This window comes from Miniopterus natalensis, chromosome 10, assembly GCF_054644295.1.
Source record: "Miniopterus natalensis isolate mMinNat1 chromosome 10, mMinNat1.hap1, whole genome shotgun sequence".
NCBI classification, from domain to species: domain Eukaryota; kingdom Metazoa; phylum Chordata; class Mammalia; order Chiroptera; family Miniopteridae; genus Miniopterus; species Miniopterus natalensis.
This window is the reverse complement of record NC_142090.1, coordinates 11599060-11671148: the sequence shown is the minus strand read 5'-3', so window position 1 is coordinate 11671148 and position 72089 is coordinate 11599060. Positions and strand designations below refer to the sequence as shown.

General features: G+C 39.8%; 1 protein-coding gene and 2 pseudogenes across 1 annotated transcript; 1 reads left to right on the top strand and 2 right to left on the bottom strand.

Annotated features, from left to right (window-relative positions):
* Window positions 1–17614: 17614 nt before the first annotated feature.
* Window positions 17615–64526, bottom strand: MTPN (myotrophin). Its single transcript, XM_087820999.1, has 4 exons — window positions 64395–64526; window positions 32677–32790; window positions 31752–31835; window positions 17615–20807 (listed from the first exon to the last, which is right to left on the bottom strand). Exons 1-4 carry the CDS (start codon window positions 64464–64466, stop codon window positions 20721–20723), a joined length of 357 nt encoding a protein of 118 aa, XP_087677125.1. The 5' UTR covers window positions 64467–64526; the 3' UTR covers window positions 17615–20720.
* On the bottom strand, window positions 42589–42726 carry LOC148092186 (U2 spliceosomal RNA; annotated as a pseudogene).
* LOC148092185 (large ribosomal subunit protein uL11 pseudogene) lies at window positions 52901–53762 on the top strand (annotated as a pseudogene).
* Window positions 64527–72089: the final 7563 nt, after the last annotated feature.

Genomic DNA, 72089 nt, shown 5'->3' with positions numbered 1-72089 from the left:
AGCTTGCCTCTCGGTTTTCCCCTCTGCCGCTTAGGATTTAATTTTGTGCATGTATATCTTTAAAACAAATCAGTTTGCTGTTTTAATGAGACTTACTTACTGTAACCCATAACTTATTTATGAGCATATTATTTTAAAACAAGTTTCAACTATCTTTTTTTTTTTTTAGCTGACTTCTGATTTAATTGCATTAGGGCCAAAGGTATAATCTCTCCACAGAGTCCATGAAATTTTAGGGAACTTTTTCTTTTGTGATCTACTCTATGCTCAGCGCTCATAAATGTTCTCTTGTGTCATTGACCCTTTGAAGTAGGCAAATGGGGTTGTTATCCCCACATTATAGGCAGGTAATCAGGAGCCCAGAGGATTTTATTATAGTTATGTATTTATTTATTTTTTTGAGCCTGGAGAATTTTAAAGACTTGCCCAAAGCCCCACAGTGAAGCAGGAGCAGAGCTGAGGGATGTGAGAGGAAGTGGAGCTTGACTGTTAAGAGCATGGCCTCCGGTCCAGTTACTGGGGTTGCATTGAGGCTCTGCCATTTACTAGCCATCCTCCCACTGGGGATTATAATAGTTCCTATTCCATAGGATTGCCTGGACGTTTACAAATATGGCACATGGTAAACACACAGTAAAAGCTGACTATTATTATGATTTCTGTTTTTATTTTTAATCCAATGTTTGTGGTCCATTTCGAGTAGAGAAGTCATCCCATTAAAGAAACGTTTAGAAACGTTTGCAGCTACCCTTCAGCCCAGCAGTTTGTAATATATTCTGACCACTGTGCACGAGAGAAATTAGGGATAATCAGAAATACCACCATCTATGTGTAGAAAAGCGTTCTGGGTGTAATCCATAGAGAGCACTCAAGTCAATTCAGCAAGCTCTTTATTGAGAACCTATTATGTGTCAGTGCTCCATTCCTACCCAGGAGTTATTTTCTATCTTCTGCAGCTCATTTGTGCCTTAAATAAGGTAAATATTGGAAAAAAACACACACAACCCTTTATAAAACAAACAGCAGTAAAAATGCTTAAAACCATAAAGTTGAAAGAAGGCTGGGAGGGGGTTGGCCATCCACTTTATGGTGGATCGTCTCAATAGGAGGAATTATCTGAGCTGCCAGACTGTCGGGTGCTAATCTCTGCAATAATCAGCCTCGAAGCTCTCAGAGCTCAGAACCATCTAGCAGGAGGGAGAAATGCCAGTGGTGGATGTCCATCGGGCTGTTCGAATGGGAGCAGTCCCCTCTCTCTTTTCTGGGCACAAACAGCTGACAGTCTTCAAAATAAAGGCACCTGGCCTACCTCTGAGCTGGACAGCAGGAAACAGGCCAGCCCCCATCTCCCTCTGAAGCCTCTGTGTTCCACAGAGTCTCTCTCCATGAAACCAGCTTTCAAAACCTGCCTTTCACTTTGAAACTCCCCACCTCCTGGCCCATTTCTTCCTGTCTGTGGAGAAATTGTGCAGTTATTTCCTTCTGTGCCATCTCCTCCCAACCCCTAAAGAAAACGTAATTGATGATGTATTTCCCTACACCACTATTGCGAGGAATGTGATACACAGGGACATTTAAAAAAAAAAAATTTCCTTCTCTCTAAAGAACTTCTTTTAACATTTCTTGCAAGGCAGGTTTGATGGCAACAAATTCTCTCAATTTTTGTCTGAGAAAAGTTTTGTTTCTCCTTCACTTTTGAAAGATAATTTTTCAGGGTATAGAACTCTAGGTTGGTGATTGTTTTCTATCAACACTTTAAGAATTTCACTTTATTCTCTTCAAGCATGTGTGGTTTCTGAGAAGTCAGATGTAATTCTTTGTTCCTCGATAGGTAAAGTTTCTGTTTCCTCTCTGGCTTCTTTCAGAATTTTTCTTTACCTTTGTTTTTTCTGTAATTTGTCAATGATATGCTTAGGTATGTACTTTTCTTTTTTTACACTTTTTTTTTTTTTAATCCTCACTGAGGATATTTTTTCCATTGCTTTTCAGAGAGAGCAGAAGGGAAAGGGAGAGAGAGAGATATGAACACCAGTGTGAAAGAGACACATCGATTTGTTGCCTCCCACTGGGGCTGAAGACCGAGCCTGCAAACGAGGTACATGTCCTTGGCCGAAATCGAACCCAGGACCCTTCAGTCCACAGGCCAATGTTCTAGCCTTTGAGCCAAACCGGCTAGGGCTAGGTATGTACTTTTATGGGGGCTTTTATCCTGCTTGATGTTCTCTGAGCTTCTTGGGTCTGTGGTTTGGTGTCTGATATTAATTTGGGAAAATTTTCAGGCATTATTGTTGCAAATATTTCTTTTGTTTCTTTCTCTCTTTCTGATTGTCCCATTATTCATATATTATACTTTTTTTTTTTGTAGCTGTTTCATAGTCCTTGGATATTCTATTCTATTATGGGGGGGGTTTTCTCTTTGTTCCCTGCTTTTTTTTTTTTTGAGGATCCTACTGATATATCCTCCAGCTCAGAGATTCTTTCCTCAGCTGTGTCCAACCTGTAGAGCCCATCAAGGACATTCTTCACTTTTGTTACAGTGGGGTCTTTTGGGGTTTTTTAAAATCCTCACCTAAGGATATTTTTTGCATTGCTTTTCAGAGAGAGTGGAAGGGGGAGAAAGAGAGAGAGAGAGAGAATCATCAACATGAGGGAGACACATCGGTTGGTTGCCTCCAGCATGGGCCCCGACCAGGGCTGGGGGTCAAGCTTGCAACCGAGGTATGTGCCTTTGGCTGGACTCAAACCACGGAGCCTTCAGTCCGTGGGCTGATGCTCTAACCACTGAGCCAAACCGGCTGGGTCCTGTTACAGTGTTTTTCATCTCTAGAATTTTTGGGGGCTGTTTCTTAGGATTTCCATCTCTCTACTGACACTGCCCATCTGTTCTTGCATGCTGCCTTCTTTATTTATTAGGGCCCTTAGCATATTAATCAGAGTTGTTTTAAATTCTCAGTCTGATCATTCCAACATCTCTGCCATGTCTGCCTCTGATGTTTGCTCTGTCTGTTCAAATTGTGTTTTTTGCCTTTGGTATGCCTGGCAATCTCCTCTGGATAGCTTGACGTGATGTACCAGGTAAAAGGAACAGCTGTAAATAGGCCTTGAGTGAGGTGCTGGTGAGGTGTGGGGGAGGGGAGGCACTCTACAGTCCTGTGATTAGGTCTCAGTCTTTTAGTGAATTTATGCCTCTGGACTGTGAGCTTCGCACCTTTTTTCTCTCCCCTAAGGTGGGGCAGGATGCCTGCAGCCAGCAGGAGTTTGGCGTTTCCCTTTGCCCAGGTCAATTAGGCTCTGATTATGCCCCAGCAGACTGGCCTCTGGTTCACTAGTCTCACCTGAGGCCAGGCCTGCTCTGGAGCCTTTCGGAATGGCTCTTTTCCAAAGTTTCCCGGGAACTTTTCTCAGATATTCACTGTGGGAGTCTGGCTGGGCTCCTGGAGGTAAACACTGTATCACGATGCAGGCACACCTCGGAGATATTGCGGGTTTGGGCGCAGGCCGCCGCAGGAACGAGGGTTCGAATCTCTTTGCTGGAGGAGGGTCTCGCCTTCAGTCTGTAAAACCCGCAACACCTGTGCGGCGCGGTAAAACGAGGGGCGCCTGCCTCCGGGGGCGCTCCTGGGACCGTGTCCTCCGGAGCCTGGAGCCGCCAGCCAGTGGTCAGTGGCTGAGCTGAGCTTTCCAGCCCGTCCTGGTTCCTCGGGACGTCTCTGCTCCCCAGGCTCGGCTCTGGTAAGTCGTGACTCTCTCTGCGCCCCTGTTCGCCTCTCCCATCTTGGCAGCGTGAGTTTGGCCTTGTGTCTTCCCCTCCGGTGCAGACCCAGGCGGGGTTGTTGAGTTTTCAGGCTGTTCAGCTTTTCCTCGTTGGGATGGAGTGGTGACATGTGTGGATCTGGAGACTGGAGGCCTCTCTTTAGCTTCTACCTTCCTTCCCAGCTTGGACTCCCCTGCACTGCACCTCGCCTCCCCCACCCTGTCCCTCCAAACATCCAGTGGATTTGTATTTGGAGCGTCAAAATTAAGGCCAAGAAACTGGCCTTCCGTCATGGGATATCATTTATTTATGCTTTCAAAGGACTCTGGAAACACAGGTAACAATGGGACGGAAGAACAATCCCTGTCATGTATTAATAACCAGAAAGCCTGATAACTGGGAGGGCAGGGGTGGAGAAAGACCGATAGGCTCCCTGGGCCCCAGGTGCCCGGCCTTCTAGTGACTCCCTGGTGAGGCTCCTGAGAAATAGAATGGATTTTTTTTTTCCCTCTTCAGCCATCTAAGTCTGAAAACTGCAAAGTATTTTATTAGCAAGTTCTTTATGAGAAGGCAGCTACTGCTTTACCAGGAGGGACGCAGAACAGATAGACCTGGAGGCTGGGTTTTTAAAGCAAATTAAGTAAAAGATTAATTGGAAGTCTATGATGTGCCAGATACTGTTGTAGGGACTGGGGACACAAAAATTAAAACAATGGTCCCTGGCCTGTAGCTCACAGCCTACCTGGGTGTTCAGGTCAAGGGCAAAGCAGTGCAAAGGTTGCTAGATCAATTCATCTATAAGTACTTTTGCTGTGTTGGTGCACTCAGGAAATTTTTTAAAAAATCATAGCTTTTGGGGCTCATGGATTGTCAGGGAAGGCAAAACCCAATCCCTTTGGTACAGTGAAAGGATATTTCAGTGGAAACGTGGGCAGCAGGGCTTTGAAAAGGGAGAGGTGAGTGTAGGTTGGAGTTTAGAGAAGGTCGTGAAGGAGCAGTGGGAGATTCGTTTCTAAAGAGAGGATGAGGTGGAAAAGTGCGGGGCTCAGGAGCAAGGCCAAAGAGCGAACTTGACATGATGAGGGGCTAGGAGGCCGCTGAAGGTCTTAGAAGGGAAGGGGATTGTATCGTGTCCTAGGGCTGCCATGACAAAAACCACCCACTGGGTCACCTAACAGCATCAATGTACTGGCTCGGCCTTCTGGGGGCTGGAAGTCAGAAATCCAGGTGTGAGCAGGGCCACGCTTTCTTTGAGATTCAGGGGGAACCCTTCCTAGCCTCAGGTGCTGGCCATCTATATTGTGCTTACAGATACATGCCTGTATCCCGGACCTGGCTTTTGGGTTGATGTTTCTTGTTTTGATATTAAGCTGCTTCCAGCTGTGCACGCTTCTCTCTCCAGTGATGTCGAGACTCCTGTCGTAACACATGAACGCTTGCTACACTGTGTTGATGGCGTGACAGGCTTACTGTGGGGACTGTCCCCTTGAGGATGGGATTAAAGTGCGTTAGGAGTTAGGAAGCAGAAGGGCTACATCAATTGGCCTAACATTCTTGTTTCCAGAGCATTCTTGTTTATATCTCCAAAACTTCCAGAACCCTCACTTGTTGGGAATGGGATGCTTTCAGATTTCCTAAAACCTCGCACAGCTGCTTTCTTAAAACCTTAGTGCCTGTCTGTAAACATTTCAGATCGTTTTATCATTCTGTGCTGCAGGTCGGTGTTCGATGAGGGCTCTCAGTGCTTCTCACTTGATTACCCACCAGTGTTTCTGCCTCCATTAGTCGATCTGGTTTAAATCTGGCTCACCTGTGCTGCTCATGAGCTATTTCTATTAGGCTGTGGTCTTAAAGGAGCCTTGGTAGGCCCATTAGCATCATCAGGGGAGAAAACAGGATTGAGCAATAATGACCTTCAGTTTTCATCGGATGGATTTACTGATGGATACAAGGAACTTGGTCATTGATTGGTGTCAGAATTGTTTCTGGGTTCCTGACAGCCAAGTGCGAGCACAGGAAGCCTGGACAAGTTCACGTAGGATGCAAGTTCAGCGTGTACAGAGAACACCACACAATGCGGGGCGAGGGAGCACTGCTGCTCCAAGTGGTGAGCCTCGGGCGGCCCACCCTCCTATGTTTGGAACCTGCTTCCCACCCTTTCCTTAGACATCTTAACCCAGGAGCTTGTGGAAGCACATCTTTCTTTCTTAACAAGGAGACACAGCTTCAAAGAGGAAGAATGAGCCAAAACTATAGATGTCATTTTTGGCCAAAAAGATTGTCAGGCTGACATGCAAAACTCTAAACGTAATTCTTTCCTAAAATCTGTCAGGAGGCACAAGGAACTCTTTAACCCAAATAAATGACTGTGGCAGGAGAGAAAGAATAGAGATTTTGCCTTTCTTCAACACTCCGCAATTTAGCAGGCACGTTAAATCATGCATTGGACTCTCATGATAAAAGAGTGACTATCTCATGGAAATTCAAATAAACTTAATCAAGTGAAAAGGTTCTGGGTCAGAGGTACTAGTGTGTGGTTTTTTTTACTCCCTGATTTAATCAGTAAGACCTCCTTTCAAAGTCATGTCTTTTTAAACTTCTGAAATGAGGGAGTTTAAGCCTTTAAAAGGTAGCCAGTATGTGTCACACAACCAAACATACACATTCGGTTTGGTTACCCTCAGAGAAGAATTCCTTTCTTTTCTTTCTTGCCATCAGAGATGGTAATACCTCCCGAGGGAGCTGTCCAGTTGCCTGTGGCAACTGGGTGGGGGACATCCAGGTTTTAATTGGGGTTTTTATTGATTATGATCGTTATGAAGAGAAGTGCTAATAATGGCATGAAACAAGATTTAAACCCACAGTTTTTGTCATGAGATGAACTACAGGATGCCTGTAACAGCACATTCCAACCCAAATGGAGTAGGAAAGGGTGCCTCTGTGCTTCGTGCAAGGAGATGTTAGGGAACACATCCCACTTGGGGAGATCGAGCCTGGGGCCCACGTTCCTGTTTTGTTCCTCGAGCTAAACGCTGGCATCCTCCCCCTGGATCTGGAAGCTCCCTACAGAGAGCTGGGCTTTGGCCTCCTGCGCGGCCCTGTTAGGACAATAGGGTTAGAAAGTTCTGGAGCTGAACCCATCAGGGTGGGGCCCTGCTGCTGGTCCTTGATTTGAGAGTGGACACAGTGCAGAGAGATGGCCCTGGGGCGTCACCGCCCTGCGGGTCGTTAGGGTGCCAGGCATCCCCCGGGGGACCTGCTCAGCATTTACTCTGGTCTCAGGGCTGCTGCCATCTGCCACCTCCCTCCTGTGTCGTAGCCTGCACCTGGGTTACATGGCACCACACCCTGCAAAGTGGAACAAGCCTCACCGGGTGGAGCTTTGCATACCCGGGGCTAACAGTTCATGCAAATGCACAAAAACCACAGAGGCGCCAGCCTGAGTAAGGTGTGGGCGCTCGCCCTCCATGAGCAAGGAGGTCCTCTGCACCCCCCCCGTGTGTGTGCTAGCTCAGCTCGCTCGCTTCCTTCCAGCCCACATCAGGAATAGTGATGACTTCGTTGAGGAGCACACTTTGGTTTTTGTTTGTTCTCCCTCCCAGCACATAAGCCCCGCTGGGCTGGAGTCACCTCAATGGTATTTACTGTGGGGTCTGCGGGGCCCACGACAGTGCCTGATACGCGTTTAGACAATAAATATTTGTCCAATGAATGAGCTCAGCATTTAGAGTGCTGGCTGTCCTTACACCTCCCTTCATTACAGTCATGATGAGCTGAAAGGGCCCCAGTTTCTTTTGCAGTTGGATTCTTTGGGCATCTAGTAGATATTTTAGCTCCTTTATCCAGCAATATTCTACATTATGCCTCTCCTTCCCCTGACCTTTAACTTATCCCTTTCTTCTTGCATGGGTCTCAAAGCCTTCCCCTGACCTGTAACTTGTCCCTGCCTTCTTGCATGGGTCTCAAAGCCTTCCCCTGACCTGTAACTTGTCCCTGCCTTCTTGCATGGGTCTCGAAGCCTTCCCCTGACCTTTAACTTGTCCCTTGCATGGGTCTCAAGCAGGCTGCCTTAAAATGATTTCACAGTCTTGGTGGAGAGAGAGAGAGTACCGAGGCCCCCCAGCCTTCATTTCTAGCAGGAAGGCCAACACTGGCCGGCTCCGTGGTTAGCAGGGGGACCCTGGTCTTAGCCCTGTGGCTCCCCATTGTCCCATGCCGTGCCGCCCCCTCTGTCCAACCTCCCCACCCCTCCCAGTACTGTTTAAACCACCACCACCTTTTCTCACTGTTGTTATATTGTGTCTTCCAACCACGAAGTGGCCCAGGTGCCTGGCGCCTCCCGGCCCATCCCCACCAGCCTTTGATTCCTGCAGGAGGCAGAGTGATACACCTTCAGGGATGCGAGAGGCTCTTTTTCCCTGTCTGGGCAGATAGGGATTAAAAAGGGTGCTAGTGAAGCGCAAGGGTTAATTATTTATGGCTCCTAAACTTTCCTAGAAGGAAGGCAAAGGTTTTCGGGTTTTAATCTATTTTTCTTCAAGAGTTTTAAAGAAAAGGAAACCCTGGGCCCTTAAAGGTATTTGGTGGTTATCCCACAGGGGGGGGTGTGTGTATGTGTGTGTGTGTAACATCATTTTCCTTTTACTATTCAGACATAGTTTCTTGCCCCTAGGAGATGCTACTGATCCCTCATAGTAGATGTCCTTCAGCTAGGGTGCTGCATCACTTATCAGTCACTGCATAAAAAAACCACCCCAAAGTCTAGTGGCTTAAACAGCCACTGTGTTCGTGATTCTGCAGCTTGGACTGGATTTAGCTGGTGGTTCTTCTGCTGGTCTCACCTGGGGTCACTCACGCGGCTGCAGTCACCTGGGGGCTCAAGCGGGGCTGGGTGGCCCATGATGGCCTTACTCCCACTTGGGTCCGGCAATTAGCTGGGCTGTTGTCTAGGACACTTCAGTTCTACGTGTGGCCTGAAGTATAACCGCAGACGCTTTCCCTGCTGAGGTGCAGGAGGCGAGCCCCAGTGAGGAAGCACCTGTTGCTGGGTTTATGTTTTATGTCCCATTGGGCTTCAGAAAGTAAGAAGGCCAAGCCCGGGAGTCGGTGTGGGACTTGGTTTCACAAGGGGATGGGTACCGGGGAGCAGGACTCACTGAGGTCAGTACCCTAACAACCCACCAAGGCTAGAAGGAGAGGTGTGTTATTTGTGGCTATGGCTTTTCATTTGCTTCAGCTAACACAATATATTCTCCCCTGACTTTGCTGACCACTCTATGACTAGGTCCTGGCCAGTCCTAGAGAGTTTTTCTCAACCAATCCTACCTAAATATCAGCATCAGGAGTTGGCAGCCTTTTTCTGTGAAGGGCCAGAGAGTAAATATTTTAGACTTTGTGAGCCATAGAGTCTGTGGCAACCACTTGTGTCTGTTGTTGAGGTGTAGAAGCAGCCACAGGCAATACGTGAATGGGGCCTGGCTGTGTTCCAATAAAACTTTATTTACAAAAACAGATGGTGGGCCAGGTTTGGCCTGTGAGCCATGGTTTACTGATTCTTCATCTATATCATAATTTTTTAGACTGCTAACAAAATGTACTTTATACTCAAGTATGGCTACTTCTCAAACTTGAAAATTAAATGTCTGTGGAATTTGATTTTGTTGTGATTGATAGATGCATGTTACATAAGATTTTTCACCTAATTGGTTAAAATCATAAACAAATCCATAAGAATTTTTCTACATATCTTTTTAATAACTCTGTAAGAGTGGTGTTCATAAAATAAAATGCCATGAGTCGGTTCAGTGAAAGTGGGAGGGGCAATATCATAGGTGTAGAGAGCACAAACTTTAGAGTCAGACTGCCTGAGTTCTACCCTGGATCTACCAGAAATTGGCTGTGTGACTACAGGCAACTTAACTTCTCTGAGCTTTAATTTCTTCATCTGATAATAGGGATGGCAATAGGGCTACCTCAGGGTCATTATATAAATTAAACTAGTTTACATAAAAAACCTTAGAGTGGTGCCCAGATTATAGTAAATGCTCAGTTAAAGTGGTGAAACAAATCTCAAAAATCATAAAACTCTAACTCCCTTAAATAGTAATTTTCAATAAGCAAAGGCATGGGATAGTTTCCAGGTTCATAGTGTTGTGGTATGGTTTCAAGAACTTTTCATTTTAACTTTAAACTGTAAGAACTAATAAATTTAGTAAAGTCACAGGATATAAAAATCTGTTGCATTTCTATACACTAACATCTATACAAAAAGAATACGAAAATTCCACTGTCAATAGCATCAAAAGGAATAAAATACTTAGAAATAAACTTAACCATGGAGATGAAATACTTATGCAATGAGAACTACAAAACATTAACAAAAGAAATAAAAAAGACACAAATAAATGGAAGGGCAATTCATGCTCATGAGTTGGAAGAATTAATATTGTTAAAATGTCCATACTTCCCAAAGTGATCTATAGATTCAGTGCAGTCCTTAATAAAATTTCAACAGCACTTTTAAAGACAAAGAAAAACAATCCTATAATTCATTTGGAACCACAAAAGACTCCAAATAGCCAAAGCAATTCTGAGCAAGAATTGTGATACTGGAGGCATCACACTTCCTGATTTCAAAACGTATTGCAAAGCTACAGTAATCAAAACAGATTGGTACCGTCATAAAAACAGACATATGGACCAATGTAACAGACTAGAGAGCCAGAAATAAACCCTCACATATACTGTCAACTAGTATTTGACAGTGGAGCAAAGAATACTCAATGGGGAAAAGAGTCTCTTTGATAAACGGTGTTGGGGAAACTGGATAAACACATGCAAAAGAATGAAATTGGACTTTCATGTCACACCACATACAAAAATCAACTCAAAATGGATAAAAGAGTGAAATTTAAACCCTGAAAAAATAAAACTCTTAGAAAGAAACATAAGGGAAAAGCTATTGACATTGGACTGGACAGTGATTTCTTTGATATGACACCAAAAGCAGAGGCCACAAAAGCAAAAATAGACAAGTGTGACTACATCAAACTAAAAAGCTTCACGGCAAAGGAAACCACCAAAAAAATAAAAAGGCAATGTATAGAATGGAAGAAAATATTTACAGACCATATATCTGATAAAGAATTAATATCTAAAAAGTACAGGGAACTCCTATAACTCACAAAAACCCCAATAACTCGATTGAAAAATGGGCAAAGGACTTGAACAGACAATTTTTCCAAAGAAGACGCTCAAATGACCAACAGGTATATGAAAAAGTGTTTCATGTCAGTAACCAACAGGGACATGAAAATCAAAACCTCAATGAGATATCATCTCACACCTGTTAGGTTGGCTCTTATCAAAAAAACAAAGGACAAGTGTTGACAAGGATGTGTGGAGAAAGGGAGCCCTTGTGCTCTGTTGGTGGGAAGGCAAATTGGTGCAGCCACTGTGGAAAACAATATAAGGTGGGGCAGAAGTAGGTTTACAACTGTGAGTTTGTGAAACACAGTTTATTCTTGCATTCTTATTTATTAATTATTGTATTTCCCATACAAACAACTGTAAACTTACTTTCGCCACACCCTGTATAAAGACTCCTCCAAATATTAAAGATAGTTAACATGCTCCAGCAATCCCATTTCTTTATTTTTCAATTACAGTTGACATACAATATTATACTAGCTTCAGGTGTACAACATAGTGATTAAACATTTACATAACTTACAAAGTGATCACCCAATGATTGACTATATTCTCTGTGCTGCACTTTCCTTCCCCATAGCTGTTTTTATAACTGGCAATTTATACTTCTTAATTCCTTCCCCTTTTCCACCCATCCCTCCCACACCCCCATCTGACAACCATCCATTTGTTCTCTGTATCTGTAAGTTTGTTTCTGTTTTGTTTGTTAGTTTTACATCCCACGTGTAAGTGAAATCATATGGTGTTTGTCTTTCTCTGTCTGACTCATCTCACTTGGCATAATACCTGCTAGGTCCATCATGTTGCTGCAAATGATAAGATTTTATTCTTTTTTATGGCCGAGTAATATTCCATTATATATATCACACCCATTGCATATACTGTATATATATCATATGTACCGCATCTTTATCGCCTATCGATGGACACTTAAGTTGCTTCCATACCTTGGCTGTTGTAATTAATGCTGCAATAAACATAGGGGTGCAAGTGTCTTTTGGATGAATACCCAGAAGTGGGGTTGCTGGGTCATATGGTAGTTCTATTTTGAACTTTTGAGTAACCTCCATACTCTTTTCCACAGTGGCTGCACCAATCTGCATTTCCACTGACAGTGCACGTGAGTCCCCTTTTCTCCACATCCTCACCAACACTTGTTGTTTGCTGATTTATCGATGATATCTATTTTGACAGGTGTGAAGTGATAGCTCATTGTGGTTTCGATGTGCATTTCCCTGATGATTAGTGATGTTGAACAACTTTTCATAGGTCTGTTGGCCATCTGTATGTCTTCTTTTGGGCAATGTCTATTCAGGCCTTCTGTCTATTTTTTAATAGGATTGTTTGAGATTTTTTCGGTGTTAAATTGTATGAGTTTCTTATATATTTTGGATAGTAACTCCTTATCAGATGTATTATTGGCGAATTTCATACTTTTGTACATCTGTCCAGTTTTCCCAACACCATTTATTGAATAGACTGTTTTTGCCCCACTGTGTGTTCTTTGCCTTCTTTGTCATAGATTAACTGACTGAATAAGCGTGGGTTTTTTTCTGGGCTCTCTATTCTGTTCCCTAGATCTGTGTGTCAGTTTTTATGTCTTACCATGCTATTTTGATTACTATAGCCTTGTAGGATGCTTTTATATCAAGTGGCATGATACCTCTAACTTTGTTTTTCTTTCTCAAAATTGGTTTTTCTATTTGGGGTCTTCTATGGTTCCATATAAGTTTTAGGATTATTTGTTTTTGTTCTGTGAAAAACACCATCGGTATTTTGATAGGCATTGCATTGAATCTATAGGTTGCTTTGGGTAGTATGGACATTTTAATGTTAATTCTGCCTATCCATGAGTATGATATATGCCTGCACTTATTTGTATGTTCAATTTCTTTCTTCAGTGTCTTATAGTTTTCTGAGTACAAGTATTTCACCCCTTTCATTAAATTTATTCTTAGGTATTTTATCTATTTTTGATGCAGTTGTAAATGTGATTATTTTAATTTCTTTTTGATAGTTTTTTTACTAGTCTATAAAAATACAATTGATTAGTGAATATTAACTTTGTATTCTGCTACTCTACTGAATTCATTTATTAGTTCTAATAGTGTTTTGGTGGATTCTTTAGGGGTCTCTATATATAGTATCCCAACAATTCCATTTCTGGGTATACATATATCCAAAGTAATTGAATTCTAAATTTCGAAGAGATCTGATCTACATTCCCATGTTTATTGTAGCATTATTCACAATAGCCCAGATGTGGAAACAACCTACATGTTCATCAGTGTACAATAAAGAAAGAAAATGTGGAGTATGGGGTGGGGCAAAAGTAGGTTTACAGTTGTGAGTACATGAAACAGTTTACTCTTGTATTATTATTTACTATTGTATTTTTTTATACAAACAACAAAAAAGTAGACTTACTTTTGCCCCACCTTGTATACATACAATGTAACATTATCCAGCCTTAAAAAAGAAGGAAATCCTGCCATGTGCAACAACACAGATAGACCTTGAAGGCATTATTGCAAAGTGAAATGAGCCAGCCACACAAAAAATAATACATGATCTCACTTATATGTGAAATCTAAATTACAGTACTCTCCACTTATCCATGGTTTTGCTTTCTGAGGTTTCAGTTACCCACAGTCAAATGTGGTCTGAAAATATTAAATGGAAAGTTCCCGAAAGAAACAATTTGTAAGTTTTAAGCTGTGCGCTGTTCCGAGGAGCGTCATGAAATCGCACGCTGTCCTGCTGGGGATGTAAATCATCTCCCCACCGTACACGGTCCCTTGCCCGCTACTCACTTAGCAATAATCCCAGTTATCAAATCGACTGTCATGGGATCACAATGCTTGCGTTCAAGTCAACCTAATTTTACTTAATAATGGCCCCAAAGCCATTCACATAACTTTTATTAAAGCATGTTGTTATAATTGCTCTATTATATGTTACTGTTATAATTGTTCTATTTTATTATTCTTACTGTGCCTAATTTATAAATTAAACTTTATCAGAGGTATGTATGTATGGGGAAAAAATAGTCTATACGGGGCTTGGTGCTATCCAGTTTCAGGCATCCACTGTGGGTCTTGGACTGTATCCCTCACGGGCAAAGGGAAACTATTGTAGTCAAACTCATTGAAGCAGACAGTACAATGGCAGGGCCAAGGGTTGTGGCAGAGGAAATGGGAGGTGCTGGTTAAAGTGTACAGTTTTAGTAAATAAATTCTGGAGATCAACTGTTTAAAAAAAAAAAAGCACTGGGTCACAGAGCCTCCCCATAGAAGGAAGCAGCGTTCAGCAAGGGAGTAGGTCTGAGCACTGGTTTGCGTATCTAGGTGAGAACAGTTTTTACACTGTTGTCTGAAACGAAATAAAATTAATTTTCGTGTTCATGCACTAGTTACGGGCTGTGAGCAAGTTATTTAACCTCTCTTGCTCTTTCTTTTCAACATCTGATTATTGGGAAAAGTAAATAAGGTAAAAAAGTTACCAGCACCATGTCTAGCCCATCACACAATAAATGTTCATTAAAAAGTCAGTTGTAAAATTACATAGATTAGTTGAGATCTGAGTTCTCCCAAGCCTGCTGAAATTGGACTAGGAAATCACCAGCAGGGGCGACACAGCTGGACTTGGTAGCTCTCAGGGGCACGTGCAGAAACACAGAACATCATTAGGTGTCAGGAAGGGACATACAGGTAGATACCGCATACATTTCCAGACTCGTTAGTAAACCTTAGAAAAAGGTAGCTTCTTTAACAAAGGGCTTTAGTTATCTAATAGTATCCTCAAAACCGGCACCCAGGGGCCAGGAATTGTCTGCTCGTTGCTTCCTTCGCGTGATAAGCCGGCATGGCTGTGCGGGTTGCCTGGCGTGAGCCATCCCTCTCCCCAAGCCCCGTAAGGACACGGTCCTTGCTGCTGCAGCTGCGGAAGGCACAGAAGCTGCTAGGGTGCCAGACAGTCCTTTGTTTTGCTACTCTGTTTACAGCTGCGCTTCAGGATCTGCGACAATGGCCCAGTGACCTGCCTTTGACCCCATGGTCAGCATTTCCTCAATGAATCATTGTGACTGTGATATTCGTCTTTACTTCATTGATTTCAGTTTGCAGGATCAGTAGAATTTAGGAGGCTCCTTGGCCAGGATTTGGGTACAATTACTCTTAGGCTCCATGTCCTAACGGCGGGCATCCTTTAGCCAGGATTTGTTGCAACAAAGCTTATTTCACATTTGACTGTATAATAGTTTGACATTAGTAGCTCAGAACAAATACAGTGAGTGTCTGCCATGTGTCAGGTGCAGTGAAAGCTGCTGATAAATGTTCTCAGTCAGTAATTATATTTGAGTGAAGTAAAAGCTGGAAAAAAAAAAATCCCAGTGCTGATGTGTGATGATCTGTCTGGCACTTGGGACAGAGTTGACCTGAAACAGAATATTCTTGGCACGAGGTGCGCCCACGGCAGTGGAGGATCCATCTTCACAGCACTGATGCCAGCACAGGGCAGTGGGGTTGAGAGAAGGGCTCTCTCCGGCTGCAGGACTGGCAGGCAGAAGCCAGCAGGGACACTGTTAAGTGACTGCAGCAATCCCACGGTGACCTGCTGTTGGGGAAGAGTCCCAAGCCTGAGGTCAGGATCGATTCTGAACCGACACGTGGCCTTATTCAAATTCTTAAGAGCTTTCATAGGAGAAACTTACACACACAGGCAAAGCAGCTGCTTCCAGCGACGGAGGCCAGGAAGAGTCCACACCCCTCCCAGGACTGGGCCCCTTTTTAAAGGGGGTAAGTGGGGGTTAATTGCAGAACCAGATGGCAGGTAGCTGTGTGGACCTCCCGAGACAACAATGTATAACTAAGTTAAAAGTTAAAAGATAACATCAGGCAGTTAATATATTCTATACATTCATTAATCTCCTTCCTGGGGACGTGACGTTTGTCATTTTTGGGTGGCATTCTGGTTTCCAGGGCAGCCAGTCAAGAGTGAGGTTACAGAGTTAAACAGTCACAAAGAGTTCAACGTCTCCCAGAAGCCTTTGCTGCTGGAGCCACAGGGCATCTCTGATCTGAAGTGAGTTCCCCTGCACCTGCGGTGTGGCAAGAATGAGATGAGACTCATGACGCTCCACCCAAATTCCTTGATGTTTCCCTCAACCCCCTTTGGAATTCAAGGAGAGGACTTGGGCAGGGCCCGCCTCTGGAATTCAGCCATGGGGACTGTAACCCTGGGCTGCTGTGGGTTACGGAAATACCATCCACAGGGGACATCCCTAGTAACAGTGAGGGGTTATCCTCACCAGTGGTACATCTTTGGAGCCACCGTTACATCTTACCCTCACTTCTTTTGCCTTGAATATAACTTTGAAGATCATCTTGAATTCCCTTGTGTCCAGAGCTTCAGGACTTGGCCAGTTTTGCTACGCCTCCCGTGTTAAAGGCCTCCGTGTACTTTCTAGGAAGCCAGCCTTGATGACATCCTATTTGCAGGCTTTTGGACTAGTTCTTTCTCCCTTTATGGTGTGTACACTGGTCCAAACTTAGGTGTACATCAGAATCACCTGGAGAGCTTGTTACAACGGCTTGCTGGAGCCGCCCCAGCATTTGACTCTGTAGGCCCAGGCTGGGCATTTCTATCAAGTTCTCAGGTTATGGTGATCTTACTAGTCCAGGGACCACCTTTTGGGAATCACTGGTCTTGCAGAAAGAGGAAAGAAAAAACATCTTACAACAGTCTGATGCACTGTGCTGTGTGCAAGTCCTGTGATAGCTGCTCTCTAAACACAAAAGAATCTCACAGTACTCCCCCTAAGCTCTCTCCTATAGATGTGTGCTCGCCACTGGCAGACACTGGTCTGCTCTTCTATTGTATAAGGGGGCTCTGTCCCCTTTAACACATATTTAGCCAGACCTAAATACTTTTATAGACCATAATTCTTAAAACAAGAACTTCACTGCTATAACCTTTTCGGTGGACGCTCCCACCTAGTCACACACACTACCCATGTGTATCCTTCCACTGACCACATGCAAGTTCTGAAAGACAGCTTTTGCTGTATTTTAGCATCTGTAGGTTTGTTTTTCATCATTAATGGACCATTTCAAAAGTAAACTACACCATACTCTTAGGGTGTCAACAAGATTACAATAGAATCACAAATTTTACATATAATCATTCAGTTCTGAGGTTCAGTTATTTAATATTAAATCAGAACATTTATACTGAACAGTACACCCTAAAAAAGTGACATGGTCAAGCGGGTTTGGAAAAAATGGTGACTCTCTAAGGAACCTGCAGGAACTTAGGTGAGCATATGAAAGGATCAACTTTAACACCTACTTAAATCCTGGTGACCCAGGATGTGCTGGTGGCCTTGTCCCTTGTAATGTGACCCAACATTTACAGCAAAGCCATTTTTATCAGGAGACTGACGCAAAAGCAAACTTCCCAATGAGTATAACTTATTCAATTAAGTCGTTCCTATGTCTTATTTTTCTTTCTACTGTTTTCTTTCTAGAAGTGGGATTCAGGGAGACACCTTAGATTAATTAAATGTTTGAGCTGCTCAAAGTACTGGTCCAGTTGTGAAGACTGGAACGGAGGCAATAGGAACAGGGAGAAAAATGCTGCTGACATGTTAGCTGTAGCACAATTCAAGTTTATTCCATTTGTTCTTGCAACACAAAACTTAAACACAGTATTATTAGCATTCTGATGTACATGAACTAGGATAATATGCGAAACCCAACTGTGTCAAAAGTATTACATCATGGAAAAAATGAACTCAATTATATCAAAATGCACAAAGCACTAGTCTTCCTCCATTACTGCTTAGAAAGATATGATTGTTTCTCCATTTACAAAATAGAATCAGGACAATTTAAAGTTTTAAAACTCTGCATGCAAAACACTGCAATTGCTTATGTAGGAGGGCACTCTCACCAGCTTCTATACACAACCGAGTATACAATATTGCGTGGAAGAAAACAGCAGCTTAACTGAAGTTTAGGGAAAAAAATCCAATGGGTGCGGACAGATTTGAACCCATTTGGGAGAAAGAATCAATGAATAAAGGGGCTACCTGCTTGCAGCTTCCACACACGGACTCGCCCACCTCTCCATGCGCCCTGGGTTTAGAAGATGAGCTATGCACAGAACTATTCGGGTCCACTCAGGTGCTGGATTTGAACTGTTTCCAGATACCAGTCTGAAGCTGCAAGGGGGAACTGGTTAGTATACTAACAGTAAACACTTGGGTGTTTTACACACCTGTTCTTAATTGTTATAGTGCATACGAAATGACTGACTTCATACAAAACTACAGAACATGCAAGGTTTCTGCTGAGATGTTAAATATTACTTCAGTGGAGGAAAAAAAAAACCCCACCTTTTCCCTAATGCTTGTAGTACCAAAAAGCAGATATGGTTTTAACTTTCTGTACTCAAAATATGAACATTAAGTGTTGTGAATTTTTCTGCCAAGTGGTTCAGAAATATAGTATAAATAACCTAGTTTAAAAAAAAAAAATTGTAAACCATCTTGGTCAGTCTATTCTATGTTTATATGTTATTTTCTCAGGCAACCGCTTCATAATTATGGGGTTTACAAAATGGCTGGGAAAGAGGAAGGCGAAGCAGCCTCTACTGCATCACAGGGAACATCAGGGTAAACTGTACAGAAGTCACGTGGCTTCTACACCAGGTGACTGGAAAGCAGACCAGGTTCAGGAATGATAGGACAGTGCACTCTCTGCAACAGCCAGCTGGAACAGCACACTGAGGCTGTAAAGGGAAGAACTGTGGAGGGCAGAATCCAAGCCTTTTGATCACATTATGCCAAGAGGTGAAAACAAAGATATCCGAACACCTTGCTGACAGTTCAAGACTGATCGAGTGCCCTCCCTCTTCAATGAGGATAGCTCATAGCCAGCTTTCAGTTCAGTGGTGGGATAAAGTACTGATGACTGACTTTCAATCCAACTCTAATAGGCTGCATTAAGGCAGCAGAATTGGCCAAAGGTATCAAAGTATTTAAACTATTTTGTGAATGTTTTCTTGGATGCAGAAAAATTACAGGGTTTAGGCTAGCTGTAAGTGAAAAAAGCCACAGGATTAAAAAAAGTGTTCATGGGGAAAAGTACACATGTGTACACACACACACACACACACACACACACACAACCAACCAACCAACCAACCAACCAGCAATTCATCATTAAGGTTTGTTATTAGCCAGGCTGACAGTTCTTGACTGTTTAACTCTGCTGTTGAATGCTACGTTGCCTTAAGAAAAAAAAATCCTAATTCTTTATTATCCACAATCTGAATACAAGCCCCTAACCCACCCTCCCCCCTTTTTAAAAATTTGAGGTACATTCAGTTATTGCATGATGTGGTTAAGGAAAAATCCTAATATTTTAGTAAGCTTAGATGAGTTGGCAGGTCAAAGGAATCTTAGTATTTTAAATGCAAAATAGCAAAATTTAAGTATGTGTTTTAATTAGTAGTACTGCTCATGAAATAAACATTTGAAAATGTGTAAGTATTTTCTGCACGTCATAAGAACCATTTTAGGGCACATATTTAAGGACACAGAATACATTTTGAAGGTTTCGCACTTTATGTGATGCATGATTTAAAAAAGGAAAAAAATACTATGCAGCTGGGCTGGTGCATGTGCATTCAGCAGAAGTTTATCAACAGCTCAGGGAAACCTGGTAACAAGCGTATTTTTGGAGAGATTTGTCCAAATAGTAAATCTCACCCCAGTGATAGCTTTGGTGCAGTAAGTAATCAGCATCCAAGACAGGTCAGAGACATGCCAACAGTGTGCCCTGTTCTCCACATAACCAAGGCCGATTCGTTTAAACAGCAAATGAAGAAACCCACAGGTACGAAGACAATTGCTCTCTCTATGACACTAACAGGCTTATGGCTATGATTCTAGTTTTACATCCCCCTTTGCTACCAGCAGGAGTTTAAAAGTGTTTCAATGTTACATAAATGTGTGAATCTAGAGGAGAAAAAATTATGCACACTGGAATGGTTTCTCCTATAGACTTCCAAAATTTAAGATTTTATAAATAAAACTAGTCAGTTTTACCTAAAGACACATGAAATCAGTGTGAAAGGGGAGAGGAAATCCAAAGTTCAGTCACCTAGCAATTTAGGAGTGTGCCCCTCCTCACCGTAACTAGGCTTTCATGTAAAGCTGAAAGTCACCGAGGGAAGATTTGGTCACCAACCACAGGCAGCGCTCTCTACACCAGGAGATTCCCCAGAGTGCACCTTAAGGCAGAAGGCTAATTGCTTATCTCAGCACCCTAAGTTTACATCACAGCAGCCACTACTGCTCGCAGTTAGGGCTACCAAACATGTAGAGTTGGCCTTTGTATAATCAGACCCTCGACACAATCTAATTAATGAATTAGCTAGGGAGCTGAGACAGTCAAATGTTATGTTTTCTTTTTGTTCTGGCTCTCCCTTGGGTAGAAGCTGTGTATTTTTTGGAAATGGAAAAGAGGCCGACTTGATCAGGAGGCCTAATAAAAGCCTGACCGTGGTTTTTGCCTCTCCTCCAAAACATGGTTTTTTCTGGTAGTCTGACTGGTTGTGAATTTCTCTCCCCCCTCACCCCTCTTAAAGTATTTAGCTGAAGAAGCTGGCAGATAGAGAGTGACAGACAGACAGGCAGCAGTGTGAGGCCACAGGAGAGTCATTCTTCCAGAGCTGTCAGCCCCTCCATCCATCACTGAAGTAGGGCTTTGATTGCCTGGTTGTCAGTGGCTTCAAAGGCAGTTAGTCCATCTGGACCTTTCACAGTCTTATCAGCACCCTGGAAAAGAGCGGGAAGAGCCTTGGTCATTAAATGAGCCACAACTGGGAGAAGAGAGTGAAAGATGAGATTACTTGGCATATGCTCGTATTTACACCTAGAATTAAAAACTTTTACTTAAATGGAAACCATCCTATCGAAGAAAACAACTCTAACACTTGGCAAGGTTATGGATTAAGTTATAAAAATGTCAGATTATTTTTCAGGCCCTATAAATTGTACACTACACACACAGCTTGCCAATAACATTGACAGCGGCTGGCTTTTATTCATACTAGCATATATTTACCCAATTAATTAAGCTTTAAAAATGAATGTTCCTAGGTGTAGTATAAAATGGGAAAATCACTTTTGCTAATGAAAGTATCATGGTAATATTTTTTCCCTCTTTGCAAAATTGTTTGGAGAGTGCCTAAGTGTGACATTATTTCTAAAATCTGGGGCTTATAGAACTTTTGCTTTAGACAAATTCCTACAGAACACGTGTAATACTGATCATTATACTTAGACACTTAGTGGTGAGAGGCTGGGACGTGGCCGGGGAAGGAGGCTCTGCGCTGTACTCTGGGGATGAAACCCTCCCCCGCCGGTCTCAACGCTTCTCCTGGAGGCTGCTGCTCTGGAACATTTACTTGCGACATTGTTTTGGGTTTGAGAATGTGACGTACTCCTCTGTGTCCACACTGTTTCAATGTCTTCCTTTACCAGAAGTCCCATGGCAGTAGGAGCCCTGTCTGTATTCTCACCGTGGCTCGGGGACCTGGGAAAGTGCCCAGTGTGTGGGTAGTGCATTTGCTCCCCGGCCCTCTCTTTGCTGGCTCTGCCCAGCCGGGGTTCGGTCACCGAACAGTCTCTAGCGTCCTATCCTCCTGCCCTTGCCAAAATCTCATTTGCTCCTGAGGCCTACAGAGCCATCAAAACTTGGCACAGGAGGTCCTTCAAAGACCAACTCCAGTCAAACTCACCAGTCTCTTCTCGCATTAATCTTTCTAGCTCTAATCCTATGGAAGTTTTCACCGTTCCTGACCACACCATGTGCTGTGCCTTTACAAAGGCTCGTTCCAAATGGAATGCCTTACCCCCCTTCTCTGGCAAATCCACGCAGTCACTGGAAAAACATTTACTGAGTGTGTGATGTGCATACACTAAGGGCCTGGAGAATCAAAAAAAACCAAGAGTCTGCCAGCCTGGCTGGCGTGGGAGACAGACCAACCAGCGCGAGCCAGTGGGTTGAGAACCATAATGGCGCAGAATGGGACGTGACGCGATGTCATGTGAGAAAGTCTTTCTAGATGAGGTAATGCCGGAGCCGAGTCTTGGTGATGAGGTAAACCAGGAAGGAGATGAGAGATTCTAGGAAGTGTGAAAGTATCACAAAGTCCTCTTCAAGGTGACTATAAAAGTCTCTACTTCTTCATTTTCTAATTTAATTTAACTGCTTTATGGAACACATGGAACTCACAGTGGGAGAGAAATCTGTGAGGATCTCAATGTGGTAAACCCTACAACATAGGTTAAGTGGCAATAATTGGGATCCCTGTATTCAAAACAAATTATTCACTTTGATAGGTTTTATGACTAGCACTGTAAACTATAATTCTGCATTAACAACCTTAAATATTATAGTGAACATCTGTTGCTTTTTTAGCTTCCAGAGTTCATTTCCCTTCTTTTGATAACTTCATCCTAATTTCATTTTGGGGAATCATTTGTCCCCATGGTGTGGAGCCCTGGGACTATAACTCAAGGTGCTATGTGCTTTCCTTGCCAAGTTTCAAAGACTAGTTTGACTCAAGCAGGATGCTCACTTCTGGATTCTGAATACTGATTGGAGAGATCAAAGAGAATAAGGAGTTGGGGCTCATTTAGTTACTTCTGGGGCATCACCTAGGAGACAGCCGAGAGGTTTCTGCTCTCTCGAGTCCTACAGCTGCCATGCTTCTGGCCTCTTCTGAGCTTGGTCCTCCAGCTTTCCTGCTGGTTCTATGACTGGTCCAATATCTTCGAAATTCTTTCTACTTGTTAGTCAAATTCTGCTATCTGTAACCCAAAATCTGGCTTACAAAGTATTTTTAAAATTTATATAAATCATTTTTTCCTAATTACAATACAAACTCATCACAGAACTCAGAATACACAGAAAAACATGAAACTCATAATTCAATACATTGGAAACAACTGTGATTAATTTCTTTAGCTTTTTGTCTGGGAAACTCTTTTTAACTGTTGATTCTACATGACAGATAGCCTTGCTGGGTAATCTTGGTTGTAGGTCTTTGCTTTTCATTACTTTGAGTATTTCATGCCAATCTCTCCTGGCTTAAAATGTTTTTCTAGAGAAATAAGCTGACAGTCTTACGTTGTATATAACTAAATGCTTTTCTTTTGCTCTAAACTTTTAGTCATTTCTTCACTTAAGTTTTTAATTCCCTGCTCTCTCTCCTCTTCCTCGTACCACTATGATGTGAATGTTGGAATGCTTGCTGTTACCCTAGAGGTCCCTTAAACTATCCTCATTTTTAACCCCTCCCATCCCCCGTTCCAACTGGGTGTTTTCTGCTATCTTGTCTTCCAGAACACTAATTGAATTCTCTGCTTCATCTAATCTGCTGCTGATTCACTCTAATGTAGTCTTGATTTCAGTTCTTGTATTCTTCATTTCTGACTGGTTATTTCTTATCAGTTTTAGCTCTCTGTTGAAGTTGTCACTGAGTTCATGTATTCTTCCCCTAAGTTCACTGAGCATCCTTATAATCAGTGTTTGGAACTCTGTATCTGGTAGGTTGCTTGTCTCCGTAAGTTTTGTTCTGCACTTTCTTCGTTTGGAACATGTTTGTCTCATCTTGCCTGACTTCCTGTGCTTGTTTCTATGTATTAGGTAGATCAGCTTTTTCTGCCAGTCTTGGCAGAGTGGCTTTATGTAGGTGTCCTCTGAGGCCCAGTGGTACAGTCTCCCTGTCCACCTGAGGTGGGTGCTCCAGGGCAACCCTTGTGTGGGTGTGTGCCCTTCTGTTGTAGTTGAGCCTTGATTTCTGTTGGCATGTTAAGGGAGGGACTGACCTCAGGCTGACTGGCTGTGAGGGCTGGCCATGACTACATTGGACAAGATGTTGTCTGGGGGCTGATCACATGGAGCGAGGGTCTGTTTAGTGAGGCTCTGGTGCCAGCCGAATCTGCACTTCATCTGTGTTGATGTGGAGGTGGTTGGGTGGTGTGGTCTGAAGCCACACACTGGGTGTGTTATTTCTAGAGTCTTTAGGAAGGGCTTTGGTGTAGGCCAAGATCAGCTGCTGTTTGTGCTAAGCTTAGGGCCACTGGTGGGAGCTACAAAATAATCTACAGATGGTTGCTGCTTGTGCTGGGCTTGGAGTTCCTTGGGAGGGGCTATGCTGTCTACCAAGGCTGGCTGCCACTTCTGCCAGGCTTGAGACCCTTTGGTGGGCATGATGATGTGAGCTGAGGCTAGCCACCATTTGTACTGGCTTGGGGCCACCTGATGGGAGGTACACATTGAAAGTTGAGACCTGTTGCCACTTGTGCCAGACCTGGGGCTGCTTAGCAAGCAGCCGATGGTAGCTGCTGTTTTCTTGGGATTTGTGGATCTTGGAGATTTTAGGAAAATCCAGTGTGAGCCGCAGCAAGCTGTATGTGTGCAAAAGCCACTGGAAATGACTTGGGGGCAGGATCTCAGGGAATCACCAGGACAGAGCAAATGGTGTTAGCTATGATAATGGAGAGCTCAGATTTGACAACTGCCCGCAATTCCATCCCTGGAGAGAGATACCTTGCTCCTCTAGCCCTTACCCCAAAGCGAGTCAATTCAGTTTTTCTCATAAGTTTCTGGTGCTTTTCAAACTGCTACCCTGCAAGCTTAGGGTGAGTTAAGTTTGTGAGCCACCAAGTCCATGCATGGGCCCCTCAAAAGGAACACACAACTGGGACTCTGGCAGCTCTCTATCTCACTCTGATATGCAAACCCTGCTGGTCTTCACACCAAGATGTCCTGGAGCTCCTCTTCCTGGCACTGGTGCCAGGCTGGGATCCTGGCTCCTCAGCAGGGGATCACTGCAGCCCAGATACCTCTCTCAATTCTTAATCCCCACACCAAGGATGTGTCTATTCTGTTTCCACCTCTCCTACCAGTCTCGACATGGCTTCTTCTTAATTATACGGCTTCTGTTCAGCTAGTCTTCAGATGGTTCTCAATGATGGTTCTATAATTTAGCTTTAATTTTGATGTAATCATGGGAGAAGGCGAGCACAGTGTTTACCTACTCTGCCATCTTGACTGGAACAGTATTACATTTGATTCTCAACTCAAACAACAAAATATACACCATAGCCACTTTGAGGATTTGATAATATTGGTATTTGAGAGGAGTATTCATGTTTCATCATTAAATGGTTGCTTGACTTTTTAAAAAAAATGTAGCACAGGTAATATATTTCATAAAACATGAACATTTTCTACATTTTCTCAGAAGACTAATTTTTAGTATGTTTTTTCCCTATAGCAATTGTATATATGATATTAAACATTCTGAAAGGCACTGAGTAAACCTTTGTTCTGTATTTCACTCATTTATCCCCAAACCAGGAGCAGTTAACTTAGAGTGGTCTGAAACAGTTAGGAATCAAAAAATTAGTGTTGCTCAATAATCATTGATCATATATGTATTTTTTGTTTTAAGGTTACAGTAGAATTCCTAGGAAGGTAAATTCTTTGACATAGTGTGAAACAGGAAAGAATGGAAAACAAAAAATCAAAGTTTCTCTGGGACTTTTCCTCTCAAATATAACAAATGATAGTTTATAATAATTTAAATATGCTGTCATTTTAATTTTTTTAAATTTAAGAGTAAAAAATGATAATGTTTTAAAACTTTAAATTTTCAGTTCATGAGATTTTGATTCTCTCATTCTGGGGTACAACTTTTTCTACTTAAAAGAATTCTTGTTCTTATATAGAAAGTTGAGAGGCCTTTTTAAATAGCAGTATATACCTTAAAAAGGATGGAATATAGACACACTTGACATAGCTTATCTATTTAAATTCTAAATTATAGCAAACTTAACATCTTTAAAAGAGAACAGAAGTAAACATTTAAGTATTTCTCCTTTCCCCCACAATATGCTAAGTGGATTATTTAGAAGTGGTTTTTCCTTTAGGATTAGGGAACAAGGACACTTAACTTCTTAAATCCTTTATTACCAATTATATAAATTATAAGGCATTACATAATTTATGATGATTTCAGTAAGTACTAATATACAAATTTTGATACATGTTAATAACTATATTTAATAATGTTAATATTGGAAATGGCTAACATGATAGTGTATTAATGCTACAAGGAAACTATTATTTCTCTTAGAGAACTACTTACTTAACCATGGGAACTAGATTATATCAAATCATATATGCAGCTGTACACAGTAAATGAATTTTGGACTTATGAAAGTCCACTGGCTGATACCATAGTTCAAGAGTATCATTTCATGATTAACTCTCTTTGTAATAATGCGTTCATGCTACACTGCTGTTACTCAGGTATTTGAGATATTAATCAGGAAGACCAGTTCAGTAATGAGCAATGAAAATTCCATATCACTGTCCTATAAACTTGTTTGGCTACATTAACTGACAATAAAACTTTTCAATAAATATGTACTAGCATAGTCTAGTAAAAGCATTCAGAATGATACACATTTTTATCACTGATGGTTGGTACTGTGAAATGCTATGCACTAGAAATTCCAAACTAATCATGAGCTATAGGAGGAGTCAGCAAACTATGACCCAGATGCTTGTTTGTAAGTAAAGTTTTACTGGGATGCAGCCACACCCATTCTGTATTGTCTATGGCAGCTTTAGAGCTATAGAAGCAAAATTATGACAGCAATCATATGGTTGCAAGATTGTGCCTGACCCTTTAAGAAAAAGTCTGTAACCTCTAAACTACAGAATATTTTATAATGCCATTTATTTATTTATTTTTTAAATATATCTTTATTGATTTCAGAGAGAGGAAAGGAAAGGGAGAGAGAGAGATAGAAACATCAATGATGAGTCATTGATCGAGCCTGCAACCCAGGCATGTGCCCCGACTGGGAATCGAACCCCCATCGCCTGGATCCTACGTCAACACTCAACCGCTGAGCCACGCCCGGACGGGCTATAATGCCTTTTAAATATTCCTTTTACTCCAAAAACTTCCTGGTTAAAATTTTCTTAGGGGGAAAAAAAAGGAACCTCATTGAACTGAGATAATTACAATTCAAAGTGACGCGTGCTTACACTCTATTTTTGCTTTGATAAAAACAGGCTGCTAGGCCTTTTTACTGACTGCTGTGCTGTTCAGCTATCACTTCTCTATCATGGATGTCTGCTTCATACTCTCACCTGGGCTGCTTACTCCTCTGCTACTGCTAGATTCCCAGGATGCTTCTCGAGCCTGTACTTTTACCTGTTTCACCTGTCTCCTTTCCCTTTTCCGCAGTTTTACTAACGTTCTTCATGTACTCTGCATTTGGATAAAAATACCAGGAGCTTTGATCATTCCACTTCTATCTTACACATTATTATTTAACAATTCTGTAGTTTCAGCTTATTTAAAAGAACTTCAGTGTTTTATATTTTAATACTTGTTTAGATTTATTCACATGCTAATTTCCTGCCTACGATCCTTCTTGCATCTGAGTCTTTCCTTTGGGGTTTAATCTGTTCCTTCCTGACGTGCATCCAGTTCTTCACTTGTTTGTTGCTCAGGGGCACTGACCACTGCTCAGCTTGGAGCAGCCTTGGATCAGCTTCTACCATTTGCAACAAATACTCTCGTGCTCATTACCGTTTGCAACAAACTGATCCCCTTTCTGTGTCTCAAGGACTCATCATAATTTCTTGTCTAATAAACCCCTTCTTATGGCCCAGACCAAATGCGGATGCATTCATTTTAACAGTATCTTTTCTGTGGCGGGGAAGAGGGTACCTGGCATGCGCTCAGACCTCCAATCCTGAAGTGCAAGTCCCACTGTGCTCCCTACACTGCAGCCCGCCAATTAAAAATCAGCCCAAACAGCTTTTACAGACAGAAATGTACATGCTCAGCTTCCTGCGACTGTCCGCAACAGGGATTCTGAAAGGCGATCTTAAGTTGCAGAAAGAACATGGACTTCTGGGTCATAATCTCGATTCCATTATATGCTGACTGAATTCAGGCAGTTACTTAACCTCCTCGAGAAAAATGGTTTCCTTATCCATAAAATGGAGAGGGACATACCTATGCATTTGGGTTGGTAAAAATTAAAGGAGACTATATACACAAAGTGCTTAATACATATTAGATTTTCCACAGATGTTAGTTTCTTCTTTTGCTATATGGATAATCAAGAATTAAATGTTTTAAATTCCCATTTTGCATTAAACTTAAAAAATAGTCCAGCCCGGCCGGGTGTGGCTCAGCGGTTGAGCATCGACCTGGGATCCAGGCGTTCGGGTTTGATTCCTGGTCAGGGCACATGCCCGGTTGTGGGCTTGATCAATGACTCTCTCATCATTGATGTTTCTATCTCTCTCTCTTCCTCTCCGTTTCTCTCTCTGAAATCAATAAAGATATATTTAAAAAAAAAATAGTCCACTAAGTATTACATAGTTTAATTTCAAATATTCTAGCAACCTTTCTTTTTGTTTTTGTGAATTTACCCCATTAGTTGTGATCAAACTGAGTTCTTAAATTTCTGTTTATTGTTTTGGCTTTTTTCCTATGCTACTGACATACTAGGTATATATACTAAGAATGACAATGAGTCTGGTAAACTTCTTAAGCCAAATACTTTAAAAATGAATTTATAATAATCCCTAAGGATTCTACTTTTGATAAAAAGAATAAACCAGATTTCCTAATACAAACATTGATTTTAATGTAAAAAAAAAAAAAAGCACTGGAACAGCCTCATTTTAGCAACTATGGATTTTTAAAAGAGTACAATCAATTTCTTTAAAAAAAAAAAATTGGCTAACAAAACTATAGGGTATCCATTAAAGCAGCTTGTGCAATAAAAAAATGAAAAGTAATTAATCTGGAAAAAGCAGAACTAAATTTTACTAGGTTGCTTTCATAAGGTTAAAAAATATCACCTAAAACAAAAAACAGCTCTGCCATCAAGAGAGCCATCTCTGAATGCCTCTGACTTAGCTACAAAAACCCAGGCTCAACACAAAAGAACAATATTACAGGCATAAGTAAAAGAAAAAATAAACTAGTTAAAAGACACCTCAACTTACAACCAATAATTTAGCAACAGAGTACATATTTATAGAGACCCTTCTGGGATAACATATTAGGGCCTAATGTACATGCAAATCAAGCCAGAAGAATCTTCCTTTAGCTATGGAATCATCTCAATGACCTGGAGCATATTTTGGGAATCAGGGATAGAGAACAATGAATGGTTCCGGTCCTCTCTAACATAAGGTTAACCAGTTCTTCTTTTGTTTGTCCCACAGGAAAGAGAGGTGTATCAGAAAGAAATAGAGTTTGGATCCATAGTTTGAGATATGGCTAAAAAGAGCGTGTTTAGGGCATCTCCTTCAGTAAACGACTGGAGCCTAAGGATCTAAGCTCAAAAGGATCCTGTGGAGGTTTTTATTTTCTGAGTATAACAACCTTGGCAGGGTAGAAAAGCTCATGGAAAGGGGGAGGGGGGGGAGAAGGAATCTTTTCTTTTGGTTTGTTTTTATTCTGACTTAGGAATTTATGTTTTTAATTGAGATAACTGACATGTAACACTGTGTTAGTTTAATATTTGTACATATTGTGAAATGATTATCACAGTAAGTTTAGTTAATATCCAACACCTCTCATCCTTACAATTTTTTTTTTGGTGATGGGAACTTTTAAGATTTACTTACCTCTTAGCAACTTTCAAATATACAGATTAAAAAAAAAATTTTTTTAAATCAAATATACAATACAGTAGTACTGTTAGCTTTCTCTTTTACTGTATACACTTAGTAGATAGGCTGAGGTCAGGAGAATTAAGTCTATGCTGAGGAAGAGAGCTGACAGGCAAAAAGAAATCAGACCCTGTTCTCCTGTGGCTTAAGCCCAGGGTTAGGCTGTGCCTCAACTGTAGAGTTTTATGTGTCATCAAGATCTCTTTAAGCCTATCTGAGCTGGGGTTAGTAACCTGCAATACCAAGAGTCCAAACTAATAAAACATGAGAATTACAAAAATCATTCACGAACTGTAAATCAGTATTTGTAGCCTGTGACAATTTTTAATACAGTAAGCAAAAATAACCCCCCAAGAATGAAATTATCTAATAGTTCACAAAGGTACTTTTTAATCTTTTCATGAGTGTGGAGGGAGGAGTAGCCAGTAAGGAGTAAGACAGTGACTGAAAGTCTTTGTGAGCACATCCTACCACAGATTCTCAACTGACTACAGTGACGAAAGATATTTCCGTTTATTTTGGCCTTTGGAGAATTTAGTATACTTCTTATTACAGAACTTAGTATAGTATCTAAAAATTACTGTTGACATATACCAAAACCCCCCCAAAACTCATAAAACAACCATGGCACATTTAAAGAAATCCTGTGACTGTGTTTAACGTGAAGCTAAGGGTAAAACCCCTGAGTTTTAGAGGACCTGAATTAACTGCTTTCAGAATAGTATCTTTAAAAAGTCCTCAAAGTATTATAAGACAAATGTGCTACCTTCTTTCCCAATTTTCTCTAAATTTTACTGAAGCTGACTTGATGAAGCATAAAATCCTCTGCAGTCTCAGTTATAATAAAAGCTATTAATTAAGCACTTGTGTACCAGGCATGATGGCAACATGCTTCATATACACTTACTCATTTAATTTCCATTTCTTTCTTGCTGCTTTTAGCAGAGCTTTATCTTAAAACACCAAATAAAATGTTATAAATTTATAGCACTTTCCATCCAGAGTATGGCCGTAAAATGATAAGTTTGGGATTAATACTGGTGCCTTATTAAGATTTCTTGTCTTGTCTGGCTGGCGTGGCTCAGTGGCTGAGCATCAACCTATGATCCAGGAGATTGAGGTTCGATTCATGATCAGGTCACATGCCTGAGTTTCGGGCTTGATCCCCAGTCAGGAGTGCGTAGGAGGCAGCGGATCAATGAATCTCTCTCATCGCTGATGTTTCTCTCCCCTCCCTCCCTTCCTCTCTCTGAAATCAATAAAGACATATTTATATATAAAAAAAAAAGATTTCTTATCTCCCAACATTTGCAGGTCCTATCTAAAATAGCTAAATGGTTGCAGCTGATGCGTTAATTTCTGAGGCTGGATTTTGAACTCCATCTAAGTTTATAATAGCAAAGCCAAAACACTGGAAAACTCCAGATTTACCATGATCTCAGTAACATTAAGATACCGGATGAGCCCTTACTTACAGAAAAAGAAGTTTATAAATTTCAAACCAGGGCTACTCTGGTCTGTGAACTTGGTACCAGTCTACAAACTGTTACTAGTCCACAACATTTTCTAGATCATTTCAGCTAACTTTTTTTTTTCCACAGCAAACTATTCTTTTTTTAAAATTTGATTTGAGAGAGAGAGAGAGACATTGATTTGTTGTTCCACTTATTTATGCATTAATCAGTTGATTCTTGTATGTGCCCTGACTGCGGATTGAACCCGCAACCTTGGCATATCAGGACAATAACTGAGCAACCAAAGCAAACTACTTTTAATGAAGATTGTATTGTTTTATATTCCAGCCCAAGCTCCTTACCCATTATGAACTAGTAACAGCTTGTGGACCAGCTATTTTGGGTTATAATGTTCTGGACCTCAATTCTGCATACAACTAGTTTTCTGTCCTCGAGGCCAAACAAATTTTAAATAAATTAAACACTTAACTAAAACAGTCACACAGTAATGTAAAAATTAGCAATTCACCTTACCTTCGACAGAAGCAATTTCACACAGGAAACGTGACCTTCGTAGACAGCAGACAGAAGGGGAGTAATGTGATGTTTATCTGGAGCCTGTGAAGTAATAAATAAAGAGATAAACCACCTTATCCATTTTTCATTTCTTTCTAATTAGGGAACACTTGTATTTTAAAGTCAATATTTCCCCATTTGCCTTTCTATACAAAATCACTTCACAGCTACAAGTTTCTAGCCTCTGGAGAGCTGCCCTCTAGAGGCCTGAGCCCACATGCAAGGTTTCTCCCTGGGAGTCAGCACAGTGAAGTCGAGGGTGCAGGGCTTTGACCTCAGCTCTGCCATTTACTGTGTGACTAGTTAATCTCTCTGAGCCTCTAGTCCCCACTAGTACAGAAATACCAGTGAAAAGGTAAAAGACTGCCACAGCTGGGCCAAGCGACATAGTGTCCCCTGAAATGTGAAAAGTTCATCTCACTGCTGTCATGGTTACTTACACATTTTTCTAAAACTCTGAAATGCAGAAGCCACAGAAGACAAGAGCCAGGGGATGACTGCTCCTGTCTGACCACTTGCCTACTGACCTCTGTGCCAAAATGCCTTTTACATTTTTCGTATGATTTGCAGGGTCCTATGGTCCACTGACTGGGTGGTAATAGCATCTGCTCTCTACAGGCAGTGCTAACTCTCAAGTTGCAACAGAGCTTCACAAGCAACAGTCGAGGGGAATCAGCCTGACCCTCAGCTTGAAAGTCAGTTTATTCTGCTTATTCTTTACAATCCCAACTGTACATTTCTAAGTTACAGAAATCCGGTGTAATTTCAGACTATTATTTAAAATGAGGTTTCCACAATAACTATCTTTACACATCTATATAAAATAACTTACCAAAGCATACAACAGAATTTTTTTTCTAGAATGACAATGTTCTTTACATACATTAATATCTGCTCCTTTCAGCAGCAGGAATTCCAGGATTTCAAGCTGCCCACAATCTGCTGCATAATGAAGAGGTTTCCTTCCACCTTCTAGTGTCCGGTTGACATCTTCTCCCTTATAAAAGAAGCCAGATGAAGACATTTATGTGGATGTAGAATAAGGAGGGAAGGTACTTGATATTTTCACTTTCTTAAAGCTCTAAGAGTTTCATGAAATAACTGCATTTCTTGCAAAGTGAAGTAAACAAAAACTTGAAATGAAATTCTGCACTACCTCAGCACACAGTATGACAGTAATTCAAACCACGATTAGTCAAGTGGAAAACAATAAGCAATAACGCTGACTGTAATGAAATATATTGCTGTGCTCTATTTCTAAGAAGTTCAATCAGCATAATGTCAAGAGTTGGCCACATGAAACTGAGGAGTTCAAACACTGACTTTTTACACAGGTCACATGACATGTATTTTAACTCTTCAAAGAAAGCATGCTACTTTGATGCAAGTCAGACATCATCACAAGGTAATCAGTATTAGCTATTAAGAATTCATTTCCTTCACTCAACATCTACTCAAGTCCTACTGTACGGTAGGCACTGGACGCGGAACAATAGTGAGCAAAATCAGACGGCTTCGGATTGTGTGGAGCGTGCCATCTAGTGTAATCACATTCAAGCATATTCAAAATATAACTATTACGAAGGCAAGAAACTCAGTGCTACACAAATACTTTTCAGAAGAATATGACAATCTTGGTGATGGATGGAGGGTGGGTAGTATCAGAAAATGAACTTAAGGCCTCAAAAAAGTTTTCATCATTGAGGATTAACAGAGAATCTAACACTAATAAATATAATTACTGTCTCTGCTGACCAGCTACTTACCACAGGTTCGGCACTGTGCTACTCGCATTATTTCTAATCTTTAAATAATCCTAAAAGGAGAAAACCTCCATTTAACATATGAAAAGTCTAAAGCTGAAGGAGGTTAAATAACTTTTTAATGTGGCTCAGTAAGTAACAGTAGGGATCTAAACCCCAAAATGACCACATTGCCTCCAATTCAGTATTCAATCCTTTTATCTTAAGGAAAATGCAGACTTTACAGAGTAGCAAAGTGTCTGAAAAAATTTACTTTCTTAACTACTGTATTATTCACCTAGCGTGGTTTAGTCAACTCATCAAGCCATATCTTGAATCGAGATAATTCAGAGCTCTATCATTTTACAGCCATTGTGAGCTGTTCTTTCAAACATACTCTCTATGGACACAGAAGGTGTGTTACTTGCTTAAGATCACTGGACACTGGGTTACTACCAGTAACACTCCAACTCTGCCACTTAGCTGTGGGACCTCAGACTATTTTCTAAATCTTAATTTCCTTATCTGTAAAATGAAAATACTTATATCTCACAGGATTTAGTGCATCATTAAAGGAGATAATTCGTGCAAAGTAACACAGTGCCTGACACAGGGTAAAACGTAAAATATTAACTGATTTCTGTGGATCACTGATGTTGATTGATACTGGTTTTAAAAGACTATCCCAATTTGGGTTAAGGCAGGTTTCGGCATTAACAGTTGAAATATAAACAAAGAAATGATTTAATGTAATATACTTTATATTTAGAAACCAATTTAAATAGTAAGAGCAATTTGGTGTACCACCTGAGCCTTTATTCACAACTGTAGAAATGTGAGGCTCTTAGATATTAAGTGATTCACAGATATAAGTAGTTTAACTTTTAAGACTTCCTTTCCAAAATATCTGACAGCTCCCTCCCCTACTAAGTACAAGCATGCAAAAAGCATATAAAACAGAGCTGTTGTGTTTAAACTTTCTCCTTTAACCCTGCAGACGCTGAATTTATAATTCTTATTTGAGCAGACAAAAAATTACAGGCACTAGAAAGGCTTTAAGTTACGGCAGGAAGGAAAGGACCCTCTCCAGCAGGGCCTTAGCAAAAGCAGTACTTATGGAAAAATCTATAGTACTAAATGCCTGTATTGGAAAAGAAGAAAGGTCTCAAATAAATGATTTTTATTCTTTCACTTTCAGAAAGTAGGGGGAGAAAAGGTATATGGAAATCTGCACCTTCTGCTTCATATTGCTGTGAACTAAAAACGCTCCAAAAAATCCATTTAAAAACAAATTAAATATGAAGTAAGCAGGAGGAAAGAATAAAAATCAGAGCAGGAACCAATGAAATGGAAAACAGAAAAACAACAGAGAAATCAAAAGCTAATTCTTCAAGATCAATACAACTGATAAATCCCTAGCCAGAGTGGGTGGTAGGCACACAATGCAATACACAGATCATGTATCATAGAAATGTACACTTGAAACCTATAGGAACCTATTAACCAATGTCGCCCAGTAAATTTAATTTGAAAAATTAATTTAAAAAGAGTGAAGACAGAAAGAGACTCCCAAGCCCTACATGGCTACACTGCTAAATTTTAGCAATTCTACACATTATTACAGAAAATGGGAAACATCCAACTCATTCTATGAGGTCAGCGTAACTCTGATTCTGAAATAGGACAAAGATGTTAAAAGAAAAGACCGCCAAAGGCCAATATCCTTCATGAACACAAATTCTGAATAAAATATTAGTAAAATGAATCAAACTATATATAAAAAAGATAGTATACCATGACCAAGTTGGATTTATCCCAGGAGTACAGGTTGGTTAAATATCCGAAAAGTCAGTCAATATTAAACCACCATTTTAACAAACAAAAAAAACAAAACAATGACCCATATGATTGATCATTTCAGTAGACGAAAAAGCATCTGACAAAATCCAACACTGATTCCTGCTAGAAACTCAGCAAGGCAGTAAAAGAAAGAAACTTCCTTGGCCTAATAAGGGCTTTCTACAAAAAACTACAACTATCATACTTAACTGGTGAAAGATTGAATCAGGCACAAAAAGACAAGATATCTGTTCTTACCACTTTAGTCAATGTTGTACTAGAAAGCCTAGCTAGTACAATTAGGCAAGAAAATAAAAAAGGGCATCCATTTTGAAAAGGAAGTAAAACTGTCTTTGCAAATGACATGACTGTGCAAAAAATCCAAAGGAATCTACCAAAAAGCTACTAGAATAAGCAATTTTAGCAATGTTGCAGGACAAAAGATTAATATTCAAATTCAACTGCATTTTATACTAGTAGTGAATTGCAAACCCAAGCTAAAAATAGTATTTACAATACCATTCAAAAATATAAGACAATTTAATGATAAATCTAACAAAAATGTGAAATACCTGTACACTGAAAACTACTAAATATTGTTAAGAGAAATTAGAGAGGACCTAAATGAGCAGAGAAACATACCATGTTCGTGGGTTGGAAGACTCAATATTTTAAAGATGTCAATTCTCCCCAAATTGAGGCCTAGATTCAGTGCAATACCAGTCAAAGCCCCAGCAGGTTTTTGGGGTTTTTTTGTTGTTGTTTTTTAAAGACATTAACAAATTGATCCTAAATTTCATATAATAGCCAAAACAACTTGGGAGAAAAAGAACAAGTTGGAGGGCCAAGACAACCTGATTTCAAGAATTATTAAAAACTGAAGTTATCAAGAAAGTGTGGCATTGGCATAAAATTATAAACTATTCATCCTAATATATAGTGATAGAAAGCAGATCCTGGGAGGGAGTGGGAAGAGCAATAGGAGGGAGGAACTAAAAAGAGGCACTTGAGGGTAATGGATATGTTCACTGTCTTGAAAATTAAATGACATTATTGGCATTTGAGAAAGCTAGTTATGTTTCATTTCTCAAGTACTATTGTTCTAAGTAACAGAAAGCCTCAGTTATAGCACTAAATTCTCTTACTTGGCAACTTACTGGTCTAACAGTCTAGTTCTATTTTTACTATCAATAAATCAACTTGTATGTACTGAGAAACCAGGTTCCTAGCCTTGTGCTAGGCATGCTATGTATTCAAAAAAAGTAGGATTGCAGATCTCTGCCCACAAAAACTTTATTCTTCACTGATTAACTGGTTTGAAAAAAGTATTAATTGCTATGTATCTCACCCACTCACAAAATATAAAATAGTCTGCCCCACTAACTCTCTACGCAGTACTTCTCAAATGTTTTTATTGAAGAACTCCAGGTAACAATAGAGAAAAAAATACATGCTTCCCTGAATCTGAAAGTAGAATCTTAAGTTAAAAATTCATACAAATATATCTATGAATATGCATGTATCGTATGTACATATATGTGTTGCTTGTTTTAATATAAAAGTCGCAACCCTAAATCCATAGCTATTGCTCCCCTTCCTCCCTGCTCATGGATGATTCAGGAATTTGGGCCATGTTTACTCTATGGGTTAGAGTATCTTCTTGGAATACAGCTGACTAATAAAGAGCACAATACTCTAAAATTTAATTCATTCTCATCTATTTCTGGTACCATGATATATAATACCTTTCCTTTTGATCTACAGACCACTAGACAATCTATGAATAGACTTTCAAAGAGTATAAATTTTTTGTATGTGTATAATTTTCTAGGTAGAGTCCATGACACTTTTCATTAGAGTCTCAAAGGGGGCCACGACCCCCAAGACGTTAGGCTCCCCTTCTATTAGAATGCATTTACCTAGGTATCTTAAGTCTTACCTACCTTTCACTGCCTACTTAAGTTCTACTTTTATGAAGAGAAGTAGTATTAAATAGAGGAAAGACCACCAGACAGAAGCCCTTGGCTCTAGTGACCTCTGCTACTACCTACAAACTTGGTAGACCTTATTTCCTCACTGAACAGAGAAGATAACCTCTAATGTTTATTATAGTTAATTTTCATGCTCTTTACTTTTAGAGGTTAAAGGTATCTGGTGATCATGTCAATCTACAATTGTCCCACCACCATTCCACTCTTACATTCTAGATCACGAAAATGGGTTTTTCTGTACTTCTGGCAATGAAAACGAAGTAGTCCAAGAGTTTTGATGCTGAAAATGGCTGCTACAGTACACTTACCTTTTCACATAAGCTAAATCAAGCAGGAAGATTAATACAACAATGTGAACTATGTAAGAATATTACATACCTTTCAAAGATAAATGTTTTTTTCTTTTAAATCTATTATTATTTTACCAACGTAAAAGTTTACAAAGATGAAGAGACACTGCATTAGAAAAAGACACTATTTACAATTAGATTTAATTCAACATTTACTGAGGCTTCCATAAGTTAGGCATAAGAGAATGCTCATTAACTGAAGTTGACAATTTATCTTCTTTTGCAATTAGCTTATCGTGTATTTATATTTTGTATTAATTAAATTTTAAAGGTACTTAGGGGTCAGAGACTACATATTCTACTTCTGAATAAAATCACATTTCACAATGCCAAATGTGGTACTAATGAATTATGAACCCATATCATAAAATGCTAAATTAAGAAATAACAGTATTCAACATGGTGTCTACTGATTTGGAGAGTGTGGGTGTATGCACATGTGTATGTGAGAGAATATACCCGAAGAAATCAATATATTATGGTGTACAGAATTCCCATAAGCCAACTGGAAATCCAGGAGGTGCTCACCCTCCCCACCCTGCCTCCAGCTGCACCTCATACATCACGGCCACTTAAAAATTTAAAGTAAGGCTGAAGGATGAGCGCCACCAGTACTTGGGAAACCTCCTTCAGTTTGCTGTATAAAGAGGCAGTGTATTTGGGTACTACCATTCAAAGTCTGAAATCTTGTTCATTACATTCCCATCAAATCATCTTTTCCAATCATTCCCCCAAGCACATCACTGAAACATCCAAATTTCAACGAAATGTTTGAGATTTCCCTTACCTAACAATCTAGGAACTGAAAAAAAGAATCAGTAAAGCAGGACATATTTCTAAGCACTTCCTTCACATGTGTTACAAACAATCCTACTACCACAGCACACACACTTAGAAAGTAACACGGATAAAATAAAATTTGGAATATAAGAGATGTTTCGTCTAGTAAGTTCTACAATCCAAAATACAACCACATTACTATCTTGCTGTGCTTTTCTATGAAAGGTAGTTGCTTTAAAACGTTGTTATGACACTATTAACACATGAGATATCTTGCTATCATTCTCGAAAGCTACATAATATTCTGTCAGGCAGACGTGTCATGGTTTACTTAAATTTTCTAATTCTGGACATGCAGATTAATAGCAAATACCTGTAACATTAAAGTTCTTATTTTATAGAACATAATATTATATGCCATTGATTCCAAAGCACACATATATTAACATCTCTGAAATTGAGTCACAAATTAGAAAAAAAATCTTAATACTTTGCCTTGGTGGGTGGGAAGGGTACTTAAGGGTTGACTGTGCTTTGAAAAATACTACAGAGACTAATATGAGGTGGGTCAAGATGCTAGAGTGTGAAGTACAGAATTAGATTACTCTGAATTTAGAGGACACAGAATAGTGAAATTCACTTAAAGACCTGACAATATTACTCTCATGAATATTGGGTGAGTGTGCCAGCAATAAATTTTAGGTTGGAAATTAAATATTAAATAGAATATTTTATATTTTTAACTATGCAACAAAGATATAAAACCAACAGGAACATATTACACCCTAATGTTAATAATACTAGATGTTTGGAAATTCTGACTTTATCTAAATTGTGTCCGCAAACTGACCTCTCGTATAAGTGACATTCTCAGAGAAGCATTCCCCAATATGCCTGTCCAAACTGCTGTGAAAACAAGCAGAAAAAGACAAGCTGAAGAAAAACAATATAGGGCTGTAAAAAAAAACTAATCATACAGCAAAACAAGAGAACTATTAAACTGAAAACTCAAGAAACTTAATTTAGAAAGCATTTACAGCACGATGAAAATGGAAGCCAAAAGACGTGGTTTCTATGAAAAAGTTCTCTCTGACCGGTCATGAGTATATACGTGTTTATGTGTCTGAACACTGCTGACCAGTCACGAAATAACTCGTGTCTGCACTGACATTAAAGTAATTTTAAACACCTTGCTGACCAAAGCAGCCAGCCCCACGGGTGAGTTCTGGCTTGACACAGCCGGTTAAGCAAGGTGTTAAAACAGGCAAACATACTGAGTGAACAAACTGAGGTGAAGGCCGATGGGAAAAGGGAGCTAGCAGGCTGAGAAAGTGAAATACAGCAAGGAAATTACAACTGCAATTGCAAAATTAAAATGTGCACCAACGTCAGAGTTGGGTAATACTACTCAAATCAGAAAACTCGGGTAAAGAATTGAGAAGAAACTAAGAAATTCTCCCAGAATAGTGAGGTGATAAAAAAATTAAAATGATTAAAAAAAAAGATCAATATAATGAGTCTGAAGTTCAAACCTATAAATAACACATAACCAGAACAAAGGGAACAGAATAGCTGTAAAAGGAAACTTTTTGAGCTCAACAAAGACCTGAGCCTGCGTATCATAAAAGCTCATTGTATTACAGATGAAAATCAGTAGACACCCACCCATTAATACAGCTTTGCCATTTGTTTTACAGGGATGAAGCGAGCAAAAATAAAAGAAAAAGAAACACATTAATGCTAAAGAAAATTAAATTACCCTGGTCTCCTACTTTTGACCAATCTGCAACACTGAGTGACAGAAGACGAGAGAGACACTATCTATACAAATAAAATTTGGAGCTTGGGGATCAGGTGTAATCCTCTAGGAAGAGTTATTGACACCAATACTAACAGTAGAACCTGTGAGGTGTCCTTTAAATATGCTGAAGGTAGGCAAAAGGTGGAGAATCTCTGTTCTACAATTTGGAGAGAATAAATTATGATTTGTGCATTTCACAACAAGCAAATCAATATTCATGTGTAAAGGCAGTTTTGGGCATCAGCAAATCAGAAAATAATACCACACACAATCCCTTGAGGGCGGAGGTGGCGGTGCAGCACCTCAAGACTTCCAGTGCAGAAACTCTCCAACATTATGGTCTCAGGATCCCAATGAGGTTTTTTGTTTATATGGATTATACCTATGGGTATTTATGAAATTAGGAATTAAAGTAGAAAACCCTTTAAATATTTAATTCATTTAGAAAAGAAAGAAACATATTACACGGTAGCATAACTGAGATTTAAAAAAAGAAAAAACTATTTTCCTCTAAAAGGGTGGGAAGGATGGCCTGTATTACATATTTTGCAAAATGTGTGTTTTAATAGAAGACATCTGGATTCTCATATCTGCTTCCACATTCGATTTGTATCTATATACTGTTTTGGCAAAATTATAGGAAGAAAACTGGGCCTCCCACAGATACATAGTTGATAAGTAAAATATTTTTAGCAGCCTTTTCAGTTAATGATGGATATTCTTCTTTAACACTACCCCAAACTCAGTAGGTGGTAGTTTGTTAAAGGTTATTTGCAATGCAGAATCTGAAACTATCAATGAACTTCATACTGTTACTTAAAAATTAACCCATCAGTCTACTTGCACTTTGAATGGATCTTTATCCATGCACAATTCTGTAATGTTATGTATTGGTCATTTAGAAAGTACTGGTTTACTGAGTTATGTAAATCTTCCAAATGTTGAAAAATTTCTTTAACACAGTATCAAAACAACCACATTCATTGATATGAATCCTAATATCACCACAAAGCCTTTAAGTACTGGGAAGCTGTCAGGCTCAAAATGGCAGATATAAGTGTTCCAAAATATAAATTTTCTCTTGAAAACTCCAGTTTTACCATTGGCAATAAAAAGTATCAGTTGTTTTCCATGAACAGACAGGCTCGTTAAATTCATTTTTTAAGAAAATGTCAACCAAATGTTGAAGTCTGAATAACCAAATTTATAGTCTGTCAGTTTTGTTTTTATTAACAAAAAATGTTCTATAAAAAAAGCAGATCGTTCAGGTTTCTACCCCAACACCTGCAGATGTGCTTTTATAAACACTTTCAATTTCTTCGAAGAGAACATTAGAGGAGTGTACTGCATAATCAGGATTTAATAAAAGTGAATTTTTAGTGGGTCCATCAAGGGTATTCTGAAGTGAACCTAGCATACTTTCTAACAGCGCAGAGTGAGGGTTATGTTCACGGTGACTAGCAGTTGGTCCAATTTGGTGCCACTGCTTTGTTTCACACAGCAGTTCTACTCACTTTTGCTTTTCCACCATCGGTGAAGGTGTCATCACAGTAAAAAAACCCAAAGTCTTAATATATTGTAGTAGTTTTATAGAAATAGTTTAGAAATCATGCAGGGATAATAGATCCATTCAATTCAACGCGTATTTAGACTGGTAGATTTAACACAACAGAGTATGAAGTTCACTGACCTCTTGAGAAGGTTGCTACTTTAAGAACTGTTGCTCTAGTGAAGCAAAAGATACAAAGTCAAAGTTAGGACACAAAGTGGGGAGTTTTGGTATAAAAGAACGATGAAAAATAAAGTGAGCCTATACTTAAGCAAATCTGGTTAAAAAACAGGTGTCCAAAAAAGTCTCGAGAGAGAAAACGTGCAATTTAACAAGCATATGCAATCGCACAGTATAAAACAAAGCATGGGGAGCATTTGAGATCTTGTTTCTCAACATACATTGTCAGTTTGGTTCAAATAAATTCTTTTAAAAAAGTAGGTAAGGTCCTGGCCAGTGTGGCCCAGCGGTCAAAGCATTGGCCTGTGAGCCAAAGGGTCTCCGGTTAGAATCCAGTCAAGGGCACATACCTCGGTTTCGGGTTTGCTCCCTGCCCCCCCACCAGGGCGAGTGCTGGAGGCAACCAGTCGGTGTCTCTCTCACATCATGTTTCTCTGTCTCTCTCCCCCTCCCTCCCCCGCTCTCTGAAAAGCAATGTAAAAAATGTCCTCATGTGAGGATTAACAACAACAACAACAACAAAGTAGATGAGGACATAAAAACCATACTGGATTCTGTCAGACATAGGGTTTGTTAAGTGACCAGAGTTCACAGGAAACACTATACTGAAGGCTTTTACATGAACGATGGCATAGCCTCTGTGAAATACTATGCAGAATCATTTACTACACTTGATCTTAGCCAAAAGGCCGAGAAGCGATATGCAGAATCATTTAAAAGGAAAATAGTTTATACTCCTTGAATGCTGATCATGTGCCAAGCAATGCTACAATAGTAATTCACTTTATTATTACAAATAGTAGCTAATGCTACTATTCCTGTACAAGGAAACTGAGACACAGAGAAGGTAATGTCCAAAACTTCGAAACTTAGAAGCATATTCTTATATGTAAAATAAAATTTCAAAGAATGTATACAACAAATGTGTTGGTAGTCATTTTTAGAGAACAGGATTATGAGGATACTCTCTGAATTTCAATATTATATTTTTTAAAATGAACATGCATTACTTTTATAATTAAAGCAACACAGATATTTGTTTTGAAAAACTAAAATCAAAAGCTACTGCTTATTTGTTAACTTAGCAAAATTTAAACTCAAATACTTTTTCCTGATGAAATTTAAGGTCTAGTACACCTTAAAAAGGATGAATATCTTTCAAGTCATGGGGGGAAAAGCCAAGAAAATAAATTCCTAAAGCTAAAAAAAAAAGGGGGGGGGAATGAAAGTAAGTTTAAACAAAGTAAATTCAAAGTATAAAAGCAGAACATTTAAATGGATCAGTTATGATAATAAATGTGAACTACTGAATTTCAAGATAAAGAATCTTGAATTTTGTTAACAATAACAGAAAACAAAAATCCAACCAGAAGATGTTATTGAGAGAAACACCCAAAAACAAAATGATATGAGAAAATGTGAAAAAGATAAAAGAATGGGCAAAAATATGTCAGGCACATTATCTAAAAAAACTAATAAAAGTAGTATCAATATATGATAACAAAGTAGAATTCAAAGTAAAAAAAAGGAAATGGGAAAAAGATTTCATTTTACATTTTTAAAATGTATGTTAGTCATAAATCTTTATCTGAAGAATAGCAAAAGCAAACAACCGACAAAAATAATATTGTAGCGAGGGACTATCAAAACAATCTCAGTCTCTGGCAGCTGAGGATACAGCAGGTGTGATTGATGAGGTTTTGGACTCTATAGAAACTCCACCTTCTACTTCCACTGAATATTATCAAAACTTGATTATAACAGACCAAAGAAAACTTCAATACATTCCAAAGTTTAAAACCTCCTGGAACCCATTCTCTAATCCCAATGTAATAAAACTGAATGTTAATACCGAAAGCTTTAGCATAAGCACAACATGAAACAAAAAACCCAAAGGAACAAACAACAAAAATAACACACAAGACAACACACACACAGGAGCACACATACAACCAAACCAACACCAAATGCCCCAAGCTACTGATGGAGCAAAGAGGAACTCAGAATTCCAGACTATTTTGAAAATAAAGGTAAAAAAATTATTATATTAAAGGTGAGAATATTACTTATGTATAGAGACAAGACTGAAAAACCAAGTGAGCTTTTGAGAGATAGGTAAATTAATACGAAATTACACGGCTTTTTAAGTCTGCCATGTTTTTTTTTACTTCACACTAGACTTTGAAAACATTTATAATCTGCCTAGGTCTTGCAACAATAAAAATAAATTTAAGTATACTAATTCTGATAACTTCATATTAGCTGAAAATAACGACCATTTACAAATTTAAAAATTCCTTAAAAATATCTGTATAGAAACATCATCCAATTCATCTTGCATCCAAAGAAAACTAACCTCAGGACTTCTGAATTTAAATTCAAAGATCTATTTTTCTAGTTTTGTTTGGCTGTGTAAAAATCAGTATTACGAGTGCATTTAACAGAGTTCTCAACGCTTGAAGAAAAAATTCAATATTCATAAAGCAATATAGGTATGTGTACGCACACACACACACACACACACATATATATGTGTATATATACTCCATTTCTATTTCCTATAGAATAATTATTCCCAAATCTGACACTGTTCAAATTATAACCCCATAAAAATGAATATTAGAATGGAAACGAGAACAACAATATACAGTACTTTCAGGATGAACTGCAGAAAATCTCCAAGCTTCCCTCTCCCTATTCAGGAAATTCGGACTGTCTAAAGAACAAGGATTTCTGAAGTCTCATTTTCCTTGTTTGATGCTAATCAATTCTCAAATTCCTAATCTCAAACAAACAAAAATATCTCCAAGCTTCTTTTTAAAAATCAATCTTAATATTCTGGGTCAAAGTCTAGGAGCCAAAGTAGTTGCTGAGTTAATCTTTCATCTTAAACAAAACTGGCAAGCTAATTTCTGGCTTTGGTGGCATTGCGTAAAATTTGACTGCTTCCTCTAGAATAAGAAATTATGAAAAAAATAATCAGCAACATTCTGTGCCAAGTGTAGAGAAGTCTTACAAAGATTTAAGTTCAATTATGAAGCCTGAAATAATGAACCATGCTTTTACTCAGAGGCCTGGAAACTTTTTTTTCATCTCCTCATTGTTTGTAGTACACAATTAGTGATAGTAACTAAGAACACAAACACCCTAATGACCTAGGTGACAAGTGTCACCTACGATGCTGTTAACCCCTACCCCCATTCAGACCCTTTTTCTGCCCATTTGCTAATACCAAGATGGAGATGAACTGGTTCCCCCAGACTCTGTCTCTAATATCCTTTTTCCCTGTTCAGACTTTGCCAAAGACTTTCACCTCGAACTGATGCAGCTTCATCTGCTCTTGAGTTTGCCTTCTGGATAGAGAATAACTGCGAGCTCCTTCTACATAAACCCCTGTTGTCATGGTATACACAGCTCTAGATCTCTTTTAAGACTTTAAATCTTTAAAGAATTTTTCACTCACTAGTCACTTATTTGGTCACTCATTCACTCAACAAACATTTAAGAGCTTCCACTATGAGTTAGATATTATTCTAAGAGGTAGAAATACAGAAGTGAACAAAAAGGACAAAATTCATCAGGTCAAGTAACTGCTCCAACAGGCTCAGCATGGGCTGGACTATGATCACTGTGGTTCCAAAAGTTTCTCTTCTGGCAATAGGTTTGTGTACAAACAAAAACTGAAACACCACTCCTCCTCTACCTGCTCAACCTTTTAAAAAGTACTCATGTTCGTGCAAAAAAAAAAAAAAAAAGTAAGTACCAAGACCGCCTTCTTACACATATACAAGAATAAACTAAAAATGGATTAAAGTCTTAAATGTAAGGCTCAAAACCATAAAACTCCTAGAGGAAAACATAGGTAGTAAAATCTGACATTTCTCTTAGCAATATTTTTTTCTGATATATCTCCTCAGGCTAGGAAAACAAAAGAAAAAATAAACCAACTAAAAGCTAAATACATCGAACCAAAAACTTTTTGCACAGCAAAGGAAACCAACAACAAGACAAAATGACAACCTACTGAATGGGAGATATTCACCAGTAATACATCTCGTAAGGGTTAATATCCTAAATCTATAAAGAACTCATACAACTCAACACCAAAAACCCAAACCATTCAATTAAAAAATGGGCAGAGGACCTGAACAAACACTTCTCCAAAGAGGACATTCTCATAGCCAAAAGTCATATATGAAAAGATGCACTCAATGTCGATAATTGTCAAAGAAATGCAATTAAAACCACAATGAAATATCGCTTCACACTTGTCAGAATGGCAATCGTCAATAAATCCACAAACAACAAGTGTTGGTGAGGATGTGGAGAAAAGGGAACCCTTGTGCATTGTTGGAAGAAATGTAAACTGGTGCTGCCACTATGACAAACAGTATGGTTCTCAAAAAATTAAAAATGGAACTACATTATGACCGAGCAATTTCACTTCTGGGTATGTATCTGAAGAAATGCAAAACACTAATTTGAAAGATAAGCACCCTATGTTCACTGCAGTGTTATTTACAATAATCAAGATATGGAAGCAACCTAAGTGCCCATCAATAGTGGATTAAAAGGCTGTGGTACACATACACAATGGAATACTACTCAGCCATAAAAAAGAACGAAATCATACCATTTGTGACAGCATGGATGGACCTAGAGGGAATTATGCTCAGTGAAATATGTCAGTCAGAGAAAGACAAATATCATATGATTTCACTGATGTGGAATCTAAAGAACAAAATAAACGAACAAACAAAATTGAAGAAGAATCACAGACACAGAGAACAGACTGATGGTTGCCACATGGGAGGGGAGTTTGGAGTCTGGGTGAAAGGGGGAAGGAAATTGGTCACAGGGATGTAAAGTGCAGCATAGAGAATATAGTTAATAATATTGTAATAACTATACATGGTGCCAGGTGGGTACTGAAAATATGGGGAAGGGGCACTTTGTAAAGTATATATTTACCTAACTACTATATTGCACACCTGAAACTAAAAGAAAATATTGAATGTAAACTGTAAGTGATAAATTTAAAAAAAGTGCTCATGTTCATATAATCGAATGAGACTGGTTTGGAATCTAACAGATCTAAAGATAAATCCTGGCTCTACCATTTACCAGCTTGGTTGTTCTGGGCAAGTTACTTGAATTCCTTCATGTCTTATTTACATCATCTGTAAAAACAACCTTTCAAGATGCCTTTTTTTAAAATCAATTTTTATGAGAAATTAAAATGAGAATTAAATGAGAAAATGTAAACAAAGTACTCAGCAAATAACCTAACATTAAATGGTGACCATTAGAACATCGTTATTATTGTTATGTTTATTTCATTACGCAGGGCAAGTATTAGGTCTTTGGTTTGCTTTATGTGTCTTACGATATTATTCTAATCATTTATGTGGTCCAGATAGTAAATTTTCTTTCAGTGGGTTGCTATTACTATCATTGCAAGTACAGCTTCATTCAGGAAGTTTAAGGCAAACAAGGAACAACAGGTTACGTACCTACTGGTGAAGAAAAGAAATCATTTCAAGGGGCTCTGTGCTAAGTGTTAGTAGCTCTAACATCTACAGTACAAATACAGAGTAAGTCAGGAAGAGTCTAGTGGTCTAGTGTACTTAGTATTTCTATTTTTCTACACATCTCACTCTTCCTTTTACTAGAATTCCCCAAGCTTTTTGCAGTCTTCAAGTAGTTTTTTCCAAAGCTATTCTCCTAAATAGTTTTAATATGGAATAAAAACATATTTACAAATATGAGGTATATTTTTAATAGTTTCAGATTTCCTGCCCTTAATGGCAAAATTTTCTATATGTATCTCAAAAATGAAGTTTGGTGGGGATATTTACTAGATTCAGTACTTCTCACAGGACTCTATTACACAAATCAGTTCCTCTGAATAATAAACATTCAGATGGGACAGCATTCTTTATACTATTTCTAAATGAAATGGTCATCTGATTCCTGCAGAGAACTTTAAGACATTCTTTTCAGGCAAAAAGAAACAATTCTCTTCCTTTGATCTCTAAGATATGTACACACGGCTGCAACTGAGTTCTAAGGCATAAGTACATACTGTACTGTCACAAGAAACCAGTGTCCTCAAAAGCCACTTAACAAAACAGTAGACTAAATTAGCATATGTGTGACTATTTTGTAGCATTACAGTAAATTAATACTGCACAAATGACTGATAGAATGCAGCAAAACTATTAAATTTTACAAATTCTATGTAGTTGATTTAGTGTCCCTAATAATTCAGTTACAGCTAAGTATTACCTGTTTCCAGTCAGAATTCAGAATTCCTTAAGATTACAGTATTTAATATTTTTTAAATGACAGGTCCTTTTGAGAATCAAGTGAATGCTATGGTCCTTCATTTCCTACGAACCTCCCTCTGTCGTGCTCTCTACCCTGGCCCTCAAGGGTAAAAGTCCTTACCTTAGGATATAACTTTGCCAAAAAATCACATTACTGCACTGGTGACACGAGGGGGTAAAACAGTACCAGAATTCAATTACACCATAGCAATGGATTCTAATGTGTAACTACTACTGAGGGGCAAAGTAAGCAAGAAAGGTGATAACACTTTAATACTTTACCTGGAACTTTGCAATACAGAATAAACAGATGGATGGCACCACAGAAGAAAGGTAGAAGGTCTGAGAAATATAAAATCAACTCACTGTTACTCTACATGTTTTCTACAAAGTTAACATGAAAGGTCTGTCATACCAAATGCATCAAATTCTCTACTTCAAAGTAATGAATAATACCTGTAACAAACATTTATTTAATGAGTACCTATTTAATAAATATATAATGCATGCTCATAAAATGTATTACGAAGAATAGTTTCTTATTGCTAGTTAAAATCCACACTACGCTAATACTGACCACAGTGATCACCTAAAACTAACAGATCAGTCACATGAGACATGCTCCCAATTGAGGGTTATTTTTTCACAGACAAAATTACTACAAGACACGCCTGAATGGTAGTGATGGCTGAGACTCTGGGGGAAAAAATGTTCACAATAAAAACTCCACGAAAACAGCAAAGCATATATATTAAGAATGAAAACTGCAAAATAAAACAAAGTCCTGTGTTTTTAACAGTTAAACAAATAACTATGTATTTCTGTTTCTGGGATTCTTCTTTTTTTTTTTTTTTAAATATATCTTTATTGATTTCAGAGAGAGGAAAGGAGAGGGGGAGAGAGAGATAGAAACATCAATGATGAGAAAGTCATTGATGGAGCCCGCAACCCGGGCATGTGCCCCGACTGGGAATCAAACCCCAATCGCCTGGATCCTAGGTCTACACTCAACTGCTGAGCCACGCCCAGCCAGGCTGTTTCTGGGATTCTTAACCTAGGGACTACTAAGATTCTGAAATACATATACAAATTATAGGCTCATTTTCATTTATTTACTTACCAGTGTCACACAGAACTAATGGAAAGCAAAGAAAAAAAAAGTAAGCTACAAAAAATTAAGGGCAAAAGTAATGCATACCTCTTTATAAGTATTTTGAACCAATAAAAAGTGTTAAGCATCTACCTTTCCTACTAACAAAAAAAGTTTTTAAATGGAAATCACAATAGTGAAGGTCCCAAATCTTATGGTATATTCCCCCATATATACATCTATATAGAACTTTTAACGTCCCCCCCCAAAATGACTTTAGTGATTTAAGTTAGTTTTATATAACTGTTTTACTTATTAAATGCATACTTTATCTTTCTTCGTTGGAAGGTTTAAAAGCAATTAGTCACAGACATTTTCTAATTGAAAATACTGAAGTATTTAAATAATTTTTTTACTGGTGGTATAAAGTTAAAATTCTAATTTAATAAAGTACATGTATTTATAGAAAGAAAAACTACCAAAATTAAGAAAATCCATTCAAAACACTGTAATAGAACTTCAATTTGGACAAAAGAGTAATATGAACAAAAAGTACTATAGCTTCATTGTCAAGAAAATAATTAATCGCTCCACAGTTGGAATTTATTACTAAAATCTTATGTAGCCTGGAAAGTATCTCATGTCTTGATCCAATGGTTTATATTCCAAAAGGCTGTGTCAGTAAATAAACCCATGAGAGAGTAGGGGAGGGAAAAAGGAAGGGAAAGGGGGTGGAGGCAAAAGAGAAGAGAGAGAGGGGGACAGAAAAATTCGATCCCTCACGTTTCCCCTGTGATCTCTGCAGCAATCTATTGAACGGGAAGGAGGGTAGATACAGGCTGGGGCAAACGCGTTTACATTTGTTCTTATGGAAAATAATAATCAATAAATAATAACACAAAAATAAACTGTTTCATGTACTCAAAACTGTAAGCCTACTTTTGCCCTGCCCTGTGTTTTATGGTTGTTTTTGTTGCCACCCTACATGAATGACAGCTTGAATATATATTTTCACATCTTTTATTCCTAACAGAACTGCTTGTTTCACTGTTTTCTAGTACTGTCCATCATAGAAAATAATCTAAAGGTAAGTTGATTTTACTCCTTGAAATTGTTATTTTGCCCCAAAGTTGACAGATTAAAAAAAAAATCTCTGTATTTAATCATTTTAGCTAGGATGTGTCTTGCACCTCATCTGCATTTATTATTATTTTTTTAATCCTCACCCGAAGATATTTTTTCCGTTGCTTTTCAGAGGGAGGGGGGGACAGAGAGAGAAAGATCAATGGGAGCGAGACACATTAATTGGATGCCCCCCACACGCGCCCCGACCGGCGCTGGGGAATCGAGTCTGCAACCGAGGTATGTGCTCCTAGTCACAATCGAACCTGGGATCCCTCAGTCCACAGACCGATGCTCTAACCAGTGAGCAACTAGCTAGGGCTGGGTTTATTAATTTTTAAGTAGAAGTGTGGAGACCCTCTATTTCCAATCTTAGGTCTTCTCAGCTCAGTTCAAACTACTTATCAGTTCAAACATATGTTCCTGCCCTGGCTCTGAGCACTGTCCCGTGCGCCGAAAGGCTGCAGGTTCGATAATGGGCAGGGCCACACCGAAGTTGTGGGCTCAATTCCTGGTGGGGGAAGCAGCTGATCAATGCTGCTCTCTCACGCTGATGTTTTACTTTCTCCCTCTCCCTTCCTCTCTCTAAAAAAGTCAATAAAAAGTTATTTTTTTTTAAAAACCCACAAACTTGTATGTTCTTCCCTTTTGCTAGTTCAGTCTTAATGTTTTATCTACTGTAATACTTAATCTTCAGTTTTTTAAATCTATATTTTTCACTTGTAGTTCTGAAAGATTTCCATGCAAATGATCGAAAATAATACTTTTTTGGAATGAATCAGATCAAATCCTGTCCTTCCACTTATTAGCTGTAGGATCTCAGGCAAGTTACTTAATGTCTATTTCTGGAAAAAGCCTACCTAGGTTGTTGTGAGGATTAAATTACAAGCATATCTGTATGTATATCAATTTATTATGCAGGACTGTATCTGGCACAGAGTAAGCACTCGGAGTACTCAATAAGCAAGCACTCAGTTCCCATTATCTTTCACTCTGAATTCGATGTTTGATCTGGCATTGACTTCTATTTAAAATTTCCATCTGAATTTCATTGGTATTGATTCTCCTCAACCAAATATGACTTCTTCGTGGCTCTTACAAGTAGTCTACTCTTTTTATATAGTGATGTGTTTTCTTGACACAGTTGTATACTTGCTTCTAAGTTTTATCCATGTCATCCATTAAACAGGGAAATGATTTACTCAGAACCTATACAACTATCTTATTTGTTGTTTGTTCTATATGCCCTTTAAAAATTGAACCTATCGAAGAAAATTTATTCTCACAAGAATTATTCACTATTGTACTCCCACAGCTACTGAATACTGTGGAAGGCACTGTAGGTGCTCAAATGATATTAGCTGAATGAATTATGAATGAACCAGTGAAAACTGTGCTGCTTTCTCTTTCACGTCTGGAACTGGAAATCAAGCCAGGTTACGAGACTGACAATAGGGCTGGGGAGAGAAAAATTCCGGAACATTTTTGGTGAAGGATGGCCTCTGATAGCTGAGAAGATTTTGTAAAAGTCCCTTTCAGTTTAAGGACCTAAATTAGTTCCTGTTTGCATATTTATAAGGAACAGTTCCTAACTTCAAAATAATCTAGGCCTCTTGCCTCAGGTTCACAATTACTGTAGAGAGTCTATGCTTTTTCTTTCAGGGATCGTCACTGTCTTTCCTCCTTACCCACACATGGCTTTCTATGCCTTGCTTTTCCTTAAAGCTCAGTGTTTTTTAACTATAAAGGTTTCTGAATTATACTTTTGAAAATGGTGATCCCCAAAATAAGTTTTTATATTTGCTCAATTTAAATTATTTTTTATCTCAAGAACTAGAGGGTAAAAGAAATTAGACAACCCAGTTTTTGAAACTGCAATGTTATGCAGAAGTGAGCAAACAAGGACCCACTGGCCAAATCCAGCCCGCTGCCCTTTTTTTGTAAATAAAGTGTTACTGGAACATAGACATGCTCATTTGTTTACATATCATCTATGGCTGTTTTGCACAACAGTAGACGTGGCTCAAAGCCATACAGTCTCTTATCACAACTACTCATCTCTTAGGAAAGGATCTACTTAAAAACAACACAAATGGCAAATATTTAGTCAGAATGTGTTAGGGCTGCTTTGTGAATTTTACATCTACTGTCCCTTTTAAAAATTAGATAAGACATATGAACTGGACACTATTACAATTCCCATTTGCAGATGAGAAAGCTGAGCTTTGATAACTTGGCCAAAGCTAATAAGCGGTAGGGCTGGGAGTCCAGGTCTACTGGAATCTGAAGTGGAAGTATAATTACTGTTCTACAGAAGGTTTTAAAAGAACAAACAATAAACGTTTTCTAAGGACTTAGTTTGCAGCTAGAACACTTTCAATGTTTTGGTTTGATGGTCTACATGCTTTTATATAAGCAATGTGGCATTAAATATAGTTTTTAATATTTATTCATTAATAACAAAAAAGTACTGATGATTCTTATTCTTCACAAGGGAACAAGCATGAAAACTATCTTTACTTTCACTGAGACTGTATGGTTTTAAAAATTCTTAATTGAAATTCTAAAATGAGCTTTCAGCTTTCATCTTGGAGGCGGTTTAGGTGCAACTTTCTTTGGTTGTCCCGACTCCAGGCTCATCTGATAATCGCCGCCTCCACTGCCTTCGCCATGCCACAGAGGCTCGACCACAGTGAGATCAAAGTTGTATACCTTAGGTGCACCCGTGGGGAAGTTGGTGCCACACCTGCCCTGGCCCCTCAGGTCAGACCCCTGGGTCTCTCTCCAAAAAAGGCTGATGACATTACCAATGAAACCAGTGGTTGGAAGGGTTTGAGTACAGTAAAACTAACCGTTCAGAACAGACAGGCCCATACTGAGGTAGTACCTTCTGTCTCTGCCCTGACCATCAAAGCCCTCAAAGAACTGCCAAGAGACAGAAGCAAAAAAACAAACAAAAAACCATTATGCACAGTGAAAATATCACTTTTTATGAGACTGTCGTCAACACTGCCCAAGATATGGCACCGATCTTTACCTAGAGAACTTTTTGAAACCATTAAGGAGATCCTGAGGACTGCCCAGTTGGCTGAGTGCAATGTTAATGGTTGCCACCCTTATCCCTCATATCATAGGTATCAACAGCGGTGCAGTAGAATGCCCAGCTAGTTACTACAAAGGAAACTATTTCAACTAAAGATCATTTGCCAACCAAAAAGAAAAAGAAAAAGAAAAAAGAAATTCTGAAATGATGGCTATGAGAAATTACAAGTGGAAGGTGGTATTAATATTTATACAATTGTTGTCAAAACTGTATTCTGCAACTATTGTAGCAGTGCGGAAATGTTAGATCAAGTTCATTGAGTTTAAAACAATAAATAGAGTTGAAAAACTTAGAGCTATTTTCAAAAGAAGTAATGATACGTCATTTATACTGAGCACATCTGTTACAAAGAGGTATATGGTAAAACAACTTTGAAATCAACAAAAGAAGGGTTAATTCCTAGAAATAGCAATTCAACCTAAATTTAACTAAACTATATGATAGATAAAAGACAATGTGATAAATACTGAGAATACAAAAATAATTTCTTTCTTCAAAAAGCTCACAGCACAAAGGGGAGACAGGCAGGTAAAAATTAATGTGGGGCTCTTAAATGTAAGAACAGAAACCAATTCATATTGATGAACAGAAATGTAATGCATTAAGCAGACGTTAAAAGCAGCTCCCTAAATTGCTGGGAAGGTTGAAGAACCAGGCTCAACAAACAGGTTGGAACCAAGGAGGTTTAAAAGAAAGAAATAAAGTCAAAATCTGTCACAAGAACCACCTGGGCACAGAAGAGGCACCACAATGGGCACACCACTACTTCTGTTTTTGGAAATGATGTTTTATTGCTGCCACTACATCCTTTACTGTACACTTGAGTCTTTGTATCAGCTCCAGATAAAAGCACCCAATTATTAGACATGTTTGGGTTACGGGCCCATTTTCTAAGTGTGAGTAGGAGAAAACAATTTATTTGCCCTTTTTGTCTTCTGTTGTGGTAGGAGCCAGGCCTTACATTTCACCAAGATTTATACTATGTACCAGGGAACTCCTCAAACACAGGAAGGGGATTCAAATGCTGGGAAACCCCCACCTCCCAAAAGACAAATGCCCCACTACAAACACCGCATCTTAAACCAAGATCTGCAGAAATGCTTTGGGGGGAGAGTCTCTGAGTTCTCAGAGACCACTGAAAGGCACTATTCACATATCTAAATGGAAACAAGTGATCCACAGCTATATATGCACTTTGTTTTTTTAAACCAGCCATTAAGGACAAAAGACATGCCCTGACCAGTGCAGCTCAGGTGGTTGGGCGTTGTCCCGTGTCCTTAAAGGTTGCGGGTTGAATTCTCAGTCAGGGCACATGCCCAAGTTGTGGGCTTGGATCCCTAATTGGGGCCGTGCAGGAGGTAGCAGATTGATGTTTCTCTCTCACATCAATGTTTCTCTCCCTCTCCCTAAAAATAAATTTAAAAAAATTAAAAAAAGAAAAAGAACCAAAGACATATTCCTCAAATGAGAGTTTCTTAAGCCAAAGTTTTTCAAATTCAAGTCCAGTGATTTGCCAGTAAAGTCAGGAGCCCATAGCTTTCAAGTTTAAGAAACTCTACACTAGAGCATAAAAACAATAGGAAAGATCTACATTAGATAACATGTTGGCATAGATGAGGGATTAAACTGCACAGACAGGGAATGCTATGCAGAAGAAAAACTTTAAAAATAAGCTGAATTTTACCAAGCAGATCGGAGTGGGGGCAAAAAAGAATATTCCAATAGAGGTAATAGCTAGTAAAGTATTTCATTAGAAAACAGCACAGTGTGATGTAAAAAGCACCTGTTCAGGTTCATGAAAACTGAATTAAAGTTCAAATCCTAATTAGCAGTATGATCCTTGTCAAGCCTTTAACATCTGATTTTTCTTTATTTACAATATAAGGCAGTTGAATTAGATGATCTAAGTTCTGCTTCTATACAAATTTATGGTTACTATTTATCAGTAACTGGCTAATACTTACTAGCATTCACCGTGTCAGGGAAAATGATACACAGTTTATTATTACCAACTAAGGAAACTGAAGTTCTGAGCAGTTAACTAATTCACCAAAAGTGATACAGTTAGTAAGAGAGCCAGAACTGGAGGGTTTCATTCCAAAGCCAATACGTTTAAGCTCCACATTATAGTTTCACCAATAATGCACTTTCAAATTCTTAAAGGACAGTGTTGTAGCTTCAGTTATACTGTGGGTAAAGTTTATTATCTACAACCCATCTTTTAGATATCTAATTTTTCAGACAGCCAAGAGTTTTGACCTAAGCATTAAGATGTTCATTACTTTATATAGTCAAATAGAAATCTTTCCAAAATATATCACACGTCTCTTTTTAAATGAGAGAAAAGTAGAGCAAATATAAACTTTTCTTGAAGACTGAGGTTGCATTTATACATACTGATTATTGCATGGGCCTCTGGAACTTTAGGGTAACATGACCTTTTGTCCCTTCATTTTTTTAAAAAAAATATCTTTATTGATTTCAGAGAAAGGAAAGGAGAGGGAGAGAGAGAGAGAGAGAGAAACATCAATGATGAGAGAGTCACTGATCGGCTGCCTCCTGCACGCCCCCGACCGGGGATGGAGCCCACACCCCGGGCATGTGCCCTGACCAGGAATCGAACCCCGATCGCCTGGATCCTAGGTCGACACTCAACTGCTGAGCTATGCCCGGCTGGGCTTCCTTCATTTTATGTTTTGGTTTCTTCTCTCATGATTTCAGGAATCACAGTTCCTCTCCACCCTTGTAATGTTTTGTGGACTTAAACAATAAAAATCAAGGTTCTAAGCGTATCAGAACTATTATATACAGTTGACCCTTGAACAACACAGGTTTAATTGAGCAGGTTCACTCTTATGTGAGTTTTTAAAATAAATATACAGTCAGCCCTCCATCTCCTTGGATTCTGCACCTGCAGATTCAACCAACTGTGGATTGAAAACATTATTTTAGATCTGAGGTTAGGAATCCACTGATGCAGAGGGCCAACTATATGCACTATTTTCCATGATTTTATATAACAGATTTGAACATCTGCAGATTCTGGAATTTGTGGAATCAATCCCCAAGGACATGGAGAGACAAGTGTAGTTAAGTTTGGGGGGAATAAAAAATTATAGATGAATTTTAGACTGTGTGGGGGTTGGCGCCCTTAAACCTACATTGTTCAGGGGTTAGCTGCAGTAAATATACAACTGCAAAAAATTTACTTTTGGCAATATTTCTCATTACTAGGTAGCCTTCAATGTAATACCATAAAATAACTTAACTATCTAAACATTTTGAATATCTGAACATTTCACTGTTTCAAAGACTTTTAAATAAAATATTCCCATACTGCACCACATCTTCCTATCCTAAGATACTTCATGAAGAATTAAAAGCTAACACATTATGTTCTTCAGATCACATGATGCCAGCATTCCAGAAAATAAAATGTTTAATGCTTATGAAAATGTATGGATTAAATGTGAGGTAGTTCCAAATGATCCTCATACTTTTCCTGAGACAAGAGAAAAAAGGGAAAAAATTTAGAGGAACCACCTACAAAAATTCTAGAGAGAATATAAAAGGAATAGTGGCTCTTTGCCATACTAATACATATGAAGCTATAATCATTAAAACAGTTTAGTGTGAATATAAAACAAATAAGAAATCCAAACACACATTAGAATTCTGTTCATGATAAAGATAACAGTTCAGATTAGCAGGTAAACAAGGAATTGTACAATAAATGGTGTGAGAACTGTTAAAAAATACACAAATAAGTTATATTCCTATTTCATGCCTTACTTCAAAATAAATAACGGAAGTATTAAATGCTTAAAATGCAAAAACTGAAAAAAAAACAAAACCAAACGAATATCAGAAGTTCTACAAGACCAAATTTATTTGTGATCTTACAGAGAAGAAATAGGTCTCTGTAAACAGGACACAAAAATCCAGGTCACAAAAGGGGGAGGGAAAACGTGATATATTTAACCACAGTAAAGGTAAAGTCTATTGTAGAACAAAAACTATGATAAAATAGATGAAGTCAAGACACACACTGGGAAAAATATTTGCATAATATATATTAAAAAACCGAATTCCCTTAATTTGTAAAGGATCTATACAAATCAATAAAAAAAACAGCAACCAACTACCTAATAGAAAAATGAACAAAATATATGAACAAGAAATTGAGAGAAAGACTACAAATGCTCATAAAGTTTTAGTAAGGTATCAACTTCCTTATTAAAGAAATGCAAATTGAAGCAACATACCATTTTCCACCTATTCAAATGGCAAAAACTAAAGAGTGCAATGAGACCCAGTGCTGTTGATGTTTGAGGGAGTGCTTGGTCTCAGGCACTGCTGCTATGTGCCTAAGTTGATAAAACTCATCAGGAGGGTAACACAGATACAGTCTCAAAGTTGTCAAGGAACATATAAAAAGGTAATAACTACACAAAAATGAGCTGAAAACAAAATGTTTACCATAGAGCGCTAGTTAAGTAAATTAGAATACTAATACAGAAAACGGAATACGACGCCCCATTAAAAAGGAGGAGGGTAGGTAGATAAATTCCAATGTGCAACCTACGATGAATTGTTAAGGAATTTAAAAAAGCAAAGTGCAGAAGTGTGTACAGAATTTTTTAAAGTGAGGAAATGGATAAGTAAGTGAATTTCCAGTCTTTCCCTGAAATTAATTATGTGAACCTGTGAAGAATGGCTCTCTTTGTTCACAGGAGCTGGGGAATGGAGTCATAGCTGTTGCATTTTCTAATCTGTATCTGAATTAATTTAATTTCATCTTTTATAGTTATTAGGAATTATCTAGATAGTAGAATCATGGGTCAATTTTTATATTTTTTTATACTTTTTGTATTAAAAATACCTGTAAGTTTTACATTTTAAAGAAAGATACCACCTAGGTATGGGCAATTGGACACTAGTTTCACTTTATTCAATTCAGTTGTATCTTTTAAATAATAAGTATATATTATATTTATAATTTAAATTAGCTTTATTACACCTTTCACTGTCTATACCAGTGTAAGAATAATGTTTAAAATCTCAAAGGAAAACACTATATACAGCCTACAGACATCTGAGTGAACATTTGCCTTCCAATATTAAAAAAATATTCCATATTTTATATTCAAAGAAAAAAAGAGTAAAAGATTAATAGAAAGAAAAGTATATTAACCTTTCTATATCTATGGAGGGCACCTGTATCTTATACAAGCTGATATATTCACTTTCTGACTGGGTCATCAGCCCTACTGTAGAAAGTGACAATTTTTATAATATAGAAACTTATTATTTCAAAAAGAAAAAAAAGAAAACTGCAAAAACTAATAATTACAAGATAGATTGAATCAGGACCCTTTTTAAACTGCCTATTTTATTAGGAAGTGAAAAGTGATCTCAGTAAAGTCTTGCAATTTCTGAAGATTAGAACTGATACTCTTCCAGGGTTCAAGAGATCCTATCCTCTCACCAGGTACACAATTGCTGATTTTCAAACCTATCAGAGTGTCAAAGGCAGATGTAATGAGAATGGGGGCTGGAGTGGGAAAGGAAACCACAGAGAAAGGGAAGTTAGAGACCTGATGTATAGTATTTCACAGCAAGTGAAATAGAAGCACATTGTAAACAAGAGTACATATATCAGACCTCCTGGAGATTATATGGGACTACTTATGACTATAACTCATAAGCATTCACCTCTAAGAGAGCTGGATCCTCAAAATCTACCACAAAGATCACCTCTAAGTAGTCTCAATGGATAATTACCTTCTTGCTGTGATTATTTTTAACACTTATATATACTCAATTATACAGTAATCCCTGAGTTACCTACCACTATTGAGAAATGAAGGTCAGCAGTTTGAAGGAGCTTTGAAGTCAGACTAAATTAAAATCTCTGCTTCACTACTCAAGAGCTTTATGACCCTAGGCAAGTTATTTAATCTTTGCCTCAGTCTCCATCTCTAAAATCTCCAAAATGGGGTTATGCTTTATGGGCTGATGTGATAAGTAAATGATATTATACCTGTACATAGCATCACATATATAAAATATATAAATATTTTTATATGCTCAAATATATAAAATTTTAAGAACATACTTTTTGAAAAAAGTGCTATTTAATTTAAACCACCCTGAATAGGAATTGCAATACTTTTGTTTCTTCCTAAGGCAAACAGACACAATTTAATGTTTTCTGTACTGTACAGAATCACAAATTATAACACAAAATTATGCGTGACTATAAATACAGAAGTTTCCACAAGCTATCAAATAGTCTCTATACAGACACACTTTGAGCAAAGATAGCCTCTGATGAGATTTAAAGTTTACAGAGCTGTTGTCTCCATGCTAATTATTTTTTCAAATTATTAAGTGTTTAATGGGAGCCATCTTTCTATTCTTCATTCAGTCAGAGATAACCTGTGTCTGCCTCTTGTAAGCCCTTCTCATTTTTTTAAATGTGTTGATTCTAACCTACTGTGAGCTAAGAAACCAGATAACCATTTCAAGGCAGACTGATATGGTGAAAAATATATGGGCTGTAAATTCAGATAGCTCTGGGTTTAAATCCAGTTGTGCTACTTACTTAGTGACCTTGTTAAGTTACTTAACTTTTCTAAATTCAATCTCATCCTTAAAATGGGAATACTATTACCTATGCTGAAATGCTGTGGTAAAAAGCAAATGAAAAGTTAGGTAAAAATCTTGCAGATCGCTTTATAGTACCTGGCAATATAAGCACTCCTGTCAATGGTAATTATCATTATATAACTCATGAAGTACGCTGTAACTATAGCTAAGTTACAAATAAAAAGAATTTCTTACTTGGAACATATGCTTTTCATGTGTGAAATTCCTTGGCACTATACTGGAGATACAAAGATGAAAAAGAGTATAGCATCTACCCTCCAGAGACTCAGAGCCTAATTAAAAACAGACATGTAAACAAAATGGCAGCAATTTGATAAGTGAAACACTAAAAGCAGCAGCACACCATTAGAAGTCAAAATGTTTCCTGGAAGAGGTGATATTTAAGCTAAGAGGATCAACAGGAGCCCGCCAGGTTGGAGGCTAGGGGTTGAGGTGAGCAGACTTGGTCATGGAGATGACAGCACATTTAAAGACATATAAGTAAGAAACAGCATGGCAGGGTCTGGAGCAAAGCCCTTCTTGTAAGGAGGCGAGTTTTGAAAGGCAGGAACAGGCCAGATCAGAACAGCCAAGTATGCCAAACCAAGGAGGTGGCCATGGGAAAAAAAAAGGGCAATCACAAAAGTTTTAAGAGAGTGAAGGAGGTTGGCTGGAAAGGATAACATGCTCAGATTCACATTACAGAGAGATGCTTCCAGCTAAAATGTGCAAGCTGACCAGGAAGGAGGGAAAAACTAGTCCAGGAAAATATAGTCAGGCAGGAAAGAGGCAACAACTAATGTAAAATAGCAGTAAGAATGGGGAGTGAGGAGTGAATGAGAGACGCTAAGAAGCTGGTCTTGATAACACTCAAGAAATCTGGGAAAATTTCTCATTTCTGGTTTGGCAAATGGCTGGGTAATGATGTCATTAGTCAAACAGAAATAAGTTTTGAAAAGAAAATGGGCGCTCAATGTGGAATTTATCTGAACAGAGCTATCCATTCTGGAGCCCAAGTGAGGGCTGACTTAATTCCTATGGAAGAAATCAAGCTAAGGGCAGAAACAGAGGGCAAAGGCAAAAATAATGTCACCCAGAGGAAGCATATCGATTGAAAATAGGGCTATGAACATCTATCGCTGCTCATGAACATCTTACTTTCTGGCTTTCCAACTTCTTTTCCAATTGGACAAACTAAATTTTGTGTGAGATGTTACTTGTAACTTGCATACTGCTTTAAAAGTATGATAGCTTCTCCACACAGATCTGCTGAATACAGATGCTTAAATTTCCCGGGCACTGTGTCCAACTTCTTGACCATCACGCCAAGCCTAGCAAAGTGCCTGGGGACCTGAAAAGTGCCCAATAAATTAACTAAATATGGTCTATGGGTCAGTCAAGAAGCCAAGACGTTTCAGGTGTTGTTTTAATGTTACAGATTAACATTTAATAAGGAGTAATCTAAATTTTTCTTTATATGCTGTTTTTCCCCCACTTAGAACCATACAATTTTCAATGGTTTGGGAATTCTGAACTGATTTTTCAGAGTTCAGGAACTCACCCCAAACCAACAACTTATGCCTACCCATACTTAAGATTTCTGTATACAAGTCAGAGGCAGGTAGAAAAGTCCAATTACTGATTTTAAAAAAATATTAATTTAAAAAAGAGAGACTACTATGCTTCACTTACATTAACAATGAGAGATCTTCACAAAGGAACAGAAGAAAGTATTTTAAAGACTCTAACCCCTTAGGAGGAAAACTAGACAAGTCCATTTTTAGAACATATACTTTCTTTACACACAACTCAGATAAATGCACACTACATAAACTCAGAAAATGGTAACGAGTGTTCATTAATTGGTGGATGAAAAAGGTGAAGATGGCTGCTGAGCAGAAGAAACTATGTTCTAAAGACTTGAGAGTGAACAGGCCCAGTAAGGGAGCTCAGTCAGTAAAAACTCGAGTGCTAGTTTTTGGCTGTTTAGTTTTGTTTTTTTCATTAACAAAGCAAAAAATATTTTAAGAGACTCAAGTTACTCAATAAAAACTAAGAAAGGAAAAAAACTCAATGATCTGTTCACAGGATTACATTACAGTCCAACCTTTTGGGATAAAAAGTTCTTAATACTTCCTTTTACTTTTCTTTGAATGTCTATCCTCACTTTCCTGCGCATCGTTTTTGTTAATGAGAGTAGGTGGGATGGTAGCAATAGGAAAAAGCCAAAACCAAACTGAACATAATGACCTAATTTAAAAAACTAACTGAAAGCAAATTAATCCCTCGTTATTGGCATATTTTTTTCATAAATGTGCCTGTGTGACCGACAACTCTTTACGTACAATTTATCTGCTTGGATGTGGACCTTGAGAATGTCCTACTAAAATCTTGGTATCAGATGCTTCGCAACTACATTTTAGACTGAGAGAGAATGAATAGAGCAGTTAGAACCTAAGTTTTGGAGTCAGCAGTTTAGTTCTGGCTTTATCGTTTTTTTATCTCTGTAACTTTGGATTTTTTTCCTTAAGTACCCAGCATCTCAGTAATCTTATCTGTAAAATAGGACTAATACAAGGACTCGCTTCACATGGCTCACAAGGAAGATATAAAACAATGTGTCGGGAAGACACTACATAAATTGTGTGCTTTTTGTAACTGTAAGCTCAGTACTTATCAACTTTTCGTGTTTCAAGGTTCCACAGTAACAGAAAAACAAGCGCACTCACTCCCGGAGTGTCCCACCACCGGAAAGTGCACCATGGACTGAAGTGTTCCAAGCAGTTTCTCCCCTTTCATCTTACACTGAAACATCCAATAAGTCGGGTTTCAGACTGCCACCAGCTGAGAAGGCAGTAAATAGCGTCCTAAAAATCCACAGCAAACAACAACTCCGCAGGTAGGGTGCATGCCAAAAGGCTAAGTTGCAGTGGTATCAGAGAGGGTAAAAACTCAAGGCATTGCACAATCCTACAAGTTTTAAGAAACTCTTGCTTCTGTTTGCTTGCTTCCTAACACAGATCTCTGACGCAAAAACACGGCCCCACATTCGTGGTCACACCCTCCGAAGAGCTAAAATCTAGGGCTGGGTTCTCCCACTCGTAGGTGCGCACGATGCCCTCCACGGTTATGTCATAAAACGATACTTTTGTTTCAGAAGGTTTCTTCCTAGGTTACCATCCTATCAGAACCACTTGTAAGCTCTCCCATAATTACAAAAGGCCCACTTTCAGGGCCCAAAGGCTGGCCGGCTTGGAATTGAACCAACCTACCGCCGTGCGGACTCAGTTTTATGTCCCGAGTTTAGTTTTGAGATGAGCTGTCTTCACCACAAGTTTACCCTCAAACACACCTGCGACTAAACGGCACGCCTATTCGGTACACGTGTGAGCACTTCAGATGGAGTCAAGGGGAGACAGGGAGCGACCACGGTTAACGCGCCCGTCTGACCACCACTCAGGCGCCTTAAACACTCCCAGATGCGGGCCGATAACCTCCCGGCTGGAAGCAAGCAAGTCTGCGGCGTGGAGGAGGCGAGGGAGAGGCCACGCCCGAAGTTCAGGCGCGGCGGCCCCAAGTTTCCGAAATCTCGCCGTGGTTATTTCGGGTGCTCTTTTTCACGGTCACTGAACGCGGTGGATTCACGAACGCGCCCACAGTTCAAACCACCACCCAAAAAGTTCCTCCGATTCGTGCCGCTGCATTCAGTAACGGGCAGGCTCAAGATGGAGAATTATTTCATTCAAAGAAAAGATTGAAGGAACTCTGGCTTAGACGGGAGCCAACCTCAAACGATGGGCGCTCTAAAGGGAGGCTGCGAGAGGCGGTTACCACTCCCCCGGCCCCGGCCCTCCCCCCCAGGGGTCGGGAAAGCGCCAGCGCCGGCTGCGGCCACACCGCAGGGCCCGACGGACCGCGGCCCCGGGCTCCGGACCCCTCTCGGCGCGGCCGCCCCGGCCTCCCCCCCCCCCCGCGCCGCCTCCCCCGGCCGCCCGGCCGCGCCCACCCCGCCCCCACCCCGCCGCCGGGCTCCGGCAGCGTCCCCAGCCCCCTCTCCATCCCGCGGCCGCTCACCTTGGCCACGTAGTCCTTCACCTCGTCCAGGTCTCCGTTCTTCAGGGCCCACATGAACTCCTTGTCGCACATCGCTGCTGCGGGCGCGCGGCCGGCCGGGCACGAGACGAGGAGGTCGTGGCCGGAGCGAGCGGACTCTGCCGGGAGCCGGGAGCGGGAGCCGGGGCCGCCGAGCGCGGAGCGGGAGGAGGCGGCGCCCGAGGCTGCCAGGCGGGCGAGGCAGTTGGCCGCGGAGACCGTTGGGGCGGGAGAAAGTTCCTTTGCAGCCACCGGGCCCAGCTGAGCAGGTTCCGCCTGGCGGAGAAGCAGCAGGAGCGCTTGCACTTCCGGTTCACTCCCAGCTAGGACCCTCCCCGAACTTCCTCTTCCTCTTCCTCCCCGGGCGCTCGGACCCCGCCCCGAGGGTCCGGCGGAGACTCCTGTGTGCGCAGGCGCAGAGGCTAGGCCGGCCTGGCTGGAAAGGGGGAGGGGGGAGGAGGGGGGAGGAGGGGAGAGGAGGGAGCGGGGAGGAGAGGAGGAAGGAGGGGGGAGGGAGAAGGAGGGGGAGCGGGGGGGGGAGGGAGAAGGAGGGGGAGCGGGGGGGAGGGAGGGGGAGAAGGAGGGGAAGAAGGGGGAAGCAGGGAGGGGGGAGGGGTAGGAGAGAGAGGAAGGGGGAGGGGGGGAGGAGGGGGGAGCGGGGAGGATGGGGGGGGAGGGCCAGGAGGTCAGAGGACTGGAATGGCAGAGAGAGGAGAGTTAGGACAGCCTCAGATGGGATGGGACATTTCTGCACACCATAAATGGGGAAAACTTATAAAAACAACAACTGAAAAACCTCAAGATGCCGTTGCAGGGCCTCTTGCTCACCTAAAAGTCTCCAGGAGGACTGTTTAATTTGAATTCCTTCTCCACTGTCTTTTCTTTCTCTCCCCCTCTTTTCTGGGCTGTCAAGCATCTCTCTCTGGCTTCTAAGACTGCTGGGATATTGTTAAAAGAAAGAAAGAAAGAAAGAAATTAATTCCTGCGCTCAAGGAACTCTTTAATACAACCATGGGGGTTTGGCATGTCAATGCATGGCACAGTGTTTGTGGAGGGTAAAACTTTGTGTGTTGGAGAAAAATTTTGCTCATCTCCCTGACAGCAGATCTGTCCAGGGCTAGGCCTTTGGTTTGACACCACAGGGCACAGCAAGCCTAACTGTTCTGTACAACTGCATTTTTAATATTTTGTGTTTGTTTTTAAGGGTTTGAAACTTCAGGACCGGTCTAGTGAAGCCAGTCTACTCCGCCTAGAATTTGTCTCTGATACCTTGAGGCACAGACACCAGGGGAATTGTGCCTCAACCCTAATGATCCAGACACGCACACGTGCGCATAGATCCAATAAAAACTCTTATTGAAACTATTGCATACATATAAAGTCTATTATTTATTAAACAATTAAACCAAGCTACTTTACTATGCCTATTGCCATGTAGTATAAGTAGAACACAGACTCTGGAACCAGATTGCTTAGTTTTGAATAGAGGACCCAACCCTTATTAATTTTGGGTCACCTTTGGCAAACTGACTTCACAATACTCATAAGGATGTTCAGTTTTCCATGTACAATGGGGATAACAACAGTGTTCAATCAATGTAATTTTTTGGCTATCATTTAGAAATAGCACATAGAAATAGGTTTGAAATCAAAAGAAAAATCTCCAAACATTTAACAGCTCCAGCCCTGATTTCTCCTATGCTTATATTTAATTTCTAACCCATTTGAATGTCTCAAACTTAACATATCCAAAATAGGATTGTCTCCTCTAGATTCTAAGCCTAGTTGTCCCATAGACTTCCCTGTCTCTATGAATGACACCACTAGTCATCCCAGAAACATGGTGAAAAGATTGTCCTTGACCAAACTCTAGCCAGGCTCCCCTGAGCCCTCTTCTCAACTAGGCCTCAGCCTTGGTGTATAAAGACTTGAACAAACACTAACATAGTTCCTAAGAGCTTAAGACCACATCACTAAAATGGCGCTTGTCCCCCCACTAAAGTTCCTGTTTGAGAAAACTCAAAGCTGCCACTTTTTTTTATTTTTACCATTTGTTCCAGGCAACACTTGAGGATAGTACTTCTGTTTCCATCTCTATAGGAGGGTAGAATCCTAACTTGTTGTGTTTTGTTTTAAATGTCTTAAAAGGTCTTAGCTTGACTATTTTTTTATGTGATTTTTTAGAGAGAGAGGAAGGGAGAGAAAGAGAGACATCAATTTGATGTTCCACTCATTTTTGCATTCATTGGTTGATTCCTGTATGTCCCCTGACCGGGGACTGAACCCTCAACCTTGGCATATCGGGATGACACTCTAACCAACTGAGCTACCCGGCCAGGGCCATAGAATCCTAACTTTGATTATTGACAGCTAGCACATACAGCCAGCCTAGTAGCATTTACACTAATCATTTAAAATTTTTCACTTCCCTGACTCTACTGAGACCCCACTTATCCTATCCCCTCATTTTTCCTTTAAAACACCCAATCACCTCTATACAAATCAAAGCTGAGTTCAGTTCACAGTGGACGCTTTTCCTCCTGTAGTAGTTATTACTGATTAAAAATTAGTGTCCGGATTTATCTTTGACAACGGGAGTCATAAACACCACCGACCATTCCCTCTTATTCAATCCACCAGTAAGTCCTTCAAAATATATCTTATAGTGCTCACTTCTTGCCATCCTCACCACGGAATTCCCCCCCACTCCAACCCCAGCCCTTTCCGGCCCTATCATCTGTCTGCACTGTTATAATAGCCTCCTAGCCGGTCTTCTCATTTTCACTTTTACCCTTTTCTAAATAATTCCGCATACAGCCAGAGTTATTTTTCTTAAAACATAAATCAATCGTACTTCTTGTCCTAAAACCTTTCAGTGGCTTCCTATTGCCTTTAGGGTGAAATCCTGATTATCTGTTATGGTTCTCCGGGCCCTCTGTGATCTGACCCTGATAGTCTCTCTTATCACATGACATGCCCCTGGACGTGGCTTCTTAGGTTCCCATAGATCTAATCTTCTGCCAGTTTCAGTAAAAACCAAGCTCATTCTATCCTAGGGCCATTAGGGTTGTTGTTTCCTGTCTAGAATGTTCTTTTAATTCTTGCTCACTCGTGACCTTTGAGGTTTCAATGCAAATGCTACTTCAGAGACACCTCCCAAGCCACCCACTTTAAGTATGTCCCTCAATTACATCTTCCATATAGCCCAGTTTTATTTCCCCCTTCACCTCACTTATCACAAAGATTTTCATTAGTTTCTTCTTTACCTATTTTGTTAGGTATTCATGGTATTCCAGAAATGTTTCCTTTCGTCTGCCATCCTGGGCACAAGAGGGAATTGCTCTTCCTGGCTTCCTTGTGGTTGAGTAATGTCATGTAACTAATTTTGGCTTATTAGTTATGAGCAGAAGTAATATGAGTCACATTAGTTATGAGCAGAAGTAATATGAGTTAATGCAAGACCCTTCAGAGCTCTTTAATCCCTCTGCTATGGCAACCAGCTACTTTCAAGACAGTGGTTACAGTCAGTCTGGGTTCCTGAGGGACTGGAAAGAGCAGAGTTCCCCTGCCATCCCATAATGGATGTTTAGTAAAATAATAATTAAGCTTTTGTTGTTTCAAGCCACTGAGATTTTGGTGTTTATTACTGCAGGAACCCTGAGCCAGTCTTCACCGATACAGAAATTTTTGTCAGAAGGTTTTTGTTACTAGAACAAAAAGCTTAATTATGCTAAGAGAATTCACCCCTCTACTAATTCAAGAAATATTTATTGAGCACCTACTATGAGCCGGCGTAGTGACAAATATCCGGCATATAACCTACAGCAAGCTAGGTAAGATTCTGGTCCTCATTAAGCCTACTTTCTAACGCAAGAGGCAGATATTACATAGGTATTTTGTTCAGGATAGGCTACTCTGAACAAAATATATTTTGCAATAACATACACCTCCCCTCTACCCCCAAATCATAGTGGCTTAAAACAAAAAGGTTTATTTCTTATTGATGTTAACTATTATGGGTTGTAGGGGAATTTGCTTTCATCATTGCTTAGGAACCCAAGCTGAGGGTTGCCACCCTATTTATTAGGAAAAAAAAAAAGTGCATTGGAGGAACTTACTATGGCAATTCCATGTTCAAATGTTCTCTCATTTTCACAACTCATTTGCTGAAACTCGTCACATGGCCCCACCCTGTCACTCGCCAGGAGCCTAGAAAGTGCCCCAAAGGAGGCATGCGCAGGAAAGACTAGCGACTACCACTGTCAGCCCCCCGATCTCGTTAGGTTTTAGGTTCACCTTTCTTCCCACATGCAAAATATATGCATACACAGTGTCAAGTTCAAGGTTCATGATCTCACAGTAGCCGGGCCTCGATGTATCTTCTCCTAACACGGAGGCATATGAGCTAAATAAACAAATGCCTGCGCTCCCCACCCCTTCCATATCTAAGGTAAAACGGTAGAACAGGCAGGACAACCGGCATACACGCCCGTTCAGCATGGAGAGTGGGGTTCAGCCCGTGGCAATTCCGGAATCCTACCAGGCAGGCGCTGCAAGATCTCTAGGGCAGGGTGGGGGGATTCCTCCATCAGGCCCTAATCCTGATCCGCAGTAGACCCGCTCCCCCACCTCACTGCATTGTATTCTGTGGTCCTTCGCTCCACCTTCCACCTTCTAAGGGAGTTCACTTTCATGCTCTAAGGTCAGAATTGAGTTGAATGGCAGGACATCTGGCTGGTGTTCCAGCACTGCTACTTTGGGGAACCCTGCCCCCCAGTACACACATGGTGGAATTGGGTATAGAACCCTTAATTGTGTGTGTTTGTGTGTGTTCATATATATGTATCCCTGTATATATATATTTAGAAACAAATACTAGGAGGAATCACATATTAATTATGCCATCTCTGAGTTGTGGCAGTACGGTTGATTTGTTTTCTTCCCTATACTATGCTATATTTTCTAAATGTTCTATTAACAAATAATAATTTAAGAATCAGAAAAATAAAATTAATTGTTATTAAGTCATAAAGCTGTGTAGAAAAGGCCTTATGTCCAATTCAGTTGAAGCAGTTTCAGTCATTGTGATTAGTTTATAAAAGTGAGGTGACCAGAAAGAGTAATAAAGTGGACATAGCTCTACCAGATATTAAAACATCATATGGGTTTACAATGAATAATTAATTTAATAAATACTAATTCAGTGCCTGGCACTGCTTTAGGATTGCGAAGAGAGCAGTAACTAAGATAAGATCTCTGTTGTGATGGAGATTAATATTCTAGTGGGGGAGACAGATAACAAACAAGTAAATTAATGAGATAATTTTGGTAGTACTTAGTGCTATGAAGAAACTAAAGAAGGATGTTATTTTAGTGAATGTTGTTGGGGAGGCAACATTAGCTAGATAGGGCCTCTCTGAAAGAATATTTGAGTTGAGATGTGAACTATGAGTGAGCCACTCAGAGTTCTGCAGGGAGAGCATCCCAGGCAGAAGGAACAGCAGTTGCAAAGGTCAAGGCAGGTACAGGGTTGGTAGAATCCGGTATCGAGTGGGCTCAGCTGGCAGCCAGATATAAATGAAAAGTCAGGGTAAGTCCTGACAATAGTGTGGGTTTGCTGAATGTGCTGTAGGAATTTTCTTAGAGGGGAAGAAAGTATGATCTAAGGAATACACCCGACAAACTTTTAAAATGTGGCCAGCCCGGCCAGGCGTGGCTCAGCGGTTGAGCATCGACCTGGGATCCAGGCCATCAGGGTTCGATTCCCGGTCGGGGCACATGCCCGGGTTGCGGGCTCAACCAATGAATCTCTCATCATTGATGTTTCTATCTCTCTCTCCCTCTCCTTTCCTCTCTCTGAAATCAATAAAGATATAAAATAAAAAAAATAATAAAAAAATAAAATAAAATTTGGCCAGAACCATGCAGTCCTAACTGGCATTAGCATCACACAGAATGTCTGCATGAGTGTGAAATTCAGTTACCCACTTCTCCTGCATCTCTGGAGTTCCCATTTAGGGCACATGCCTCATGCAGACGCACTGTCGTGAACAGCTGGGACCCCTGTAGGTAAAGGATTCCAGGATGATGTTTTAGGGAAACTTCTCCCCCATTGTGCCATGGTTAAACCCTCTAAAATTAATGCAGGTATCAGCGCTGAGTTCCAGGCAGCACATGCTGGTGAGTCAGTGAGCAAGTCGAGGACCAGGGTGGGGCCAGAGGGGCAGCCTGCAGGCCACGTGTGTGTATGGGGACGGAGGTATGGAGGAGGGGTGGCCTTTATTCTGGGTGGCCACAACCTTGGGGCGGGGTGCACAACTGGGTCATCTGGTGCTAGAGCTCCCTGGGTACCTCAAGGGGTCTAGGTTCATTTTAGAATGGGAGTCGGCTGAGCTTAAACACCCTCAGCTGTAGAAGGTGAAGAACCGGGGGACAGGAAAGGATAGCTCGGATCCTTCAGAAACTTTCATCCAAGGATCGGGTCATGATGGCAGCAGCAGGCTCAGAGGCTGGCTGGCCTAGCGGAGTGGGGATGGGCCATTTTAGGAAGATGATGAATTAACGCGGCCAAACAGAGATGCTTAGTTCAGTGATTGGGGGGGGGGGGGGTCCTGACTTATTGTAGATGCTTATTTGTGAGAACTTACTGTACTGAAAAGTTTCAATTTCTTCTTTGTTCTGAATTATGTGTCACTTTTTAGATTTAATTATTAAGGCTGATTTAACATTATTGCCTTGATTATGGAAACAAATGTATTGTTTAGACAAAATACTAGCCATTGAAAAGTATGCTGTTTCTCTCCCGTGGTAATCCACACCTCTGCGGATTCCCGTGCCAGGCACCATTGCTCACCTTTGGCAGTACCTGAACTTTAGGTCACGTTTCTGGGTTGAAATGAATAGTCTCTGAAGTGTTGGCTTTGCGATCCCGAACCTGTAATAGAAAAGGCGAGTGTCACACTGTCAAGGGGCAGCAATTGCTGAAATGGACCCTTAGGGAACTCTGCCAGATTGGATGGATTAAGAGACTGACAGCTTGACAGTCTGCCACACTGAATGGAGTTTGTCACACAACCGAAGACCTCTTAAAAGAAGAGGCAAAATCTCACCGGCCTGTGAAACAACAGCCCGCCTTCAAGAAATTGTCAGTGCTGACGACAGTGCCAGTATGGAGACAGTATCGAGTCTGATCGTGCACATCAGGAATCACTTCCAAAACCATGCCTCTAGCTGGAGGGAAATCGATTTTTTAAATTGAATTTTAGAGAGCGAGGAAAGGGGGAAGGGAAAGGGGAGGGAGGGAGGGAGGGAGGGAGGGAGGGAGGGAGACATCGATTTGTTGTTCCACTTTTTTATGCATCATTAGTTGATTCTTGTATGTGCCCTGGCCGGGGATCAAACCCACAACCTTAGCATGTCCAGATGATCCTCTAACGACTGAGCCACCCGGCCAGGGCTGGGGGAAATGGACTTTGATTCAACACTCACACATCTAAATGTCTGCATTTATAACAGTCTTGACTGTAATAATTCTGAAATTTCCTCCTTCATATACACTTACTAAAAAATACATATACGCCCTGGCCAGTGTGGCTAAGTTAGTTGGAGCGTTGCCCTGGGCAGCTAAGGGTCCTGGGTTCGATTCTGGCCGGGGCGCATACCCAGGTTGTGGGTTCA

Bases quoted from the DNA above. Each gene is read 5' to 3' on its own strand.
- MTPN (XM_087820999.1), bottom strand. From the start codon at position 64,466: ATGTGCGACAAGGAGTTCATGTGGGCCCTGAAGAACGGAGACCTGGAC. The intron at 32,791-64,394 runs GTGAGCGGCCGC...TTCTTTTATAAG, and splicing joins TGAAGGACTACGTGGCCAAG to GGAGAAGATGTCAACCGGAC. The intron at 20,808-31,751 runs GTAAGGTGAATT...GCTCTTTTCCAG, and splicing joins TGAAATTGCTTCTGTCGAAG to GGTGCTGATAAGACTGTGAA.